Consider the following 71,818-nt stretch of genomic DNA (forward strand, 5'->3'; position numbering starts at 1 on the left):
ATCCGACCTACACAAAAGGCAGGGAGTGGCTGTTTTCTATAATGTGCAAAATCAGGTTACATGGCATACATGTAAAATGAAACCTGCCTACTCATGATGGAATTGCAGTCTCAATTCAGCTGCATCATTTTCCATTGCTGCTGTATGAAGAATAGCATTTGAAACCTGACATCAGCCCTTTTAGTCATACAGGGCTTCCCCAGATAGATGACTAAACAAACAGGTAAGAGGTTTAATGAGTACTTTGAAGGCTACCCTTGTATAGAAAAGAGCCCTGTGCATATATATCTGGGCTGTGGCCAGAAGTTTAAGTGATTCTTAAAAGGCTAGTTGTTAATAACCTAAAACTTCTCACACAGGGTCTTCCTCTCAAGTGAAAAACCCAGAGGGATTTATAAATTAAATATTTTTTAAAAGGTTGGAAACTGTGGAATTGGCATTCCCTGAGATGTGCTGACAAACAGCAGGGGAGGTCAGTGTCATTAGCCAGACAGACTGGCTGCACGCACTGCTTTCACCATCCTGACCAGTGGACAACTGGGAGGCTTCCCTAAGGCATTAGCTTACAGAGACACCAGCAGATGCAATGAACAGAAGAAGAACAAAGCCAGAACTTGGGATCATTTTGACTAAAATTTACCTGCACAATGTATGTTCAGACATGAAGAGACACCAAACCTCTCCCGAGCCCTGTGTCCGTGTGTCCCTAACACAGAGCAGACACAACTTTGTCAATGTTTGAGCCACAGCCAACAGCCTGCAAAAGCCCACCACAAGGAACAGCAAGCCTGCCTGGAAGCTTTTCCCAGGATAAAACTGAGTCTCCTCCGTTTTGATTTCCTACTTTTTCTCAATGCTTTTGGGGTTGTGCACACTGATATTTTCCAGTTGTGTGTGAAACTGGACATGAATGCAAGGTCTCTTCCACAGAAGCAGGAAAACACGGACTGCTCACAACACTCATGACCAAATTTGCAGACTCATTCCTTTCCCAAAGCATCTAAAATACTGGGTTGCTAATTCCAATCTACCCAGCAAATCCTCCATCCAGGATTTCCTGGAAATTACCAAGCTATTTAGGATACCCAACAACCTTCTTTTCTGGGAGGTTCAAAAGCTAGGAAAAATAAATATGTCAGAAGGGGATTTTACAGGGGTAATCAAGGTACCAGGAAACATGAGCCAAAAATGGAGGCTGTACCCACTATCCTCTAATATTTTCTATTTCCTATTATCAAAAGATCAAGTTCTTAAGCCTGCTGAACTCCAATGGCTAGGAAAACCTGAGCTCAAACAGAAGCTGCTAATGAGAGGCATTTCCTAAAGCTGCTTTAGCAGGTGTTTCCTGCTGAAATGGGGAGGATCACGAATGGAAATCTCATTTGGGAAGTTTCTAACCCCGGGGATAATATTCAGTGGTGCTGCCACTCTCACTGCCATCTGCACTAGAAAGTGGTTCAGACTGAACTAGATAGCACTTGATCCCACTGAGTGAGCCCAATTGTTTGCATTCTTGCACAAATGTGTGAATGGCAGCCTTCCGGCGAAGCAAATGCTGGGTCTGCTCCCTTCAAAGGCTTTGCCAGTGATCCTTGCCCTGCTGGCTTCATCCTTAATTGGCCTACACGGTGGGGAGCAATTAAAAATAAATGGTAGCTTGCTGTGCTGCTGTAAGGGGAAGTTTTGAGACTCCAGGCATGAGCGCAGCTACCTTAGTTCATGGCGTATGCCATGCACAGGGAATGGCACGAGGGAAAGGGGAGAGACCTAGCTCTTCTGGGTGTGTGCCAGTGGAAAAAAAAAAATCACACTGAAGTCTGCAATAAGTCAGCATTAGCCTTACAATTAAAGTTTTGATTGTCTGGGTCAGGACCACGCTTTCCCTGCTGTTTCTGTGGAGTGGGAATGGCATTTCCTATTATGCCAGTAGTCCAGAAATGGGATTTTTCATACCATCTTCACAAGACAGTATTCTTCCCTTTGAGGGGAGAGAGCAGAATAGCTCTTATCTGCTTTGAAAAAATGAGGTTTCTTCAAATGAAACATCCAATACCAGAAGCTGTAAACCTAGTCTTTAATGAAAGACAACTAATCTCAAAGAAAAGCAGTGTCCCATAACTGTCATCAGCCTCTCTGAAACTTTAATCATAGCAGAGGAATTCTGAACTGGCAATTAGCTTGCCATAATCATCTGTATTAAACAATGAAGTTTCTCAGATAATTTCCTACTACTTGTTAATGAATGCCTGCTATAAGGATGAACTGAAGATCATGATCATTTATGGAATGAAAACTTGAATTAAAAATACAGACTTTTGCTATACAGCAACCCATATTTCCATAACATTCAGAAATGGATTAAAGCACAAAAAAAGGAGGAGCTGTGAGTCACTTGATTTTCCTCTATTACCTGAAGATATTTGACACTGAAGGTGGTCAGCTTCACCCAGGAACTGGAACTAACCAGGGAACTCATGTCAGCAACAGCCACTCTATAAACATGACATGTATGCCATTTCATGATGACAGGGTTGCACATCATTTTTTGTGTCTTGCTGCTTTATACAAAGCATCTCAGTGCTTCCTATATCAGAAACGTGTGGTACTTTCAGGGATGTCTTTTCATTTCATGGTGGAATAAAAAGGGATGAAGTCCGCACTAGGAAAATCTTCAGGACATCTTTTTCTCTTATCCCTCTTTGTTGATACTAAATTGAGGCTAACAAAAGGCTTTACTCAGCTGATATCCTGAACAATCTGTGATGCAGTTTTTAAGAGCTTAGAATCCCTGTAAAAAGCTACCATTCTTTTCAAGCAGATTCCGTGAGCATGGAATAGAACTAGTGTAGGACACACACTTCTTGTTGCACTCACTTTTATGCCCAGTGTTTAGAAAGAAAATCTAGACATACTTCTAAAAATCATTTCTTCCATTGCTAACATGTCTCCAACACAGATACCGGATTGGGACAGAAAGGTTTATTGGTTATGGCGGGAAGGGCTGGGAATAGATGATATTTAAGGCCCATTCCAACACCTTAAATTCTATGATTCTATGTTCCAGTCCAGTTTGACCTCTGTGATTATAGAGAACTCCCTTCTCCCAGGAAGTGACCTACAAGAAGCAGTACAGACACATTTTTTTGCAGTAGATTTCATCTTCAGGGGGAAATAGGTTATATAAATTGGATCTTTGCATAGAAATATCTTGTGCTGCAGTGTAGCAAACCATCTGAATTGCACTGACAACATACGATTTACTCAACTGCTGAACTAGGGCACTTATATGCAAGCCTATACATATGGTACATTGTTTGTAGGCACCCTCAAAATTCACCTTCTCCAAACCTGCAAAATTTCAACAGCAGTAGGATGCTGTGGGGGCGGCAGAGACACTTTTCATTTTCTCTCCAAAGAGGGATAGAGAAGATAATGTAATTTTCAATTCTTCAACAAAGAAATGTCACTCATCCAAGGCACTTTCCTTTCAGTCCATTAATTTGTGATACAGTTTCTAAAAGAGAAAAAGTTTGAAATGATGCAAATCTCTCTAAATCAGTTCTGAGCACAGAAAAAGTGAGGGCCAGTTGCTTAGTGATAATCACAAAGGCAAGGAAGAAAATACTGCAAGCTCTGCTGTATCTGTGCAGTCAACATGATGAAAAGGCCATGGCCTTGCAAGGGGAACAACATTGACCTGCTTTGTTTTGTTGCTTATGAAGATTTCTTATGTGCTCATTCTACTTGATTACATTCAACATTAATAACCAGGTCTTTTGGCTCCGGGGTTAAAAAATTACTACCAAATAACACTAAGGGTTCTAATATATTGTTACTATGATCTTTATAATAAGGCCTTTAAAAATCAGGTGGTATTTCAAAGCACAGCATAATCCACAGCATTTTGCATAAACTTTTTTTCCTCCCACACACTTACAATACACCTTTTAAACACTACGAAACATGGTTAGATTTCACAGAATATTATAAGTTGGAAGGGACTTACAAGTATCATCGAGTCGAGGCACAAAAGATGTCAGTGACATGAAAGCTGACCTAAAAAGTTTGTCTGCTGAGACTGTTAGACAAATTCTGTGAGAAGAATTTAATATTAAAATGTTACTATTTCTAGGGCTGGTCCTATCAGCCATGAGGTCACTTCCCCATTGCATAGGAACCTTGGCCCCCTATTAGTTACTACATTGGTCACAGGCAACTGGTCATATTGCAGGAGGACATCAAAATAACTTCTGACTGTTGCCATTGTCTTCCTGTTCGAGAAATACAAGCCAGAGCTCAGTGAAAACTCACATTTGTTTGTGTTAATTTCTGAGTACAGTGCTTGTATGAGATTTTTATAAAACAAGTATGAAAATTGCAGTTTTGCTTACTTCACTGCTAAGTGCTTTTCACATCTACAAATCACTCCAAAATGGCAGAGCATGAAGTGAGCTAAAGATTTTTTTTTCCTTTCTTTACCAAAAGGCTTTATAATTCTTTAATCAAGAATGAAATAGGAGCACTGCCCTGGCCCATCTAAGAGAACTAACAAAATGACAGTGCACATCCTTTCTAGCCCCAGAAGTACGCTGTATATTTACACAAATTATTCAGACCTTGAGGGAATACAGTACGAAGCCCATAGTGCAAATGAACTAAAAGATGAACACAAACACCACAATGGGAAATTCAGATTGTGCAGCATCTATGCACATGTGTAAACAGGCCACTTCCACATTGCATGACGGCAATTTCCAGTGTCCGCAGGATCCCCTTCCCTCAATAAATGTTGCATCTCAAGTTGCATCTCACGGAGTGCTGGAGAAGGGCTGGTACTGTCAGGAAGAAGGAGCTGTCAGTCCTGGACACATCCCTCGCTCATGGCCACCAGCGCAGCACCATCTGCTGGGAACACATGCACTTTGGACAAATCTTTCCAGCACCAGTGTTTGTCACCACCTGTCCTCCTAAACACACGACACCCTGAAAATTTCCAGCCCTCTGCTTTTATGCCCTTTTTTCCAGCAAAGATGACACCACAAACTAATCAGACTGCTAATTGTGCAATTGGCAGCTCAGAGGACTTGGCAAAAAGCACAACACAGCACACAGAAAGTTTGCATTTTAAGGTCCTATTCAAGAAGTCATTTCAACACAGTGGTCTCTCATGTCCACAGGTTAACTTTACAGGCAGACATTTTCAAGAGATCGGTACAGGTCAACAGTGCTAAAATGAAGCCAGGAACCTGTGGCAGGGCCCCTTGGACTGAGCAGTATTTTTGGGTGTTCGACCCTTCCAAGGAGACTAGTTTCAGGCATCCAAAAGTAAGACAAGAAAGACAAGGGTTAATTCAGCAGAAGGTGCTGCTAGGTGAGAGATCTAAGCTAGTGAGAATAGCACTAGCTGTGTAATTGTGTCAGTGTTAAATCTGTGGAAGAATTAGTCACATTTCTGAAGTCAAAACTAAACTTCATTATAAAGTAGCACATCAACATCTTTATTAGCTGTGAAAAACACCATGCGCCCTCCCCACATAAGCAACAAGAGCTAGCTGGAAAATTTTGGCAGGCTTTTTTTTTTTTTTAATTTTTCTCTCAGAATTTTTTTCTGCTCAGGAAAACATCCATTGGAAGGAGCTGAACCCTTGGTGGAAATCAGAAAGATTCTACCCTGAAAAAGTACTCCAGGACACAATTTCTGCAGCCTCAGAAGGGCTGGTTAGGCATATGGGCAACACACTGAGACAACTATACTGCTGCTGCTGCAGGAAATACCTCAATTTGTCCTTCCTCTGGGATCTTCTCACCCCATTCCATTATGTGACACAAGCAGGACAGAAAGACATTACTGAAAAATGTCCAAACTCGTTTTTTACAGAAATAAATACTCTATTCAGTGAAGGTTTCATGTTTTTTGGGGTGAGGCATTTTTGGCAAAACCTGAATTCTTGGATCTCCTTCAAAAGGAAAACAAAATCTTTGAAAACTAAGGATCTCTTAGTATGATGTATCTTAGAGTGAATGGAACTACATTCTATTATCTTAAGGTATAAACTTTACATTGACTAAAAGATACAGCAAAAACACCCAGAAATTTCGATGGAGTAGTAGGCATTATTTGGTATCAGCTAGCTAGTTATACGTGCTGTAAAGTGATTCAAGATGACAAAATATATCACAGTTAGAGACCAGATGCTCTTAGGAGAGCCAATTGGAGAGCCAATTAATCTAGTTTCTTAAAGAAACTCTTCCACTCCCATTGTACAGACAAGTCTGCTTGTGTGTTCAGACTTTCAGCAAGAACTAACTTTCTATTCCCTAAGAATATCATCATAGATTAACAATAAAGAAAGGGCCATCCATTACATTTTTCAGATAAATGCTTCCTGTTTATCAATGTATCAAAGTATTACTAGATTTTCATCACTATGTGGCTACAGTTTTGCAAATTCACTACACTGACGTGTCATTTGTTCCATGATGGAATTTGCAAGCAAAGCTGCCATTCATTCCTGAAAAATCCAATCTACTACCCACAACCTATATTTCTCCTAAAACATTTTATGATTCTGGAAAAACAATTCCTATCATGAGAATTTCATAAAATAGCAAGGAAAACTGAGCATATAAATCTGTATAAATACCCAGCTGTAACAACCTCTGGCATTTTAATTCAACATAGTCTAGTTTCCTTCTCATAAAAATTGTTTATTTCACAAAAGGTACATTTTAACACAGGGATTACTATTATTGGAATATTCTGAATGACAGTCCTGATTAATTTTTTTTTCTGACTACTTTTAGCAACAAAAATGAACAGGAGGGAAGGTCACTGAGACCAGCAGTGTTCCTGAATCCAGCTGGAGACTGCTAGCAGCAGCTATTTACAGTTTGAATAGACAAATCCACAAGCCCCAAATATTTTTCAAGCGCTAAATCAATTGGTCAATATTTAAAGGCCACGTAGGATAAAATTCTTTGTTCAGTTGCCCCTGCAAATGTTACTGCTGTTATCTCGTGTGTACAGGGCACAGTGGCAACTTCCAGGCTCCATCAGCTGGTGTCTCACTCTGGGGACCAAAGACACCGAAAATAATGGTCCCTGACCCAAAACCCTGCCATTTAAACGGTGAGTCTTCCTGAAAGGATGATATGAGAGATTATCTGGGAGGAGATAATAAAAATGTTTAGGTAGTGCGTCCTAGTGAATACTATTGCAGGGTATATAATTCCTTTTCAGAACAGTATCTCTCAATCTCCGTTCGACTAATGAGGCGTGCTGGTTTAGTTTGTTTTTTACAGCAAAAATAGGCTATATACTATAGCCTTTTTATAGGTTATGTACTAATTCATATTATATAGCTTGAAGCCTTCATGCATGGTGGAGTAGCAAGCAGAAGGAACAGAAATGGCAGTCTCCTCACAGAGCATGCCAGGATTTCTCTTTCCACAGTCTCCTGCTTCTCCTATTTCTTTTCCTTCTCCCAAAATGCAGAGGCTTGTACATGTGTGATGTCTGGCTGTGCTGGCAGAGAACAAACTCCAACTCGTGGGGCCAGCACATGCTGGTCAGGGAGGTTTGTTGTCACCCTGAAAGAGAACAACAGATACAAAATCCAAGGCGAGGGTTCCAGCATACTGGTTCTGGCAAGGAGGCATTTGTTGCTCTCATTCACATTGGGGTATGCCCTTAGCATCCACTCACGCGTAAAAGACATAGGTGTCAGGGAAATGGTTGTCTGGCCATTGATTTCCAACAGCTTTCAAGCCATCTTTCAATCCTTACATTACCCATTCAAAACAATGGGTTGGGTAAAACATCACCTAAGGCTTCAAAGCCATAGGCCAGCACTCTGCAGAAGTGAGAGCAGAGCTTCCTAGCAAGCCCCCAACCCAGTACTGGAGGGCTGTGCCTGCCAGAACCAGGTGCCAGAGTGTCCTGCATAATTTTTATATTTTAGCAACACTTGTTCTGGTTTTTGTCCTGCTAATAACATCCAGCTGAATCCAACCAAACTTGACAGTCTCTGCCTAGCATTTCCTGCTCAAGACTGCTGGGGCCAAAAAGGGTCTCACTGGGGTGCCAGGGTGTTTTACTAAGAGATCAGGCAGTGACTTGTACAGGACCATTTCATTGCTCGTTCTCTGCAGTTAAGCTAGACCAAGAAAACCCATTGCAGAGGTCTATGCAACTCCATGTGTAGCCTCCCAGCAGTGCGATACATCCAGTGCACTAACAAATTCCAAAGTGAATGTAAGGACTCAGTGCAGCCTCTGAACTGCTCACAGCAACCTCCCTCCCATCCCACTCCACACAAAATATTTATTTGGGGAAAGAGGAGGATGAGGGTATCGGAAAACAGATCTCTGAAAAAGCAACATCAAAATTAAATGCTGCACATAGTTCCTGACTTTTTTAATGAATCAGCAATGTGTTTATTTATCTTTCCGTTTTAACAGATACAGCCAATAGAGTAAGGGAACATATTTTATTCACAGAAGCCTGTAACTACACCAAAGGAAAGATGTTAGTTAAGAATATCCAAACAGATTCCTGATTAGAAATAATTATTTGTCTTTGGTTATAACTTTTAATTTCCTAAGTAGCCCGGAACAAAAAGCTAACAGCCCTCAGGAAGACCACAATGCAGATTTATGTGGCAAACATAAATGTGTAAATGTTATGGGACAGTGGAGAAAAGACAAGGCACCAACTGTATCCTGCGGCACAGAAAGAGGTTTCAGTTCAGCATGTGCCTAGCCCCAATCACCTTGAAACCCTGAAGGCATCATTCTTAGCCCACATAAGGCAACTGACTGATTTCACTTGTCTCTTTTCAGACTGTTGAGCATACAAAATGAATACAAATTATTATCTGTCTGTTTTCAAGGTTCAAAACAGATTACGAAACTCAAACACAAGCTGCAAAGATAAATAACTATTTGCATATATACAAGATCAATTTATATACTTTTAATGTAAATAAATACATTGTCTACATTTATTTATAATTTCTCTACACAGCACAAAGTATATATATAAATGATTTTTCTGTAAATTCACATGGACCAAGGAAGAGGCTCATTAATTGGAACACTCCTGAAAAATCATTCAGATGCACCATGTAAGGAAACATATTATTCCACATAGGGATTAATACTGCTTTACAGCTACTAGCTTGTGTACCCCAAATTTTGGAAGCCCTCAGGAACATTTAGGCACTTCCAGTCATAAAGCTCTGTCAGCAAGTGTAAGCTGTCTCCCCTCCAGCAGGTCTTCTAAGCAAGATGTGCCCTGATACCCAGTCCTGCCTGGAACTCTGTTCAAGATCTTATAATCAGAAGCTCTGTCAGCAGTAGGAAAAGACCAGATACCTGACATCTCTCTTTTCCGTGGATTCTCTCATGTTTAATAAAGGGTGAACCTTTCTTTCCATGGATGATTTCCCATCTATATGGATGTCCATCTTCATAAAATATGCAGGAACTTAGCAGCTCCGTGGTCTCTGTCCCACCACAGTCAAATTTAGACAAATTGCCCAATGCTTACTCAGAGGCCAAGAAGGAATGACTAACACAAATGGCACACAAAAAGTGAATGCAGCACAACCACTGCAGCCAAAAAGGAAACAGACTGCCTTGCGGTTCTGACCTGTCTGTGAAACAGTGACAACAATATTGCTATTAACTGAGAATTATCACTTATTGTCAGCCTCATTATAGGTAAGTATTTGAAAAGAGACTTTCCTGAGCTGCAAGGAGTGTACTTCTTCATAGATATTGTAACATCAGAGAAGACCTGCTCTTTATTTCTGTACCCTGTGCTGTGTGAAGACGTAACCTCACTTCTCACTTGATTATCACAACATGATTAATGCAAAGCACGCCAGTTCTCATGTTGAGCAACATGCCAAATAAGAAGTGGAAGTACAGTTTCAATTATCATCATGAATAAAAGAACTATCCATGTACAGTCTCTGCTCAGATAGTGTTCATGTTTTCATGCCTTCGCCATGTCACCTCATCTTCTTGAGACAGCTCATTCAGTTGTTGTCAGCTGACTGACCCAGGGATCAGGAATATAACTACTCACTTTAGAATTCTACCAATGTAATAGTAATAGTAATATTATGCAAAAAACCTACAGTAGAATCATGACTCATAATGAGGTTTCAGAGTTGTTGTGTTACATTATTAAAGGATGTTTTCCCTCTTTGGTGTTAAAGGAATTGTTCTCGAAAGTGACAAGGCTGAAGGGCAGTCCAGCAAGTAATTCCTCCCTTAACAATGAAACATTTAATTTCTTCATTAATTACATATTTGTCTACACCAACAGGTAGCAAGACATTCTGCATTCTGATCAGCTCTCCGCAGTCACAGAGTTGTTGTTTGTGGGAAAATTACTCCAGAAATAAGACTTTCCATAATTACTTACATGCTCAGTCTGACCCTCCAAATGACAGCCAAGCCAAAGAGTGGACACTCTTGCAGTTAACACAGAATGGAACTCAGGGCGTCACAAACACATCAACAATCCTCGTGCTGATTAGAAAAGTATTTATCTAGGTGAAGAGATGAAAAAAGAATTATCTGTCCCCAAATGCTGGCTAAGCAGCAGGACATATAGACAGGGAGTATTTAGATTTTAAATGAACCTGTCTTCTCATACACAGAATGCAAATAGCTAAGATACCACTTGGAGGTTATGACCTAAACAATCAGCCCATCAAAGTATGAAGATATACAGGTGATGTCAATATTAACCAAATAATGTATGCTGAATGCAACTCCCTGCTAAATGGGTGCCTTGCTTTGACTGAGCATCAATGAATTTCACCTCCAACCCTCACTAAAGCACCTACTATCTGCCTGGTTTATCTGACAATAATATTCTGCTGTTTTCAAATAGCATAACTAATTACAAATGAAAAACTAAGAAGATGAAAGTAAGTAAATCTCTGCTCACCTCTTTCCTTCACAGCAAGTTGTTGCACACTGAACCAATAATGTCAGCTTTCATGCAACTCTTCCCATAGATTATCCTGGGTATGCTGATGGGAAAATGTTCAGTGGTAAAGACAGTAAACATTTTAAAAGGGTTGTGTGCTGCTTTGGTTAGGGAAGCTTTATAGTCAGTGCATTGTGCAATACAGCCAGCATGGCTGAAACAATTACGTTTCATCAATATAAAAGGTACTTTCATAAAGAGTAACACGGTCTCAAAAAAAATAGGTAAGCTGCAGATATTTCCTGGAGATCTGCAGCTCTAAAAAACATAAAGTAAATTTAAATACACTCCTCAGGTTCAAAACTACATATAAAAACTATACAACATATTAGGGGATGTGATCTGATGCTTATGGATGAATCATTCAAGGAAGAAAAGACACAGCAAGTTATTCTGAGGCTCCACACTTGTCAGCCACCCTGACACTATTAAGCAGACAGAGATAGAAGGCCTTAATGGATGACCATAGCACAAGAAATTGAACCTAGGAGCCAGTCACTGTTCAATGTCCAACAGCAAGATTAATTAGGACTTAGATTTGGGTTCCAGTTTGCGATTGATCACTGTCACCGTTCAAAGTTCAGGCTCTCTTTACTTTTCCTAGGAGCACTGCTGAAGATGATCCCCCACTGTTTCTTCAGTCAGTCTGAATCACGGAAAAGTTTCCTATTACTGTGTTTAGTCTTCACCACTCCTTTTTTTTAAGAGTGATTTTCTGAAGCAATTCACCTTTTTTTTTTTGTTCTATTTTCTAGCACTGTTTTCAGTTATTATCTACTGGTTTATTACATTCTATCTACACCTTACTGCACCCTACCGTTACTAACTCTATGCCTTTTCTAGCTCTGATTAACTCAACTTTCAGTTCCTTTTTCCCTTTCTTTTTTAACTTTCTGATCTAGAAACCACACTTCATAATCTTTTTTGGCAGGAGGATGGAGGTGTCATGTACTTGGTGGTGCGCAGATGCTTTCCTCCTAAGCCCCACATCTTTTTCATCCAGCCACCAAAAGAAGTTGATTCTAAAGGCAGATTTAGTGGTAGGTACATGGTTATGTATTATCTAGTTAAAGAAACATGTTTTATTTAGAGAATGTTAAAATAAATTCAGACTGAAAACACAGTCCTCTATTTGACTAGTTAATCCTCTTCTGCACCTCTCTCTCGCATTTGTATTTTTTGAATATCTAATTCCATTTAGCTAGTTAGTTTATTTCTTAAACTTCTAGCAGTGGAAGTTTTAAAAAGAGCCATGAATGAAAAGGAATAAAACAGAATACAAACCTCACACAGCAGCTGCCTTGTGGAACCTTAAAACCGATTAGTGCCATTTTCTGTAAGGTTCAGATCAGATGTGATTATCTGGAAAGTCAGTGTTCCAGAATAAATGTCAAGCAGCATGATTACCAAAAAAAAAGGCAAGTGGTATAGATGACTTTCAAGCCTTGCAAAGCTCAGTGTGAGAGGTCCTTATCCCTCCTTATGACTATCCTTTGACAGAAACCGAAGGAGCACAAAAATTGCCAGTGGAAATTGATTCCATACAATCAATAATTTTGATTTTCATGCTGCCACAATTCAGTAGTAAATTAGGAATCAGAGGATCTATCAAGAAATGCCAGATGGTTCATTACAAAATACAGCAGCTGTCCTTTTTCCTCCACTGACTCATTTTAAACTGGTGGAAAATGAAGTTACTTTAATCTCCCCTGTACAGCTCTATAATAAAAACAGACACCAAAACAAAGGTTGAGATATCCAGCTAGTCACTGGATTCAGGTGAATCCGTTCTACCATCATGATGCAATGCAGTGCAATCACTCAGCCGTTTCACAAAACAACTCACGTATTTCCACCGTGATATCTCTGCTCTCAGCACCGTACTGGCCCTTGTCCAGCAGAGCTCATGGTGTCAGGGCAGACAAGCAGACAGCTGTCAGGATAAACCGGATCAACATCTATACAGGTGAGCTATGGAGGACATGAATCAAACACGGGCGTTGTACCTCAAGCCCAACATGGGTAGTTTGCATGATTCTCATTAGATGCCACGTCAAAGGTGGCCCCTCCCTTAAGTCCTGGGAGTGAAAAACCAAGGCAGTTTTAGAAGGATGTACGTGAATGGCTTGAGAAAAACAAAAACAAAAACAAAACACTTCTTACTTTAACAGATTAGCAATACACCTACTTCCAAAACACCCCTGTATTTGAACAGAAAGCAGGGGATAAAGAAGTTACTTAACAATCATATCAATGTTTACTATCTTTGGATTCTACCTTTGCGAACCCAATAGCTCAGAACTATTAATAAATAAATCCTTGGGGTTAATAAAGGATAGGTTCTTAGATACACTGGACTAAAACTCTTTCCTTTTTCAATTTAGTTGTATTACTTAAGGGCTTAATTGTATGTGTTTTAAGAATGTAACAGCTGAAGAGTATTCTTCAGAGCTCAGTCTCAGTTATAACAGCACAGCCAAACTCTTTTCACTAAGGTTTAGCTAGAGATAACAAATCTATCCCTCAGCCAAGCATGAAGATGCAAGCAGTATAAAAAGAAGTGGTCCGGGGGGACATTTTTCACAATGCCTCACAAAGAAAGCCCAGTTCATTTTCAAGTTAATTCTTTCCAGTTCCCTAGCTAAAAAAGACAACTTAATTCCTGTCGCTAGGTGAGTATATCAGCAAAGTTTAAAATGCAGCCCAACAAAAAAAAAATTATATTATTTGCTCACCTATGTAGCTGGATTATATGTTTATAAATTTCAATCTTCTGAAAACTTTTGGAAGATGAGTCAAATGTATCATGGTTAGACCTGCAGCCACAATTTCTCCACACTAGCAATGTAAATTATATTGGTTCGGGAGTTAAGTGCACACGTTCCTCTGAGAAAAACATAAATAATAACTTTATGAACTTTATAAAAATGTAGTCACACAAGTTCCTTTTTCGTGTTTGGAAATTGCCAGGCACCTCTGAGTGTACTGGTTATTCTGGACAAAAAATGGTTTTAGGCACCAGAATCCCCTTTTTACTTTCAGACACTCGGTATCTCATCTTTCTGTTACTGTCTTTAAGTGTCTATGATGAACAAGAAATCAGTGAAACTAAGCAACAGATCAACAAAAGTGGAATCAGTTCTAAAATTTAGATATGGCATTTAGATATTGACATACAGGACTACAAAACTCAAAAGAGAGCTTTTTTCTTTATTTCTAAACAATATATAATTTAAAAATAAAGTTTAAACATTTCCTTGTAGCATTATTAATTCAAATGTTGTTGGAATGTGAAAATAACTCATTTTTCCTCCTTAAGCTGTTTGTTTCTTAACGTTATTTCCACTTTAATAACCTACAGTTTTAATAAACACTTGAGACAGAATTTCTTTAAATGTCTACATATTAAAAATCTCTCTTCTTTCAAGTATTTTTAAAAGATGGTTAAATTGATCCACTTTGCAAGACAATGTTTATACTACCTCTTTTTAGCCGTATTGTAAACTGAATGCAATCTGTTCTTTAACATAATCCACAGCTGCTTCAAAGTGTCCTTTCTGAAGCTCTAGCCCTTTCTCAAAGGATTTTAATGAAGAATGTCTTTAATTAGTATTCAAGTACATTTTTATTCATTTTATAAAAACCTGGTTTGAGTAGAGTTCTCATCATTGTAAATAACTGAATAAATATTAAACTCTTAAAAATTATACTGGAGAGCAGTAAGATAATTTATACGCCATTCTTCCAGATTTCCTTTACTACTGCTTTTCAGCATATCTTTTTCTTCCTCATCTCGCTATAAAGCTTGAAAGACTCTGTTGTGCACTGGAGAAGACTAATGGTTAAATTTTGTCAAAGCTGAATGTTATATGTAACACTGGCTTCACAGAACACTGACAATCATAAATGCTGTTAACTCCCTTTTATTGGGTCCTTTCTGTCCCAGGACCAGAAGCACAATACAGAGCCAGTGGAGAAACAGTCTAAGAAATCTGTATTTTCTCCTTTGATTAGCTTTAGTTAACCACTCACTGACTTATTTGTTGTACTTAAGCATGTACATGCAGCCTAAGAAGATGGTAAGCAAACAAAAGTTAAGTTTTCCAGCCTGCCTGTTCTTTCTTCATCTGTGAAGAACTTTTACCAAAAATCTGGTGTTCTCTGTCTTTATTTGGACTGAGATGTATTATCTCTACCTCTAGATGGAGAAACAGAGGTAAAGTTACATGGGCTGAAATCACATAGTCAGCCAATGCCAATTAGTAAAATATGCCTTTTCAACTACTGTTTTACATTAAGTTTAATAACTTCTGATTTTCATAGCACTTGCCACTTAGATTGAGTCTTTGTGCAACATTGGTTTTGTAAGCTAACTTCTATATGTTCACGTTATCACACAGTGGATGGTCCTGAAGTTTTAGTGGTCTCCACCTGCATTGAAACTATCACCCTACTCAAAGCCCAAACACCAACTTTTATTGTTTTCTGAATATATAATCTATTTGAGTGATGTCTTCTGTAGCACTAGCCCTGAGAATCTGTGATATTTGTAATACAAAGTTGATGTCCTCAGTATAACAGACACAAGGAGCTCCTGAAGCAGATCCAGCAGAGGGCTATCAAGATGATTAAGGAGCATCTGTCTTAGGGAAAAGACTGGAGGAGGTGCGCCTCTCCAGCCTTTGGAAAGGGCACTTCATCAATGTTTGTAACTATCTAAAGGGATGCCAAGAAGATGGAGCCAAGCTCTTCTTACTGCTGCCAAGCAATAGGACAAGAAAGCAACTGGGAGAAACTGATGCACAGAAGTTCCACCTGAATATGAAGAAGAATGTCTTTACTGTGCGGGTGCACTGAAAGAGACTGCCCAGAGAGCAATCCCACTGGAGATGTTCAGGAACACAATGCTGCTTGTGAGCAGGCAGGTTGCACCAGATGACCCAGCGTGGTCCCTTCCAACCTGACCCATTGTGTGATTCCATCGTGCACGAGGGAGGTAATGCTGCTTCACTGAGGTGGACGGAACACCTGAAGGAACGGGCGAGCCTGGGTATTTTCCTGCGCGACTTTCAACTCGGGGCGCGCCGGGCGTTTGGTCGCACGGTCTGGCAGTTCCACACAGAACCTCGTTGCCCGGGGCGCCCCATGACCCGCGGCTGCGGCCGGGCCCGGCAGCTTCGCACGGGGGTTTCGGGCAACATGGGAGCAGCACCGCGGCCGTGCACACAAACCAAACCACCACCGCCCGGCCCGGCGCTGCAGACACCAAGGCACCGCGGTGCGCAGCAGCCACGCTTGCCGCGCCCTTGCTGAGCCCCGCCCCGTCGGTGGGGTTTAGGCTTGTGGCCGGCACCGCTGACTCGGCGGGAGGTTGAGCGTGGTGGGGTAGGGGGCTCTGTCGGGTTCTGGACGGCTCGGCGCCTCGCCCCGGTACCTCGCCCTCACGCCGCTGCCGCCATTACCCGCCGTGGCGGCAGCTCGGGCCTGCGGGCGGGTGGGCAGGCGGCGCTTGGAGGAGGCGTCGAGGAACGGATCGGTGGAGGAGCGTAGAGTGTGAGGGGGTGTCGCGGGTGGCTGCGGTCAGCGGCCGCCTTGAGGCTGGGGAAGCACGCAGCTTCTTCCTCAACAGCCCTGCTCTGTGAGGGGTTGTTGCGGGCTGGGGGGACGGGAGGGCTGTCGGGAGGGGCTCGCCTGTTGCCGTGGGCTTTTCCCGAACGGCCTAGGTTTGCTGTCAGCTAGGGGCCCCCCCTCCGGGTGACCCGAGAGGCCTGAGAGGGTTTGTGCCCCCCTCGGGGTTGGGCCTGTGCCCGCCGCGGGTGCCGGTCTTTCACTGGGGTGCACCGGGGAGCGGGTTTTGTGCGTTGTGCTGCTGCTCTGCGCCCCGACATGCCGCGGTTGAGGTCGGGGAAAATGGTATCAGCCAGCGCGGTGAGGCCGGAGGGCGCCGGCCCCGGCTCCCTGGGTGGAGGGTGTGAGCCAGGGAGAAAGCAGGTAGTGAAGGTGAATCCTCGCCTGGCGGGGAAGAGAAAAGCAGAGCAGCCCTTACCTACCTGCGTGCAACCCGCCAGGCTCGCCAGCGCTTCTTTGGGGCGGTTTGCTCTTCTTGAGCCCGTGCAGGAGGAGCAAGGTGAGAACAGCCAGGAATTCCCAGGTAGAAAGAACAAGGGGATACAGCACAGGAGGGCTGCCAGGAGCAGTAATGGTGTGGCTCCGCCAGTTTCAGACGCCACTGAGTGTGAAGATCGGCAGGCAGCAGGTACGGGTGCAGCAGTAGGCTGTGAAGAGACTGTAAGGAGTGGGACAGGGCAACGTCAACAACTAATTTTCTCAGGAACTACTTTGCAGAATAAGTTCTCAGCAGGGATTGAGAGGAAGGAACATTGCTCAGACCACCTGGACCTCTCAGTTTTCCAAGAGGATTCAAGGAGCTCAGAAAAAGACGGCAACTACTGCTGTATGGAAATAAAATTACAAATTCCATCCTCGGAGGAGGAAATTGAGAGGTCAGAGAGACATGGCATTTGCTGTCTTCCAGAACCAGGAGGGCTGCAACCCGGAGAGGTCACGTGGAGTACTGAAATGAAATGCACTGACTCAGTAATGATGCAGAATATGCAAATCCCAGATATTGGGGAGAATTTGGGGGGTCAGGAAGCCATGACTGAAACAGAACGTCAGGAAGAGACTGATATACCAGAGAAGTTGAATGAGTGTCCTTTAGTTGGATCAAGACAGCAAGGGACACAGGAGAAAGGAAAGAAATGCTTGAACAAGAAATGTGGGATATCATTGATGAAACCAAAACTATGCGGTTCCAGAAAGAAAGGTAGTTCTGCCTTGCTAGAACTGCATGCACAGTGTCCTGAGTCCAGGAAAGGAGCTGTGAATATGAGGAAAAGGGATAGAAGTGCACTGGTACAGAGTGTAGATGGACAAGAACAACCACCAACCAGAGGAAAGACATACAAGCATTGCATGAAAGAAGAGTGGCAGAGCTCAGTCCCCCAGAAAGCACCAGACAGCTCGGGGGAAAATGGTAAGCACTAGGAGAACCCCATTGTGGAAGTACAGGTGCACCATTTGGGCTCCCAGGGCAAGGGACCAGTGTTGCAGTTACGACCCCTTTAAAAACTGGCTGCTAACTTAGCTCAAGAAGTGAGGGGTAAGAGCTAGGGTGTGCTTCACAGCACTGTGAATAGAAGGCTTGGAAGAAAACAGATTTTTAGAAAGAGGAAAGGCTTTTCTTGAAGGAGAAGCAGCCTTTAACACAAAGAAGAGGAGACCAGTTAGCTTTTGAGGGGTATATTAGGAGGGAGGAAAGGGTAGGGAGAGGGAAGAAGTAAAGGCAGCAACAGGCACTGGGTAAGAAGTACTGGAATTTGCTTCTCTCAAAAGCATACTGCCCATTTCTTCAGAGAAGGTCAGGCACAAGCAGGAAAGGAGGCAGTAGTTTCAGCAAAGCCAAAATAAGGGTCAATTCTTTGTTCATTTGTATATTGTCTGTTTATTTTTGAATATGTATCATGTTGTCTTGTTTCAGTGCCTGCTTTTACAGGATGCTGGGTTTTGTTTCCAAAGCTTTTTGCTTTTTAATTGCTATTACCTGAAATCCCAAAAGATGTAGAAACAGTGAATTTTCATCTTTTAAGTGACCGTTGTATCAAACTGGAAGAATTTTGAAGGGGGATTTTTAAAAATCTCTTTATTTTTTCACAATGATTGCCTAAAAGACATTCTTTTTATTTTCAGTGTGGGTACATTCAAATGACAGATATTTACTGTAAATTATTAATAAATGTTTTATTTAGAAACCATATTCTGAAAAACTTGGATCAAAATTGTATCTTTGAAACCTAAGATCTAAAAAACCCTACATCCTACTAGCATGTTCTTGAGTACATTCACTAGTCTAAATTTTCAGATGTAGTGTTTTTTACATAACCTGCATTTGCTTTTAAATAAAAGGTAGTAGTCTATAAAAATGCAAGTCCTGCAGTTTTGCTGGATCTTCTTGTTCAATCTAATGCATTTGGTTGGACTGTGTATCTGAAATATATTTTTCTGAATAAGCTGTCCTAGTACAGAGAATCTGCTGTGTAAACAAAAGATTTTAAGGCTGAGTATGTGAACAGCATCTACATTTTCTTGCCAGACTTGCTCTAATTCATTTCCACCTTTGTGGAATGTGTAACTTCCAATGTCCTTATGATGCCTTAAGGTTTTGTTAATCTTTGTATTTGTTTCTGAAGATAATACATTCTTTGTTACTCTAAGTCTGCTAATAGTGTTCATTTTAAAAAAAAAATGGTAAAACTTTACAGAAATATTTTAGCCTTATGCAGTGTCACGTTCTTCAGTAGCCTTGAATATTGGGGTTTGGGTTTTTTGTTGTTCTCTTCATAAAATATTGCAATACGGTAGTCTTTTAGTGTTTTCTTAAATGAGATTTCTGTGCTTTTTTTAATCAGGAAAGGAACAACTAAAAGCAATTGAGCAAGACTCCGGTACTTCACAGGCTGTGAAGAAGGTAAAGACAGAGCAAAACGGATCAGAAGACTCTAAGGAAAAGGAAGCTCACTGCTCTAAATGTCCTATGATTGTTGCTTTAGGTGAGACTCAAAGCAAGGGCTTTCTATGCCATGCTGTAACAAAAAAGTCTGGTGTGCAGTATAAAGAAAGGAAACCTAAGAAAAGAAAACCCAGAAATGGTGAAATCAAGGACTTGCAAGGTTTGACTGCAGCTGAAAAAGTGGTGAACACATCTGTACAATGTGATGCTGAACGTTGCAGAAATACCGTTAAACATTGTAGTGGCTCGCTCTGTGCAACAGAAAAGAATCCATCGGTGAGATTAGAGAACTGTAGTTACATCAATACATTAGTGAAGCTTTCAACTAGTGGAACTACCAGCAGTTATAAATTAAATGGATTCTTCCGTGTAGCCCATGGTACTGTAGAAGTGAGTGATACAACTTGCAGCAATAATAGAATGCCAGATGAGATATCACCCGTAAAAGATGGTTTATCGTCTAATAAAGAAAAAACTGAAAATGGAGAAGGCTGTCTTTCGTGCTGTCTGAATGAAAGCAGTAAGTGTTTAAGGGGAAAAAAGTGGAACATTGGTAGGAAGCCTAGGAAAAAGATGAAAATCACTGAGAAATCAGCACTGCAGAATACTTCCACAGACATGGCTAATGAATGCAGTGAGCGTGGGTTACAAGCAGAAGCAGCAGTTGCAATGTCGAGCTCCTTTGCAGCTTCAGGACTAAATCATACTCTGTCAGATTCATGTGATCATGGATTAAATTTTTATATGGGAAAAAGTACTCCTGAAGCACAAAATATATCAGCCTGGAGAACGAAGAGAACCAAATTACCTCCATTTGAAAATGGTTTTAAGAAGACATCCGAGCTCTCTGTAATAGCAAAAGGAGAAAATTCAAGCAGTGTGGCTCATCAGTCAGCTGCCTCAGGTACCCTGAGAGCTCTAGCTCAGGTCCGTGATACTTGTGATTGTCACAAAAGCAAGACAGGGGGAAAACTGAACAATGTTAAAAAGGAATTTCAGCAGTTTACCTGTCAAAGAGCAGTACCCATGACTGGTAAAAAAGTTTGGCCTGTTGAATCTTGTGCCAGGACTTCTGAATGGGTTTGTAAAAATCATGGGTCCATCTCAGGAGGAAAAAGACTTTTAGAAGCCGGCTTTGACTATTCCTCTGATAAAAGCAGTGTTAAAGCTGTAGGAGATAGTGCTGTGACTGGGAGTTTGAAACAACTGGATTTGCACATATCATCGGCAGACATTACAAAAGAATCTTCGCATAAAAGAATTGACCTAAATACTGAATGTCAGACTTCACTTGAAATGCCAGAATCCTCTTCTGTAGATATTTACAAGACTTTGAGAATGAGTAATGAAAATGGGGAGTCATCAGTTAATGCAGATAAAAGTGGTGTGGCTTTTAACCATGATGATATGCAAGAAGTTAAAGGAACCTTGAATTTTACAACCAAACAAAAAGATAAAAATGACAGAGATACAACAAATAGAAACTTGTCTGTGGCAGTCCAGAAGGGTACAAAAAACCGAAAAAATAAAAGTGAAGGAGATATAACAACTGAAAACCTGTCTGTGGCAGTCCAGAAAGGTACATCTACAAGTGACACAAACAGAATAAACTTCAGCTCTAATGTGTCAGTAGTGAACCAGATGTTTTCTGATTTAAAGCTAATTAAAGCAGTAAACCCTGGAAACCTGACAAAATTCAAAATTCCTTTATGCAGAAACAAACCTGAAGCCAGGAAATTGGAATCTGTCCACTCATTTGAAAGAAAAACCTGTAGTCCACTAGGGCTTGAAAACACTGGTGTTTCAAGAAGACAGAAGACAGGTGAAGAGACTGTCTTGGTAAATTCTGAGCAGCACCCTTTTCCTGTCACGAGTGATGCCGCATCTACAGCTTCCATAAAGAAGAAAGCATGTGAGATTGACAGTAAGGACTTTCAGCACGCTGGCTTTGAAAACCTCTCAAATGGGATGTCTGTCCTCCCCAGAAATTTTTCTACATATCCTCTTCTTGATGGACAACCAGAGTCATCTGTGCCTGATTTCTCTGGTTCTGAATGTGTGCTGAAACCTAGTTTTCCTGATCGTTCTTGGAATTCAGTTGACCACCTTGTTGGATTACAAATAAATGATGATAGCAAATCAAAAGGGAATCTTTCACAACACAAAAGTCAAAATTCACCAGATATTCTTGAAGCTTACAAGCAAGATATTCTTGTCATTGATGTGATTCAGGATGACCCTGATCTTTTTGGAACGAGTAATGAAGAGGAGGTAGCCCTTGCATGTGAAAAGTGTCCAGTGGAAGTGTCCTCTGCTAACCTCTGCATTACAGACACAAAGCAGGATATTAAGCCCGAGTCTCCCATTCCCTCAGAAAAGAGATACTCGCTTGAGAATAGTTCTGGGTATGCATATAATTGTTTTTATCTTACAATACTCTTAGGTACTTTTTTCTCATATCAGTATACTTTGGTTGGAGTGGTCAAGGTTCTTTAAAGAATAATTTCTGGGTTGATTCTAAGTGTCAAATTTGATTAAGCTATGGCAGTATTCTGAATGCAGATAAATTAATTTGTTCTTCATGAGAGCTTGGATAAACTGAATTGAAGGAAAACACGGTCCTAAAGGACTGGTTTAGACCAAGTGAATTGAAATCTGAAAGTATAAACAAAGATAATTGAAAGTAATATTCTTAATATGACCTGATTTGAGATAGCAGATTTTTTGGAGGTAGTTTTCTTATTTTTGAAGTGGTATAATAATTAGAAATGTTATTACTTTCTAGATAGCTTATTCTTTTGCTGGATCTGTAAGAGTAAATGGTTGTCTCTACAGTAGTATTCCATTCTGCCATTCTCCTTCCCTGTTTTGCTCCTATCCCCAGACATGTGAATAGTTCTCAAATGCGTAACTTGGCTGAAGTGTTACAGATGTTTATGATGCTGCACCTTCATTCAGCAAGTTCCTGCTGTAAATCATTAAGTGTTAATGTTTTTCTGGGTTTTGAGATGATAGTAAAAGTCACTGCAAGAGGAAGAGAAGTTTAAAGTAGAAACAAAATTTTGTAAATGAGGTACTATTTCTTCAAGGAGTAGATGAACTCATCAGCTGTCTAGTCTGTTTTCTCTCTAAGCTTTGAAATTCGTGTTCAGTGAAAGACTTTTAAACTGAATTTTTCATCTTACAAAGGAAAATGTAAAGTCTAGATAGAAAATAATACAAGATTTTCCTCTGAAGATTAGTTTTCTTATTGGGATGGGTGTTTTAATTTTCTTTGTGTGCTCCTTCTGGGTGGCTTTATGTTATCCATATTTTGTGTAATGTTTTAATTAATATTTTCAGTGTTGTGCCAACCACCTTATAACTGCATTCATTTATATGGTTTTCTTTACTCTTTGCTTTCCTTTCCCTTTCATTAGACCCATGTACAAAAGGGGAAAGGAATCTTCTTTATGGTGATGAACATGTGTTCATGGACACGAGAATATAAAACTTTCAGATGTTAAAAGAATAAAAATTCTGCCAAAACAAGCCTCTGGAGAACAGGGCAAGTCCGTAGTAGAAATGCCCAACTTCTTGAGATGCAGCTGGACTGTGTCTTAGTAAATTTATTAGAATGAGTATTCATTTTGGGTACAGTGTGTATGATATCTTTGTATACCAGAATTAGTATTTGCCGTATTTGTGCATTTTGCATTATTACCCAGGGTAATAATGGCTGTCCAGAGGTGGGTTCCAACTGACCAGACAGTTGTTGCACAGAATGGAAGACCATTTATACCTTTATACTGAGCCCTTTATACTCATGTATTGTTTATGGTAATAAGGTTTGCAGTTTATTGTTATGCAAATGGTCTTGAATATAAATTTATTTTGGTCTTGAATATAAAAATACGTCTCACTTTGCAGAAACTCATAAATTGGCTCATTATCACAGTATTTCCATAATTTGTGATAGAAAGTTTCCTAATTTTATTAATTAAATGAGATAATGAGCTTTTACTGAAAATTTGGGAATTTGAAATGTCTTGGTTTTACTTAACATGTTTAGGCATATACCTGTAGGGATGGACATAAGAAAACCAAAAGTTAAGAACAGTCTTACTTTGTATTTTATGTGCTTTATGTGTTGTATGTAAGGATTCTGTCCATAGCTTAAGCTATTACTGAGAACTTTAACGTAAGGAGTACATTAATTTTGTTTTTGTGCAAGATGGAAATCTTAAATACTCTTTTTTGTTCAAAACAGATGCATGCAAGAATCTGGAATGTCAAATGATACTGAAAATTCCTGTGATTTGGTGCTAAAAGGTGAGAGTCATTGGAAATTTCTTCATACATAATCAGAACATGAAAGTAACCACAAAGATGATCTGTGGCAAAACCTAGAGTTTCTGCTTCCTGCAAAAAAGAGGAACTTGTTAGTTCCTGTAATATCTTTTTATTGTAACAGCAGTTTGTTTCCTAATGGGTCTAAAATTGATGTCTTTTGAAATGGTACAAACCTGAGTAATACAGGGATCTACTGCTCTGTAGTACTTGTCTGTTGGTACTGTGGGGGTTTGGGGTTATTTGGTTGCTTGCTTGCTTGCTTTTGTTAGTGGTGTTTTTTTGACTTCTCTCTGATACTTTAGGCAAGGAATTCTGATCGTTGAGATCATAGTAATCATGCTAATTACTGTGATACTGCTTTGGAATCTGGCTCACATTTACAGTTGGCTGTTCTTGTGTTCGTCAGCACACAGAATTTTGTAATTCTTTTTTTTCCAGGTTGTCCTTTTCATCTTTTTGTGGATGCTATGCCCACTCCTCTGAGACACTGTTTTGTTTTTAAAGGATGCTTTTTTTTTAATAAGAGAAGGTTACTTCTGACTTAAAGTGTTTTTTTCATATTATTTAAAGCAAAACAGTCCAGCTAGGCAGCATATGAATGTGATTTGTTTTGTTTTCTACAGCTTACATACCAGACCTACTTTTCAGGTATATCTGATGTGGAAGTTTTTGTTAGACTGGAGGAACAAGATTTTGACTTTGAACAGAAGCACCTTATTGACATAGTAGAGAACACACAGAGTGCTGAGACTGGCTTTGAAGGTTCGCGGTGTTTCCCTTTCTGGGATCAGTTTGTCAGCTTGCTGTTAATCTGACATTCTGACATTATGTGTTGATTTCGCTGCAGGCTTGCAAGATGTTTGTGACAGTACCTCTTGTACTGGTTTCCCACATTAATGATTTATGATCATCTAGGAAGAGTGGTTTGGGCAGATGTAATCTCTTGGAGAGAAAGGAGGGACTAGTGACTATTTGAGGCAGAGAAGGTTTCAGGCTTCAGGGATTAGAAGGCAAAATAAAACGTAATGAGGTTTTAAGAGCTCAGATACTAAGAAACAGAAACAAATTCCCTGAGGATGGAGGAAGTTAGGCCTCTGGTGATATAAAGAACCAGAAGGGCCTGTGCCATGCATCTGCAATACTGAGGTGATTGAAATCAAACCTTATTGAGGTGATTGAAATCAAACCTTGGAGCAAGTCCTGTACTATTTAGTCACTTCTGCATTTTCTTTGTTGTTTTACTTCATGTTGTAGTGAAGTCTGAGGCTTAAAGTCTTTGGTTTTTCTTGTGCTGCTTAAAATAATGAAAAAGGCTTCAGTAAGGCCATCTTCCCAGATTTGAGAAACTTAGGATCACCTCACAGTCTTAGTGCACATGGTAACTTAATGTTTAATATATGACTTTCAAAAAAGACCTACACAGAACAAAAGAAAGTACCTGGTTTTGGTAATTACTGACTATTTATGCATTGTTTAAATTACTTTATTTAGTAATTAAAATGATTTATTGCTTTGTAAATAAAATTAATTATTGTTTTGGTGTCGTGTCTTAGTGAGGTCATGGCTGTTTTCCTCAGTGGCATCACTGTCTAAGCAGGGAAAAAAATACTACTATTAAAGTATTCTGGATGACATCAATCCTCTTTTTAAGTGGAAATCTTACGTACATTGTCTTTTGCCAGATGTGTCTTGTACTGGTGATCATACTGAGATCAGTTACTATAAGACAGGTGCCTTTCCAGTATTAATCTGATTCTTTCTTCCTGCATCTGGGCAACGCAGTGCAGTCGAACTTTAATTCACATGAATTTCTTTGTTATGCAGAACTTTTCTGTTGTACATCAACAGCTGCTTCAGGAGGTTGCAGTCAGGTGTTTTATTAATTTCCTGTGGCATCTGCAAAAGGTGGTGAAATTTCCTGACACTGAATTCTTACTGAGTTTACTGTATTACAGGAATTTGGAGTTTCTCAGAGCATCGTGTCATTACAATTAACTTATACCCTTTTCTAGCAAAGGCCAAGTCTTTTTGCGTAGCAAATTACCACACGTATCTTTGGCTGGGTCTTAATAAAAAAGCTTAACTGAATTTATTTCTAAAACACTGAATTCAATATCCTATAAATAAACCTGTTGTACTGTTCTGCAGGGACCATTACAGTACATACAGCGTGGATAGAATTTTAATTGCAGATTCAGCTTAATATTTATTTGAAATGGTTCCTGCCCTAAAAGTGAAGTATTTTTCCTTATAAATTTCACACTTAGGAAGTCCTAGGAGTTCTTAAATGTCATTAATATTAAGACTTTATAATATTTAGCATGGGAAACACATAAAGCAATGTGTTTATACATTTTCAGCTGAAGATATTAAAACCCACAACTCCTCCAGGGGAAGCAGTCCTTTGGGAGATGTTACTGAGGACTTTCTTAAAAATGGGCAACCAAGTGAACTGGATGAACTTTTGAAGAGTTTTGATGTGAATGAAAAGGTACTGAGAAATAATGCTTTCTATCTTTAAATATCTTAAGAAATTACAGTCCACACAATTGGATAATTTCAATTACTAATGCTGTTTTATCAACAAAATTTTTTAATTTCTTGTAATAAAAAGAATATTAGCATTTCATAGATTTCTGTGCAATTGGCAATGTAATTTTCGCTTAACTTGATTTTTGTTGTTGTTGTTACTAATAATTCATCTTCACATTTGAAATGAAACAGGATACTATTGTATCAGTTTTTAATCCTGTACCACCAATGGTATGAAAATTACTGTTCCAGTGAACACCTGAGTACTACTGTGCATGTGACATTTTTACATTACGTACCTAGTTTTAAAAGCTGCTGTTAAATGCTTCTCCCCACACAATCTCTGAAGGATGGCCTAGTGCTGGAAAGCTGGGGAGCTGTGTAGCCGTCATGATTCCAAGGAGGATCCTTCTGTGCCTCATTACAGTGGGCAGAAGGGCTATTACATTAACATACTGACTTCCTGGCAGTTCAGAGGGAATGTTAAGCCATTTTCATGCTCACTGACTTTATCTGACCTTTCTAGTCTCTCTACCCTCCCCCTTCTAAATAATAAGTCTAGGTCTTTTAATACTTGCTGAAATTTTATAGTGTTTACTTCTTTAATAAGGGATTGGAATTTACATCTCTCTGCTGCTCAGACATAGCTGCTGATGGCATTTACTGTTTTCCACTGCTTCAAGAGCAGGATAATGGTTTTAACTGGGTAAATTAATCTTAAAATTCACATGGTTAAAAATTGATAAGTAATTAAGAAGTTAATCAAACAGCAGAGAATCGGTCTCCTTTTCAAAATCATTATTTAGAAGAATAGACACATTTGCTTCAGCAAATGGAATTTGGGCTGCTAACATCTGATTCACAAAGTTAACAGTGCCACTTTGTTCCCTGACCTCTTAGAGAAAATAAAAGGATCTGTCAAATAGTACAGTTTGCTGAAGGTGTAGTACTTGTTGCAATATTGCCAGGTCAGTCCCAGCTGGGCTGCTTCATAGTGTTGTCTTTATAAAACCAGTGTCCTGCTGTTTACCTTTCTGTGCTGTTACGGACACAATCATTATGTGCAAATAATCTCAGCCAAACCTCTGACTTAACCAAACTTAAGCCCCAGAATACGTGCTAAGCCCTAAACCTGTTCTGCATGTGGACAGAAAACTATCTGTGCTGACTTGGGCAGGGAATGCAATGGCAGAACTCTTGTTGCAAGTGCTCTACTGTTTGGAGTGATTTTTGTATTTTGCTTTTTTGATGGCTTTTGCAGTTGATAATCCTGTGAGAAGGACAAAAACTAACCATGGAGAAAGTACTATAAACATTTGGGGAACTGCTAAAATGAAGTTTGGAAATCTGATGAGAGCGCATCTATCTCCAGTTCTTTGGCTGTCATAAATTTGCGATAGAATGGGAAGTTCCAGTTACTTCCATGAATAATGAACAAAACAAAGCCAGGATTCCACGACTTTGTTTTGTATTAGTCCTTTCAGATTCTTACTCCCAAATATATTTGGTGCTATTTTCTCCGTATCATTGGGGAATTTTTAACTGTACAACGTGGTACACAGCTGAGCAAAAGCCTTAAATTCCTCCCTGGTGCAGCTTTAAATTTCATCAAACTTGATGGAATGTCTTTTGTGGGTTTCTACACATCTGTCAGGGACAGTTAAAATTAGGCAGTAGGCCTAAAAATTTCTGGGATTATCAATGGGAGCAGAGAAGTCAAGATGGTCACATCACTTTTTTTCCCAATTAACGATCACTGTTGTAAAGATCAAGAGCATAATGGCAATATGTACCTTTTAAAATGTGTTGTAAGAGTAACCCTGCAATCCAGATTACAGTTTCTACAGTCAAGGCTATATTATCACACCTTTCAAGCACCACTAACAGTTTCAAGTGTGTGGAGTAAAGCATAACAGGCTTAGTAGTGCTTGGTTGTACCTGAAAATAACTTTTAGATGTCTTCACAGTTCAAGTTTGCAGATGGAGTGCCTGATGTTAAACAAGAAAAAAAGAGTGAAGCTGAAAAAAGGTATATATAATGTGTCCTTCATGTAACCTGTGTGTTCCCCAGTTACTGTACAAACAAAACATGATGTTTTTACCAAAACACCATCAGTGTTTAATTCAATTTTTCTACTGCAAAAGTTAATCCTGTCCTGACCAGAACCAGGACACCGTAATTTTCGAGAAACCTTAGTAATAATGGAGAAACCTTTGGTGACATAGAAGAGTACTGGTTTTTTTCCGACACCAGTCACAATCTGTGAGAGGTGAGAGGTGTACCAGAAGTCTGGTAATGGAGAATACGGTGTATTTTCATTAATCCACTAGAAAGCTCCAAACTCCTCCTCCTTGTAAAACACTGTTGAAATTTACTTTCTTTATGTTATAGAATAAGTAGATTATGCTGATTAAAATATGTTTGGGCAAGTGATTCTGCATTACTTCACTACTTTAGTTGAAGTGCAGCACTCTGTGTGGTTAAAGAAGAGACCTTCATTTGGAGTCAAACTGTTTTCTCTAGTTTTACCCAAAAATGTTACCACTGCAATGTTTCATGTAGAAGAAAACGGAGTTGCTGTTCTTATTTAGCAAACTCCACTCCTAGTGATGCTGTTACTTAAAAAAATAAATTGACTGCAGAGCTATATAGTTTACAGTCCCTGGCAAAATTGTGTGTCGTTTCATATTTAGATTAAAAAGAGATCTGAGATTGTTATTCTGAAGGTAAGTTACTATGAAAATCCTGTTATCAGATCAGAGGCTGGCATCACAAGGAAGTATGAAAAAAATTTTACATAGTAACTTGAAATTTCTGAGTAACTAAATCTGCAGATTTTTTTCCCCTCTGGAAACCAACCCAATGCATTTAAAAATAAAGATGGATCTTGAAGAATTTGGATTTATTAGATAGAATTTCTTCTTCTCTGCCACAGCATTTTCATTTCAAACTGTATTGAGAACAACCTGCACTTTAGGAACAGTTTGAATTATCCTGGCTGTGAGAAGTATGAAATAGCTAGAATGTGCCCCTCATAGGGGACAGCAATGCTGCTGCTGTCTCCAGAGGGCAAGCAGGTTGAAGTGTCCTTTGTAGTGGACCAGGATTCTTAATTGAAAGGGGGAGGGGAGGAAGATCTCATGAAAGGGGATGATTGTTTTTCCCGTGGCTTTGTTTCCAAAGAAGAAAGAGAATACCAAGTATTTGGCTAACAATATTTTTAGGTTATTTTTGAAAACATCACATTTAGTAGTTTAATTATCTCGAATGAACATATTTGGGATAGTTAAAGAACAGTCCTGAAGTGGAGTTCACTTTGAAATCACCTAAATCTTCTGCCCATTAGAATCAGGTTTTAGAAAAGGAAACAGTTGGCTCTTCAAATGTAATTTGAAAAGCTTTGTGGTTTACTACTTTGGCAGATATTACATAAGAGACTGGTAAAGGAGGTGCTTCTTCAGAGATGACAGAAATCATCTCAGTCTTCCTGTCAGCTTAGTGGGAAAAAGCCCCAAAACTCAAAAGTGGTTCACAGGTGCCTTTTCTACTTATTTATTGAATTTCATGTGGTTATGCTTTAGGACAGAACAATCTGAGCTAAGATGATAATCAAATTGGACCAGGCAATGTGAGTAATGAAAGTCAAGTTGCTGGGACTGCTAGCTGTTTAAATTTACAGCAAGTTTTGAAGTGTATTGTAAATTGTGAAAGAAATTCTCATGTTTTATACACTTAATCCCTCTTTTTAGGCATACAGTATATGAGAGAACACCTGTTTACTTAGTTAAAGAATTTTTAAATTTTTTTTTAATACTCAACAGTGACTGTAAATACAAAGATCTTGTGAACTGTGAATTGCTATCAGGATCACCACTGAATGACCCGAAAGTAAATATCTTCAGTGAAGCTACGGCGATGAAATCCTGGACAAATGGTATTGTATGCTGTATTGGTGAACCCTCCAGAATTTATTTTTTTCATGAGCTTTATTTACCTATAAAATCTTACAGATAGTCTTCATTTCCTGAAGGCGTTGGCTGAAATTTTAGTTTGCATATATAAAAGCAAAACTGCAAGCTCTCATATGATAGGTTAGTGAGGGGTTTTGGTTTGGTTTTCTAGCAGAATTCTATTTGGTAGGGTCAAATAGCAGTCATTCTATCTTGCCATTCATGGTTCTCAGACACTTTAATGGTGCAGCAGTGTCTGCATTCCTGGTAGTTTGACACATTATGTTTGAGCCATGTCATCAGCAAGTAACTTGTTTTTCTCTGTTTGTGGTCAGAGAACATGACTGCAGATCTTCTTGGTTGGTTGTTGTTAACATAACTTGCTAAAGTGATTTACCCGCTTTGCTGAAGGTCAGAACTTTGTTGTTTATGCCAATTCAAATGTTTGTGAGGCATTTGCTAGGCTGGATCAAGGAAATTATGTAGATTTACTAAAGAGCACTTCAGTGCATTTCACACCTGGGACAGATACCTCTTCAGTGTGTCTGCCGCCAGGGAAATCATAATGTAATGGAACTGTAGTCACTGCACATAACAAATCTGACATTTAGCCTTACATAAATGCATGGTTTATTTGGCATACAAGGTAGAGAAAACCAGGAATTGATTACTTATGGATAGGTACTGTATTCTGTTTCTTTGCAACAGCTGCTTTGGGAATTCATGTTTTTAGAATTTAGATTAATACATGTATTTATAAACATGGATTTCCTGAATTAAGATCAGTGACAGAGATTCTTGCTTAGTTTCAAATTCTGCTGCAAGTCTGAGCTTGTAGAATGATTTTATCATCATGTCCTTTAACAATATTTTCAGGAAGTGCAAGAAACAGATACTGTAAAAAGCAACTGTGAAATACTTCTTCAGACTCAGTTGTTTGAAACTGCTCATGTCTTTGGTCTTAAAAATGCATACATCTTCTGAAGAGTTCTTCTAAATCTTCTTTCTTAAAATCATTCAAAACAGTTGCCAAAGCAAGAGTTTCTGTGCTAGGACAAGGCAAAACAGCCGTTTATTCCCAGAACTGTGCCGGCAGGATTGACTGTATCACTTTAGTACCTGCTTCCCTACAAGTTTGACCTACAGTCAGCAGGGAGAGTACAGACTCTAGAAAGGACCTGGTCAGAAACTCTTTGCTTTGAGGATGGCAAGAATCTGTAGGAAAGACTTCTGAGATCAAGTTCCAAGTGTGTTTTTCTGCAGTTAGCGGTTGGCTGTTTTCTCAGTCTGTCTTGTCACTAAATGTATCCAAACCTGAATTTCTGAAATTGCCCACCATCACTGCATAAAGTTTTGCAACTGTGATAGTGTGTAACATTAAATATTTAATTGTTCTACCTCGGGTTTCTCCTTCGTATCCTGGGATAGCCCTCTCTGTTTAGAAAGACGTGCAGAATGAGAACCATGTACCTAGTACAAGTCTCTTGTAGAACCTTCATTGTTTCATACTCTTTAATAACTATAGTTTGTCAGAAAGAGCTAAGCACCCTGCCTTTTGAACACCCAGTCCTTTGGAGGGGCCAGATGGGAACCCTAGAAAGCAAAGCTTTCAGAAGCTCTTATTTCTCTTTAGATATGGAGTTGAAAATTTTAACTTTTATCTTCCATTAACATTATTCATTTTTCAAAGAAAGAAATCTGTTATTCAGTAATAATTAAAGTTATAAAACGAAGTTTCATGGTGAAGAAACCAGTAATTTACATTGGGCCTCAGCTTGCTACTGCACTGCTTAAGACATAAGAATATGAAAGGTTTTCTTTCAGTTCTGAAAAAAACAGTTTAAATTATGGCTAGTGATGTTGGAACACAAAGATTACTGATAAAGTGGGTGAGTTATTTTTCCTTTTGAAATTTAAACCTCTGGATATTTTTATTTCGTTTCTTATCTCTGTGAGTTAGACACTGGGAGCCTTGGATAAAGTAGTGAAGTTTTTAAATTAAATGTGCTTACTCTTGAAGTTTGTGTAAAGTCTCACTTTTAGGATAATTAAGAAAACTGTAACTTAAATTACTGGCTTTAGCCTGTATTAATCAAATTTCCATTAATCATTGCTATGACTTGAAGGAACTATAAATATAAAGGAAAATACGATAAATTGGAGTGGGTTTGGTATGATTAATTTTTATTGTGTGATCCATTTATTGCCCTCATCCTAATTCTTAGGTTACAAACCTTCAGAAAAAAGTCCTTTACAACCGTTGAAGAATTATGGAGGTTTTGAGCCATGGAGGATGGAGAAAAACGCACCTGTGAGTTATTAAATCTTTGATTTCTGATCCTTTGGTACTAAATTTCTTAGGGATATTCAGACAGTTCTCCATATATCGAGTCAGAAATTATGAATCCATGTCAGTTTATGTTTCTACGCCTTTAAAGATACTGTCACTGAGTAAATACAGTTTCTGAGAACAAAATCAGTGATGATGGGACAGCTGTTCCCTTTCTTGATTTTTGCTTTCAACTTAAGCAAGATTTAAAAATGCTTATTGCTTTTATCATTTTTTGTAGAACTGAAAAGCAGGCAAGGTTTCGCATGTTTAAGGCAGCCTGCTTTATCCATCATGCTGGGCACTGAAAAAGGGTAAAGGACACTGATGCCCCAGAATTCTCAGACCGCTACTCAGTACCATGCAGTAGCTTGTCACCTTTCTCTTTCTTCCTCCCCTCTGCTAATTGTCCGTCTCATTTATCAGTTCTTGCATTCTCCTTGTCTGTGTTCTTCAAGCAGGCTTTTATTGTCTTAGGCACTAAACAACATGACAAGACATTGATCTTTGTCCCCTTTGAAATGCTGTAAGGACAATACAGAGGATTGTTTCAGAGGTTTAATTATAGATATCCCATATTTTTTGCTTCTCTTTATGATTTGTAGTTATTTTGAAATTCTGAAAAAAAAGAACATGTTTGCTTTCAAAAAGTACTACTTATTTGGTCTATTCAGCTTGTTGCAATTTTATTTTATTTCAGGCTTCTCATTCAGTCCAGCAGATCCTCGATGCACTTGACTTACCCCGTAAATACTGCAGATACTATTTCATGACTTCACGTGGGTGTACAAAAGCAAGATGTCGGTTCTGTCATGTTCCTGAACAAGGGGATGAAAAGGTAACAAGATTTATTGAAGTTAGGAACAGGTTGTAAGTGTGAACACTTTAAATGCAAAAGATCCTCTCCTTTGTTTATTTATGTATGGAAAGGAAGTAAACTTCAGAGATCGATGGAGGAAAGAAATATCCAGAAAATCTTTCTCTCAAGGTCTCTTAAGTTGTTTTTTTATAGCATGGTACAATTTTGAACTAGCAGACTTTCTAGGAGAACAGGCATCAGCAAAAGAGCAAGGATTAGGCTGTGCAAATATAGAGTAGCAGAATGCATAGATTCTGAGACAGTTCTATCCTGAGCATCAGAGACTTTCAGCAAACCTTTGCAGAGACTTTGTATGTATTGTTAAAGTCAAAAGCCATCTATGGTATATAACTTCCTGCATGTTTTGTGCAGTATGGGCATGTTTGTTTAAACATGCTGTAATCTCCTTAAATGGAGCGGCAATTCGCATAATAATTGCAAGCAAAAATAGTTTTCCAGTGACGGGCAAAGTAGATGTGTTTTCAAATCTTTTAACAGAGATATTGTGAGTCTGTAATACTTCCAAGAACGGTGCAAGACAAGCCAATTGTGCAGTCATGTAATAAGATTTTGGAATTGGCTGTCTGAAACCAAGAATCAGGTGTTTTTGTAAGTCACTTGGAAGCAAACAAAAATGTCAAAACAAATAAACAAAGAAAAATGCCTTAACTTGTCCTCATCAGATCATACAAGTTATATTTCTTATCTACCATCTTCTTGGTATGAGTGCAGTTTTATCATTAGTGTCAGTATGACATTTCAGAATCAAAATGTAAAAATAATTTGTAGTGAACCTGTTAGACATAATTTCTAAAAACAAGAAACATCTAAAGAATCTTATCCATCTTCTGTGTCAGAATTTTTAAAATACATCAATGTAATTCAGTTTTATTTTTCTTGCTGTTTTCTGTATTCCTTTCTATGTCTGGAAAAAAGCTGCTTTATTTTTTTGCTAGTGCTTTGTAAACCCTTTGAAAATTTACATTACATCTTAAAAATAGTAAGATAATTTGAGATTAGCTTTGTATGGGACTGCTTCCCTTTTCCTCAATTGTGAAGTATCTTCGGCAGGCTGTAGTAAATATTAGTAATTTTCAGCTAGTTTATATGAATTATTGTGGTCTGTAATGCTTCATTATATACTGGCACCTTAAAGAATTATTTGCCTGAAACTATTAAAAATTTGATTTTACTGGTGGTGCAGCAGTCCAGGACACTTTTACCGTTCTGCCCACCAAACCTAGCCAAGCTTTACTGGTGGTCTGAAAGTGTACTTTGAGGTTTGTTTGTTTGCATATTTATTTATATTTATAGACCTATCCATTTCAAAACGATAATAGGCCAAGCACCTCATGGTGGCACCAAAGTACATCAATGGAAAACAGGTAAAGAAATAACAAAGTCATCAAGTCATATATGAGGGAAATACATCTCTCCAGGAGCTGCTATGCAGACTGGTAGTCCACTTGCTTATTGCTTTGTTTCCAGTGATGGTTGCTACCAGAATTTTAAATACCTTTCTCCATAATGGATATTCTTTCCTTTTCATTACGTAAATGATTGATGCTTTAAGGCATAACTTCCTAGTATTTAACACTTTGCGATTGATCACACAACACAGCAGTGATTTAATTTATAAAAACATCATATGTTTTGAAAATCAGCATATCTTTTGCTCAGCAAGTTGTACAAGTTACTATTTTTGGTTTGGGGTTTTTTTTTTAAGATGCCTTTAATTTCAAACAGTGAATTCTGTTTTGTACTAGGCAAAGTAAACAAAACTGTTAAAACTGTGTTTTAAATACTCCCTGAAGTATTTAAAGGGAGGGCACATCTTAACAATATGTATCAGTGTCTGATGGAGAGAGGGTAAAGAAGATGAAGCTGGTCTCTTCTCAGTGGTGCACAGTGAAAGGGCAAGAGCCAGTGCGCATAATACAGTAAATTGTTTTGCTCAAATGGCACTTCAGAGTGTAGCACAGATAATAACTGCACAGTTAAATAAGTGGTTTAAAAACATGTCTTTATGCAAGCTGTATTTCTCTGATTTTATTTTAGCTTTGTGCACCTTACTCATTTATTTTGACTTGTACCCACTAAAGAAATGATTACTTTTTGTGGCTTCAGACTTTCTTTTTCTTTGATCGTATGAACCTCTAACTGAAAGCAAACTGAATATAAAATAGCAAGATTTCTGTCTTCATTAGTGTTGTCTTACAGCTCCGGGGCCTTGAGTATATCCTTCTGTCGTGGTGGGGGTTTGGTTTTGTTTTTCTAATCTGGATTCCTAACGAAATTAGACTTTACGCTGTCCTTCTGTTACTGTCTCTAGCAGCCTTTAAATGACTTTTGAACTTGTTGGTCAGTCTCAGCTACATTTGATAGGGAGTGTGCATCTAAGATTACACAGGGTTCATACACAGAATTGCCTGTAAAAGGATCGTGGGTTTGGTCTCACTGAGCAAAAGGCTGCAGTATGAGGTTTTCTCCCTTATTAAACGTCAGAGCATATACTGGCTGGAAGATGCTGAAGGATTTCGTAATTTCCTGTGCTTTACAGCTGGTTTCATGTTTAAGATACACAGTCCTTTATTATGGTTTTTATTAAATTGTCGTGTTGAACAAGTCATGGAATCAACTGATAGATGATAGAAGAATGCAGTTTATACTACCTTTTGAAAATAGGAATCATCTCTTTTGTGTACCTTCATTCAAAATCTATTACAGTTAACTCAAAATTTAAAGATTCTCAAATTTTTACATGGTCTTTTAAAATTGAAACAGCTAAATCAACTGAAGCCTTCTAGAAGCTGTAAAGGAGTAACACATTTAGTTTCTTTTACTAATGTAATGTAAAATGTCCCATGATTAAATACTACTACAAGTGGGTTTTCCAGGCAATTTCACTAATACTTGGAACAGTAAGAGCTCCAGATGCAATCTTGGCTTTTTTTGGGAGTCAGTCCAAGGAAGAAGAAAAACAGATTCCAAAAGAAAGCAAACTAATTTCCATACTATAAGCATGTGTGAACGTTTATTTTGGAAATTTCCTCAACCACCTGGGATTATAGATTTGGATTAAATGAGTTAATCCATTGTCAAGTCACACTTCACATATATTAATGATCAAAAATTTGACATGATTTTTTGAAAGGTTTATCTTGGACTATAGTTCAGTAACATTATGGTACTGTTTCAAAGTAAAAATAATAAGATTGCTATTTAACATACTTAGACGTACAGTTTCTGTGTTCTTGGGCTTGATGATCTGAACAGGTTAATGGTTTTGAAAAAAGAAAGATGTCTTGGCCACAAGCCAGTATCTTCAGCTTTGATGATAATTCATTTCCTGTGTAACACACTCCATGAGCAGATCCTGTGTAATTTTTAAGTTGCATGTAAAAATAAACCTGACTCAATTTTCTAATAACGTGACTACTAATTTAGGGCATTCTCTGTCTCTTGATTTTTCATTATTTCACAAAATAGTATTAAATATGACCTATTTACATTGTTGTGCAGAAAGACTAATGTTCCAGAAGTGACAAAGGATATCTGAAAGGGTGGGTGGGGTTTTTCCCTAACTTGGAATTCTAAGATTTAAATACAGTAGTGTTTTTTTCTTCATCTGCAGAGATAGAGCAAAATGTGTAAGTATCACAAAGCTGACAGATTAGGATGTTAAGAATGTTCCAATACCAAATAACTCACGTGTACTTTTTTTTTTTTAATTAAGTGGATGTGGGGTGAAATGGTTCATTAGATGAAGTTAGTGAATTTGTTGTTCTACATCCTTAAAAGTGATTGTTTGTGATATATGATTATCAGTGTAATCATCATATCTGGATGAATTTTTGACTTCTTAGTTGGTATGTTCCATGTAATTTTTCTTATCACTTTACCTTTTTTACTATTTGTTTACAGTCTGCCACATTAATACTAATCTTGAAGTAACTGCATTTTCACTGGATAGGTCGTTTCATAATCAAAGTCGTGTTTGTGGGTAGTTCTTTTGTTTGGCATAAACTGAGGTAACATTTCACTATAGTTTTTTTTGCTTGTTTGTTTTTTTTGTGTTCCTAGATTTGCATGGCAATTCTTAGGACATACGTTAATATCAATGAACCAGGCCTCCTAAAACGTGCAGGTAGGGTAGAGTAAGTAGCTGTTGATGTATCTTTGATACTTAGCTTATTTAAAGCAAATAAAATAGGTTGTCGAGAGAGAAATGGTTACCACTTCAACAGTGAATAAGAAGTTTCTATTTCAAATGATTATGTTCAATCCCTGCATTTTCATGTTTAAATTTCCCGGTGAGGCTAGGAATTTAAATATACAGTTATCTCAGGAGGTTGTTAGAAACTCACTTCCACAGAAAACGAACTTAGCCTGACTGTAACTAGATTTGAGAGTAGAAATGCATAACTGGGGCAGGAGGGAGGTTTAACAGAACCCAGATTTTGTTAAGGTGCTTTTGAAGACCCCAGCCAAACATCACAAACCCAAAAACTTTAGAATGAAGCTCTTGAAATGAAGTGTTGCTACTGCACCCAAACAGCTTTAGTTTAGTCCTTACACGTTACCATATATGCAAGCAGTTATGATTAACCCATTTTAAGGACTGCAGTTGATGCAGATCCATCAGAGGTTTTGAGGCTTTGTTTTGGTTTGGAATTTGTTCACTCCAGACAGTGAATCCTTTTCTACCTGTTTTGAGCAGGTTTGAGAGTTTTTGAGAGCTTCTCAAGAGTGTAGCAGAATGTGAACAGAGGACTCAGCAGCACCCTGTGCTGTATTGTTCCCACATTAAAATATTGGGTGTTTTAATGTGGGTAACACTATACCAGCCAAACGTGTCTATCAAGCAAAGCTAGCTGTGCAACAGATTGTAAAACCATCCACCATAACACTGCACTTCACTTTCTAGAGCTTCATGTCTGGAAAGGCCTGACTGCCTTTGACGCACATACTAAATCTGACCTGGCTTTGTGCATTTTTCTTGTGCTGCACCAAATCAGCTAAGCTTTCTTGAAATCTACAGGGCTTACAGTGATCAATCAGTTCAATGATATGAGGTATTTCAGAATAGTCAGTCTGGGTTTAGTCAAGTTAACACTGTATTCAAACTGGATCCTTTCACACATTTTTCTCCATATCCTTGTCCCATAATATCTTGGATAATTAAGGGGTGTTACACTGTATTTAAAATGTAAGGAAATAACTTACTTAAATAGTTAACATCAGTTACCCCAAAGTGAAATTAATTTAATTGCTTTTTCAGTTCAAATATTTGTGCGGTATTACAGAGAAGTTTTTCCTGGTGTGGATTTTGCTTCTCAAGTGTTGAATGATCTTCTTGTTTCTCTGCTCAAGAACTGTTTGTTGCAGGAAGTATTTTGGATATTGAATGTAACAGTAGAAATCAAGACACTGGTAGGTGTTTTTGGAATATTTTTAAATCTTTGTTCCATAATTTCTCCAAACTCCAAGTTTGAGTATTATGCCAGTTGTATTAATAAGTTTGGTTTTACTCTGGTACTCAAATCTTGGGTGAGAGGAGCAGTTCAAAAGTTCCCATTATAAAATCTCTAAGCTTTGTTACTGACCAGCAAAACTGATGGTGCTTTTTTCTTTTTTTTTTTCTAAATTAGCCAGCTAAAGAGGTTCTTCTGAAAGTTTTTGAGCAAGTGGCTTCTTTGAATTTAACAGATGCTGTGCCTACATTAATCCGTACCTTTTGTAAGGTATGAGTTTGTACTACTGCTGCTTGTTGGAATTTCTGAAATACTTTCCCTGTTTTAAAACTCAAATATATTACTTTAAAAAAAAAGTACTGAAATAGTATTAGAACTGTTATTGTGAGTAGCTGAATTTGTTGTACTAGTTTTCATTTAATCCATTCTTTTTTGACTAAGATTCACTGTGACGTGTTTTTCCCCATGTTGTTTGCCACTGACATCTGAAAATGCATAAAATGATAACAAGTTTTTTGTATGCTTACTTTTCATACTCTTTTTGATATTACAGCTTATTGATGCTGGTATGTTCCTTGAGTTAGACCATTTTGACTATATTATTAAGTTACTTCACCAATTGCAAGTTTCCAGTTGGGAAATAAGTGTTGTTTTGAACATAAAATCCAGGTATGTCTTTAAGGAACTGATTTTCTCATTATCTCTGTCTAGTTCCTTCTTCAGATTCTATTTTTATAAATCTATGTAAAGTCTTTAAAAAATGTCTTGAATTAAAATCCTGTCGTATCATGCCTAATTGTATTTAAAGTGGTGTCAATCTACTATGCTTCAAAGATCGAGGATTGTTAAGTCAAAACTTAGATTCTGACCTCATTTATTAGTTTTTTCCTATCAGCCATCATTGTACAATCTGATCCCTGCTGTGCTGCAGGTTTATATAACTAGTCAAATTTGAAACGTCGTGGCTTAATATATATCATTTATGCCCATGTAAGCAAACAGAACTTCTGCAAAAAAATAACCCTTCTAGACAATACGAGGATTAGTTACAATCTGAAGTAGTTTCTAGTTTCCTTATGGTGTGACTAGATAAACACTTGTGCCAACACTGCTAGGGAGGAGGATCATATTTAAGCACTGCTGGATTATGCTGGGCAAAATGTCAAATCTGTTCCAAAGCTGTTGATACCTCCCCATCGCTTGAACAAGATTGTGATCTTTTTTCTTTTTTGTATCATCTGCATCATACACACACACACGCAAGTTGAGAAACTAAATTTGTGATTCAGAAACATACCTTTGATTCTTAGAGGAAACCAAGTACGCAGCATCTACTATCTGAAAACAAGCCACCAGTGTTCCACCTGAAAGAACTGTAGAAATTATTTGCTGCTTTTGCATACTTTTCCCATAGAGTACTTTCAACCACGGATCTCTGCGTTTTACCACAAATGCTGGAGATCACTTTAATCACTTTTTGTATCGGGAATATGATCCACAAAGTAATGACTTCTTCCAGGTTGCCTCAGTATGTATGTGAGTTCAGCTGAAGGTGAGAAATGATCTGTGTCTATGAAGCCTGAGCACCTGTGCTGCTTCAGTTACATGTGTTAGCACCTTCCTGTGTAGGTTATGCATCTCTGTGTGGTAGCATCACACTGAGTAGGTGTAGGCGTTGTTTCAGTGGTGGCATCAGAATAAAGTGTTGTGCTCCTAGGTATTTGAAGGTGACTTGCACTTGTATGTATTTCTGACATAAAATGACAATACAGTTCTGTGTTTACTTACTGGATTTGCAAGTCTTATGTGTACCTTTTCGGTTACATTTCAACTGAGACAAGGGAGTATATTCTGTGAAACTAGCTCTGCTCAATTATTTGTTTAATACTTTTACTGACTTCCCTTGGCAAGACTGTGAGTGTTTTCAGGGTGCAGTTTGCGTGATGTGAAGTAAACAGAATCAAAAATCAGATCAGTTTATTGTTCATATATCATCTTTTGTTGTTTACCTTCTACTAGTGCATAGTTTAGTTCAATAGGGTGTGTTAAAATTAAGTATTAATTTTTTTTTCATATGAAAGATTTAAGGAAAGACACAATTTTGAAAAGAACTGGCTTTTTGATTTCAACTTGGCAGCGGATGAAATTCAGGTACAGTATGTGCATTCTTCAAACCTTTTGGAATACTTAAACTATGCCTTCTTTTAAGTGTATGAGAAATAACAATTTCTACACCTTTCTAAATTAGTGGGCTTTATTATTGAGTATATTGAACTTGTGATCAAATGCTTTTATGCAAAGCCATGATGGGAGGGCTTAACATGCAAGGGAAAACTGACTTTTCTGTGATGTTAATGTTTTAATTCACATAGTTGTAGTTTCTATCTTGGGTTTGCATCTAATTCAAAGATTTTATAACTTTAAGCAATTATTTCCTGTGCCTTACATTTGTTGTGCTTGTAGTTGGTAGTGGTACATCATTCCTCACAAAAAATTTGTTTATATTGTTTAGCAGATACAATTCACATCTAGTATAAAAACACACAATTGTAAAAGGCTGCAATTGACAACACTAAGCAGGAATTTTAAATAATAAGAAAATAATATAAACATTCTTTAGTTGGACACTTGTGTGTTTCATATTCAAGGTCAGATTACTTATTATTATGCTCAGTTATAGTTTACATATTATCACACATAATGCTCGGATCCAGACACTGAAATATGAGGAGGGAAGAACCTTCTTTTACTCCTGTAACACCAAAGTTACTAAGTGATCTGGCAAGCAAACAGCTAACTCATATAGAAAATAACCATAAATCTGGTATGCATCATGTCAAAAAAAAAAAGGATATTAAATACTGGATGAGTGCTAGTTCTTAAATAGGATGCATAAATTATGAACTTCCCCAGTTGGGGTCATGACATGAAAAAAGAAATTATATTTCTTGAGGGACAGAAGTAATTAGCAGTCCATGCAAGTTAGGCAACATGTAGCTGTGCCATATAAACATGAAGGTTTGGGCAGTAGCATTTCACCTCTGTCTTTTTTTCTGCTTTAAGTCTATCCCAGGTGTATGTCTCAAATTTCAATATATTTTCTCTTTGGTGTTCTGGAAGCAGGTTTGCTTATCTTTATCCCTTGCCCTCTTCACAGCATTGCATGGAAAAAAGGGATTGGAGCAAGCTGGGAACTTTGTATCTTAATGCAAGAACTGGATGTGAATGTTTTGAGGATTTTCAGAAATTATTTTTATCAATTGCTGAAATACTAACCAAAGATTCTGAGTCAGGCAGACCAGAAGTTCCTTTCTGTGATTTTGCTGATGCAGGTAAAATTAAGATACAAGAAATGGTTTTTGTTCATCCTTATTCTTTGTAGAGTTTTAAAAGAGATAAAAAATTGTTTTGTATAGTTTTATGATTATTAGTTAATTTTATGTTACAATGTTCAGAATTTCTTGAGTTGCAAATGCAATCAGCTGTAATGTTCAATAGAAACCATTTTCTACTAGAACTAAAATCCATAGTGCTTACACCTAAAGTCCAAAGAAAATTCTGAAGGAGGAACACTTGAGCTTTGTGGAATCAAGAAGAGAACTCAGAATTTGTAGTCTTTTAGTAAGAATGGCCTATACTCAGGACAAAGGCAAATGTATTAAAGTATTGTCGTGAATAAACTTTAGAGTTGTGTGTATATATATATATATATATAGTCGTGTATTTTAAAACACATGGAAAAGGTTACATCATATACATAATTTATACCTTCTTTTTTCCTTGGTAATTTGGATTTTTAGAATTATTCTCTAAAGAACCAAGAGCTTCTCCAAGTGCTGGGTCTGCAAAACACCTTCTAATTGCTCCTTTCCTCCCTGTGCCCCTTCATTTGCATATCTGTATCATTCTTCCTGATAAGCTCACAAATTACAGAGGCTCAGTGAAGTGTCACTGGGATATTTAAGCATTTTATAAGGGATGACCCAGATATTTTTCATCCTGTATTAACTACTAAAACATGATGAATACTTATTTCAGATATGTGACATGACCTTTCTGACCACAGGCTTTTATACTACTAAACAGCTATCACATCTTCCAGTTGTGACACAGAGAGAATATTCTGGCAGAGCTTGGAACTTAGTCTGCCTTCCCTAGAGCAGTGGTCTCAAAACTGACAGGCATCTCTGTCAGTAAAAGATTTTGAACACTCACCCCCAATTTTTTAATTTATAAATTATATACATGTACTACTGTGCTGGTATATTAAATGCGTTAGAAAGCATACACAAAAATAGAAATTGCAAATACAAGATAAATATTAAATAAACACTACATTTTAAAATATTTGTTTTTATTTTCTAATGGTACAAAAAATATTCCCACAGCTGAATGAGTTCAGACCAGAGAGGTTGTACAATATGTTTGGAAAAACTTGTAAATTACTCAGTTCTACAATTACCAAAATTTCTTCATGTTGGCAGAAAATGTAAAGCCTCCTTTACAAATAATAATGTTGCTAAATTATGCCATTATATGTCCAAGCATTTTATAGATTACTTAAACTACTATGAAATACTGTCTGAATAAACTATAGTTACTTACCCTACTTCCAGTGTTAAGAAGTTACTGCTTTTAATGGCAAGTATTTCAGAACACAGATTTGATATTTTCACAATGACTGTGTTTTTCAAGTGTTTAATTACTTTTAAACTGCATATACATGTAAAATAAAAAAAAATATTCTTTTTGGTTTTTTTCCAGTAATGAAAAATTCACAACCTAATGAAGCAGACAGACTTTTCATTGGGAGGACTGGAATAAGTGTAATGTATTCTTATCACAAAGCACTGCAGTGGACAAAGGTATACTTGGACTATAGGAACCTGACTTGAAGAAAAAAAGTAGTAATTTCATTTCTAGATGTTAAACTGTGTTTCTCTAGTTGAATGACTCCACCTGCCTCCTCACCATCTTGGTACTTATTAATTATCCAGCTGGATCAAAGCGTTTCACTGTGCCTTTCTGAGCAGTGAGCTTCTGTGGAGCCCATCATAACTTTGTCTTGCAACTTAGGAATTTGATTGTTCAGGTTCAGCTTGTGATTTTTTCTGAGCTGAGGTTGAATCTGAATTAGGAGAGCAGTCTTCCTGATGTTCTAGGGTGAGGTGCTGTTGGGATTGTTTCCCAGAAATGTCTGTTTCTTCTGTCTGGCAATAATGCTGCATTTTGAGACCTCTCAACTCAGGTGATACTTAGAGAAGTTTTGGCAGTTTCCTGCACTGGTGCTTCTGCATCTGACCTCAGATAGAATCGATAAGGCCAGAAAGACAGAAAAGCAGCATAGCAAGGCTGCTGCTGCTCTTGTTGAACTGCTTGTTCCTCAGAATGCCACTGGAAGTGCTTTTCTTTGGTAGAATCTAAGTTTCTGAGTTCTGCAAATCTTGCAAAACTTGGACATCACAAAGAAATACCCTTTACAATGCTTTCTTTGCTATCAGATATTATAAAGGGCCAGGGCTAAGAGACCAGGCTTTTAACTGGCTGTTTTACACTCCTTAGGCCTCATACAGTTATTGGTCATAATTTCACTGTAGCAAGATCTGCTTCAATGTTAAATTCATCTTTTTCTTCCTGGAAGGAAGCAGTGTATACCAGACTGCATCTCTTATACAATGTAACATGACAAGTGACAGCATAAGAAATATTATAAACGACCAGTGATTTTGGAATGTATTTTGTTCGGTGATCAAATTCTGAACTTGGGCCTGATCCTTTCAGCTAATAATTATGCTGTACTAATTATTATTATGTACTGGGATGTTCCTCATCCCATACAAGATGATTTCTAGCATGAATTATTATGAACAAAAGGAAATGCTCTCGTTGTCTTCCTCCTTTTGTCTCTTGAAGTTTTGTTTGGTTTTTTTTTGTGAATTACCATCAAGGAACCCATTTTGGTTCCTTGGAATTAAATGGTCTTTTGTGTTATTGGTCAAGCCAAGTCACAGGAGATATTTGATAGAGGTGCTTAGTCTAAAAGCAGTACACCTGTTCTGATGAATCATTAATTTTGCAGCTTCAGCTTGTTGAGTTGAGTTTAGCAGGTCCCTGTCAAGCTACAGCAGTGTGCTGTACTTGGTACTGTTTAAGAGCAAGGGGAAGGAGAGAGGGTCTTTGCATTAGCACTTACGTAATACTGCACTAGAACTTTTTTAGGTATTTTTGTTCTACAAAACTTAGCAGTTAGAACAGTTAAGGTAGTCCTAACCATGGAAGAGATGATCTAAGATTTTTGGCATTGAGGAGTGATAGTACTCACATACCCATTGAAGAGTTCAGCTGGGCTTGAGTTCTGGCTATCTTCTTCAGTATAGAGTGTTTGTGTGCCTTCATACATTTTAGCTGTTTTCCAGATCCTTCTTAAGGGTGATCCTGATATGTGGATTGCATAACCCCTAATATTCCAAGGAGATTCATCTTCATGTCCTAATTTCAGAGGTGCAAGTTGTCAAAAGCATATGTAGTGTTTTTCTCGTACAGCATGAGTTACCAAAAGTAGATGCTTCTTTCAATACTATAATTTTTTTTCATGTCTAGAGCAAAAGATCATTATTTCTTTGAGAATATTGTGTTAGGTATCAAACCCACTTTTCAGCAGGCTGCTGACCAAAATCCTCAAATAGCCTTGTAGACAACCTGTGCTGACCATATGGGAATGTGAATGAGGCTCTGCTCTGAATGATTTTTATCAGAACTGGCAGGTCCCAAATTGATCTCTGCTTCAGGGATCTGTCATTTCTACCTCTCTCCAACCAGTTTCACTCCATTATAGATATATCAGAAAAATCTCTAATCCTGTGGTTAGGGGCTAGTATCTACTTGATACTGTGCCTTTTGTCCAAAACATGGTCTAGAAATTAAAATAGTGATGGATTTGCTCTTCTTGCTCTGCCTACATTAATTTTGGTTTTAGGGCATGCCCTATGCCATTTTATGAATATGCTGGACTGCCTGAAACTCTAGATATGCTTTTCAGATCACTTTTCTTTTGTGAACATCAAACCCCTTTTTTAATTGTGTAGCTTTTATGATTGATGGCTCTCTGGGGGAAATATGTATGCTCCTTGGTCCTGAAGAGAATATTCTTTGTAGGAGGTAAGGAAATTTCACAAAACAGATGTACTTTGAAAAAAACATGCAGATTTGAAACATGAATATGTCTTCCATGGAGGTAGCTCTTCAAGCAACACTAGACTGCTTTCTGGATATGTACTTGTAGAGAATCCTGTAATATTAATGTTCCTTTGGCAGTTTTTTAACCCACTTCTTATTTCATCTATTTCCTGTCTTGCAGGACTTTACTATCGTTTAGTGTTTTCCAGCCTTTTAATATTTCAGAGAATTGGTCAGAGGTTCTAGTCGAATTAAGGATCTCATTCCATAACTGGATTTTGAGTGCCCTTCCTTTATAGATCATTTCTCTGCTTATAGCTGCATGCTTTCCATCTTCCTATAAAGAAGATTTCTCAGTGGCCCCTCCTTTTGCCAGAAGGGTGGAATAGATTTAGTTCCTCCTAAATTTTATATTTTGTCTCTGGTTTGCACTTGGATTTTCAAGTTTCTATTTTGCTTTCATCTTAGTCTTTCTGCTATGTAAGTTTCCCCTTCAGCTGCATACATCTACAGTTGAATGGGTTCTTCACACTTTAAATTCTAACTACAGTGATACTTTTTAGTGTTTTTTATGAGTTATGCTGAAATAAACAATTGCAGATACCTGTAGAGCTTCAAAAGTCTCCAGTTTTGAGCACGTACCAGTCCACAGTATGTATGTACATATGCATAAAGCATTTTCAAATCATGAGCTTGTTAATAAGTGAGTTTCATTTTCTGTCAGCTTCTCTGTTGTCCTGCACTTCCCTTTCCCTCTGCCTCCATGACCCTTACTCTGCCACCACAATGCATGCTAACACAAAAACACAATATTTAATGAACTGCTTCCTCGTTGATGAACCCATTAAACAAGAGCTGAAACACGTCTAGTTTGGAGCTTGGTCCACGTTACTTGACAAGCAAGGTGCAGCCAGACAGGACAAGTACTGAATTCTGCCTGGCCTTGCCTTGCTGGCAACATTGTTTTGGTATTCCACCTTGACTTCATCATCATCTATTTTAGATTGGTCAGATCTTAATTATCTTTGAGACTGCTACCTTTCTTCCAGTTTTGTCTGAAAAGGACAACCAAAAAGTTAAGATGAAGCTTCTGTAGGAAACTAGTCTGAATATCAGCCTGGAATCTTGGCAGTCAACTAAGTTGCTGGTTGTTACACTGTTGGCCAGATAGGCCCAACTTTTTCCAGTTTATTGTCCTGCTGCATACAACTATCAGTGTTTGCTTTGGCTTATGCTGGAGTACCGATTTCAGTTTAACAATTACAGCTCTACTGCAAAAAGAAAACTCTCTGTATGATCTTTTTAGAATTTTGCAGTGTGTGTAGTGCTGAATGGAATCAAAAGTAAAAAAATTAACTAAGCAAGTACGAATTAATTACAAAGTATATTAAAAATACTGTATAGGGACATTATATAATAGAAATAATATTATGGGGAATAGTGTGCTGGGAACTCTTCAACGAGGGGTTGGTTGAGGTTTTTTGCCTGCATAATAAAAAAAACCCCCTTCTTTAGATGTTTTGCTAGACTTCCCCCCGACTCAGTTTGGATAACTGAACTGATACCTATAAATCTATACTGCTAAATTAAATCTGCTGTATTGTGTGTAAATACACTCCTGGTTCACTGATGACACCACTGCTTTCTCTGACCTTCCCCCTTTCCCTTCTCCCTCTTACACTAGGGAAGGAAGGTTTTGGATAAACTGCATGAGCTACAGATACATTTTACACTTTTGAAAGGGCTTATAGGTGCAGGGAGGTCAGCATCAAGATGTCAGATTGTTAATAAAGCTGCAGAAATCTTTCTTAATTGTGGAAGTTTGGATGGAGCAACAAGGGTACTGAGAGGTAAGCTTTTGACTTAAATTTGAACTGTTCCCTTCTATGACAAATTTCGGATAAAAGATACAAGCTGGTCTGTGTTACTAAATAAAGTTAATAATTCTGGGACAACAAAAGCAAATGTGATCCGCCTTACTGGTTAGTAGTATTCTTGATATGTATAAGAAATAATATAATACATAATATTTTTCAGAGAAGTTTTCACAGTAGTCTGGTATCAACACCATTCTACTCAAAAGTCTGCTCTAATGAGGGCGGAGTGCAGCTTGGAAAATGACCCTGCCCCACGGAGACTTCTTTGAGCCAGGGGACATTCAGTGTCAAAAAATTTCAGGCTTGGGTCAATGCAGTGTTTCTTTATGCCTGTCAGTATCCCCATTTAATATAATTGCTTTAGAATAGCACCATATTTCTGCAGTTAAATGGCATATTGTTTTGGGCTTTTTGGAATTCTGATCTGCTGAAAGGAGAAGCAACTCAGAAATATAAAGAATAGAACGTGTTCTATAAATAATAGGATCTGAAATTTGCTACTCAGTTTTAAAGATGTACATAGATATTTACATATTTATATATGCCACTGACAGTCCATTTTACTTCTGTGATATTTAACAATATTTTACAATATAAAGGTTCAGAGAATCCATCAGAGGAGCATTTGTCATAAGGAATGAATTATTAATAACTAGAAGTGCTTTTTCTGTGTGCAGATCTGAAATTTGTGTAATGCTGCAGTTTACAGTACATTCTTAATGGCCAAAAATCTCAGCACCCAGCAGTCTCAGTTCATAGAAATAACACTGCACTGTTGTTTGCCACAGAGTCAGAGTGGACCACAAATGCACCGTTGTGGCCTTGTGATAAAATGGACATCGTCAATCGACACAATCTGTTACATACCCTAGTGCACAAATTCTTGAGTAAGAGTTTGTACAGGCAGGCATTTGAAGTTCTGCGGAACTTCCCAGGTTTGCAAAAACATTCTGGTAAGTAAAGAAAAAGGTACTATGTTAAGACTTAAAAATGTAACAGGTGCTTCTGTGCTGTTCTTTCTCTGTTTTCCAGCTAAAATTTGTTGAAGAAGTAAGATGGTTTTAGACAAGCCTCGTTTTTTTTCCAGAGTGTTGTGTCAGTTTAAATTCGTATTGTACTCTGCAGCTCTTGCCATGCACGCACACTCTCACAAATACACACAGTGTCTGTACACCTGTCCTTTTTTTCCAATTGACTCAATTACACAGGGCAACAGGAAAGACACATTAAATTTTTAAGGATCATACAGAGTCTATACAATGACATCTAATAGGGATATAATTGGCATGATTAATTTTATCTTAATTTCAAATTAATGCCTTAGTAAATTTTTTCTATAACTGAGCCAGCTAACCTAGACATCTTTTACATACCGTGCTAAGAGCTAAGTACTCTTTTGGACTCAGTTTATCTGGCAAATTTTGGACATGTACTTCAAAATGAGATGTGTAGTTACTTAAACTCCACTGAGGAAACCTCAGCTGATTCCTCTGTGTAGGTCTCAGTCTATTGCCAGTATGTGCTTTTAGGAATGTTAGGAGAGGTTGGTTGGAAGACCATCTACTTAGAGAATGCTGAAAGGATCTAGTTCTTTGAGGCATGAGGTGGATACAAGGCTGCTCAGTCCTGCCAGGAAAGGGACAGTTCAGAGTAGAAGCAGAACTAGAAGCACTTAGGTGATTTTTATTGGTAGAAATTTTAAGCCTGAGAGATCAGGTGAAAATTGTATTTATAGGCTTGAGCAAGTGAATGAATTCTTACCTGATCCAATTGGTCTTGACACCAAATTATGACTTGGACCTCAACACTTCTATTTCACAATGTGAATGAACTAGTGTATGAAAAGACTTCCGATGAATAAAGCATTCATGTTATCCCAACCTTGTTCCATTTTGCTGATAGAAGCAAGACTCCTCATTTAGATACTCATTGGGAAGTGATTCTTCAATTAGATTTGCATTTGACTTTAGTAGTTAATATTCTTCATTTCATTTCAGATACTGTAGATGTTTCTCAGTACAGCTGCCTTTTTAACAAGCTGATAAATGCCTGTTTTGAGAACAAGAGCCTTGGGGTGTCATCTTCTGCAGTAGACTTCATGCTTTCAAAAAAAATTGCTATTGATTTTATTTTACTTAGAAGATTAATCACAGCTTTGGGAAGGAGTTCCTTGTGGTCAAAAGCTAGGACATATTACAAAAGTAAGTGGCTTCTTAAACAATGTTGTCCCCTTACAGTCTTTGTATAACATGCTCATAACATCTCAGTATGTTGGGGAGAAACAGGTAAGAAGAAAACCAGTACTTTCTGTGTCACTACCAGGAATTTATTTGCAACCAGAATATTTATTAGGAAAGAGCTGAAAGAAAGAATCATCGCATACTACCTGGCACGAAATAAATGTAATTCTGATAAAATTAATTTTTTATATTCAGTTTCAGATTTTCAGATATGCAAACCCTTGAAGTGATTGAAAATTGCATCATCTTCACTTTTTCTCCTAGGCAAATTATACTTCCTTACACATCTGTTTAGAGCTGTGGTGCTAAAATTATTAATATGTAAGATTTGAGAAGTCTGGCTAAGAAAGTTATCCTAACTATAAGAAAATTCCTTTCAACTAAAAGCTAGTAGTCAGTAATTGTTTTCAACTCCCCATTTCTGAGCTAAGATAATACTGTGTATGTGCCACTCTGCTGGGGTCCACCAAGAGTTGTCTCTCCACATTGTGCATTATTTACTGTTTGATTCTGTCTTAGAATTGTGGTGGTTAGCAGTCTACTTTGAGTCCATCCCTCTTGTTCTTTTTTAACGTTGAAATTATGTGTTTTCCTCATCTCTTTTTTTCCCCTAAAATGCTGTGTATATATAGGTTGGATTGCTAGGATCACTTGACAGAAGTTAGAGGAACAAAGCAGGAGATGCTGTTCAGATGTTCTCTCACTTTGATCATGATTAACAGAGCTGTCTGACCTGCCCTAAGTTGTACTTGTGGTATTACACACTTTGTATCTCCAGAATTCTATCAGAGCTTTTTAGTCACAGCTGATAATACTCATAGAAAAAAATAAGATTTTACAACAGTGAATATTATGTGTGAATATTGTTTGCTAAGTTCTCAAATCAGGCCACTTCATCAGTGAAATAGTAAAATCTGTTAAGGGTTTGGGTTTTTTCCACATTTAGTCCTACACAGAAGATAATGGATCTATGCTCAGTACTGGTGGTCCTAATTCCTCATGTTTCTGCATTTATTCTCAGATGCTTTATCATTGGGTTGCTACCCACAGCTGCAGGGAAATTCATGCCACAAACTTTTGAAGATTCCATCTTACCTGTCTGAAGTTGAGATGCTGTTGGCCATTGAAATATTTCTTGTTTCAAATGCCAGTTATATTCAAAGTCCAATGACTACTAGTCAGACTCTTCAAATAATACTGAAAAGGTTTGTTGTCATATATGTACTATTTTGATTGTTCATGTGATGAGGTAGTTAGCCAGAGATCCTATTTTCCACTGTCTGGGAAAGAGGGTGCTTGCTTTTAAACTTGCTTTTAATCTTTGTTTCTGAACTGGCTTTTTTTAATCATTATTATTTCTACACATGTGTAGCAGAAAAGTAGTTGTTCCAGAGTGATATTGGCTTGTGTTTCCCAGCTGAATGTGTCTACTGCACTAAGAATGTACTGTATTTTCAAAAATGGGATGACTTGATACCTTGCTATATAGGTTGTTGTGTTGTGGTTAAGCACTGGAGTAGAAGGGCACAGTCAAAATGTTAATTCTTTCAAAAAACAACTCTTAACATTTCTTGGCTATTTTTTGGAAAGTCCATGAAGCCATTTTATTTAATTTTCTTTATGAGGGATAGCTCAATATTAAATTTATTAGTGTTTTCTTTTTCCCCTTTCTGTGAGTCTTAATACCTACAGATTAAAAATGTGCTTTGTGGCTTTTTTCCTTTTGTCTGTAAACCACCAACGTTGTCACTAGGTTATACCTGTAGTTTTGCTTTTCAAGACTCGCTTTTCTCTGAGATTGACTGGCTCAGCATCAAAATGTGAAACTGCATAGAAAAGCTACATTTGTTAAGAACTATGACTACATGCATCTCCAAAACTTTAGTACTTTAGCTTCCTTCCTCTCTGTCCCCCCAAGGAATATAGCTCTTAATTTTGTTCCTTTGATAAATGAGTTTTTTACCTCTGTTTTCATATGTACGCTGTTGTACCTCTGCTTGTTTTCTTAAAGAGTAAGTTCTGCTCTTGTAAAAAATATAGGCATGTCACATAGGCAGAGCCTTGTTCCAAAAGCTATTACATGCCAAAAATCATTAAACCTTTTGGATTCAAGCATATATGTGAATTCTTGCTATGTCCAGTTCATTAAATGGTTTGCATTCCTTTACTGAATTTTCCAGCCCAGAGACAAACATTTTTTCATGAAATGTGAATATTGCAGAGCTACTTTGCACTGATATTAAAGCCTATTACATTTCATTGCTGTAAAATATGTTAAAAATACGCTTTTTCTAACTTTTTAATTCTTCAGAATAATAATCTAAAATCTGTCTAGAAATTAACGTAATGTATTATCAGTGAAGTGAATACATGGATTTATTTTAATATTTCTGTAATCTTGCTGCCAGTACTGAGTGTCAGGCAAGCAACACAAGGTATGGTACCTAATTTAGTGTTTGTGAAAATTCTCTTACAGGTGTGAAGATCAGACAGTTCAGAATAACAGTGCCTATCAAGTGGCAGTGGAGAGACTGATTCTAGCAGCTCGTTTATCTGATCCAAAGCTTTTTCTTAAGCATTTGACAATGAATGTTAATATGGAAGAAGTTTACAGCCTGGAGCTTTCATCTGCTCTAAAATGGCTTCAGGAGAATATGAAATGGGCTGAGGAGGTCTGGCTCAGTAGTCATTAAATAGTTAAGACTTTTGGGTTTTAATGGTTTAAGAAATGATTCTTTAACACAGAGTAATAAAGGCAGTTTCCACTGTATTCAGACTGTGCCTTATAGATTAACAGCAATGTTTCAAACTCAAGTTGTGTGTTTAAATGCTTATATTGATGATAATGTGGATAGTAGCACAAAAAGAGTAATTTTTTTCCCTGGGTATGTAAATGTCACACTGACTTACATAGATGTTCTGTAATGGCATCATTAGATATTGAGGAAGCTGCAGCCTCAGAATCTACATTCTCCTTTTTTACAGAGAATCTAGTACTAACTTGTTTCTTCCAGCAGGTGATAGTGTAAGTGTAGTATGAGTATAGATAAGTGCACTGATCGAGTGTATCTGCTGTTCTTGAGTGATGTATTTTTCACATTGCTTCACAGTCTGTAGAAGTAATACATGTTTTCTTTTGTCTTCTTCACAGTAACTTGTGAGAATGTTGACCCATCTGTGTGCACCTTAGATGTTAATTTCCTTACTCCAAGAGCCCAGTAAAAAGCACTGAGACTAAAATAACTTCAAAATCACTTGAGATATGCCTGACTTAGTATACCTTTCTTCACAGACACGTGTTGCTCACAGATAAAGAGTTAGTTGTATGTTGATAATAGCTTGTGTGTAGCTTCACATTTGTATATATGGGTACTTCCACTGAAAACTTACTTTCTCCCTTGGTTATGCTGTTAGAGGGAGGTGGGTTCGCCCATTTTTTAGTTTCTGCCAACTGCACGATGAGATGGAGGCTTCTAGCAACCTTGTGCCACCATTCTTGGTTCTTAGGGATTTCTTCTTTTTCCTACCTGCAAATTCTGAATCAGTTTTGGAGCATGAATTGCTCAAGTCACACTTCATCTGCTGATCTGCAGCCTGAGTAAGAAGAGACACACATTTCATATCAGAAAAACTCTTGTGACAAATCAGTGGGACCTCTGTCAAAGCTGATAGTTGCCTGAGCTCCCCACTTTGTGTAGTGTTAGTACTAGCCTTCACAAACATGCCAGTAGTACAGCTCTTTTGGTCCTGCTCTCCATCCCTTTCAGAGCTTTTTGTTCTGAATAGTTATGCTCTTTTGGGTATAGAAATTCACGTGTTTTTAAGGCTGTTCTATCATAAGGAAGATCAAGATGGTGGCATAAGACCTCAGTGTTGGAAAAATCTTTCCCACCTTTGGGGCAGCATAAGTCTCTTCCCAATTCCAGGAGCTTTATTGCAGGTGTCCTTTGTGCCTCTGAATTATGAAAGCCACCATGATCTTAGTACTGGATAGTTGTGGAGGGTTTTGAAAGAGCGTCGGTGGTTCTCTTTGGGGGAGGTTGCCACTAATCTTAAGGTTCGTGCCGTTAATCTGATGTCATGAATCTGATCATCAGTTCTTAGATTCCTCACCTTCTTCAGGGCCAGGTTCTGACCTGCTCATCTAGTCTGTCTGGCAGTTGCTACTGGAAGAGAGAGGATTGAATGCAACGACAGCCAAGATAACTACTTTCCTCCTGTACAGAAAAATTGCAAAGATAGAGGCTCTTGTGTTTTCATTCTTCTGTGAGGATCTCATCTGCCTTTCCTCTAAGAAATGGTGGATTCAGTAATAATAATCAGATGGCATTTTTTTCAAAGCCCCTTACCTCAAAATTTCTTGAAGTACATTTGGCACTAGTTCAAACAAACGGGGGGTTCCTCCCCTTGGTGTTCACCGAGATGGCTCTGCCATTTGTAAGAGCATCCACCTGGTTAAATCTGATCGCAGGTGCTTCCCAGGAGCTGAAAGACTGGGTAAGAAGTGATCAGGCCACTCCAGCATTAGTGACAAGAGCAATTTTGGAAGGTTTCAATGAACTAAAACTGGTAGTGAGAAACTAAGTAATTTTTGCTAATTACTTTTTGTAAGATCCTTTGTAGCTTAATTTCCCTTGGAATCAGAGGCTATCTGACCCTCAGTTAAATCCCACATTTCTGTAAGTGGTACCAGATGTGGCTAATACTGTGTTTGAGAAATGCAGAAGGACAAAATTCTCTTTGTAATCTGTATGGCTTCAAATCTTGGGATGTTCTAGAGACAGCAGAATTTTTTCCACTATAAAGCAACCTTGAATTTTCACTTAGATCATCCCCAGGGAAAAAAAATCCCAAACACATGAGAAATATAGATATGTGACAAATATATATACATGACAAATCAGTAGGCAATTAAAAAAACTTTGCTGTTAAGTCCTGTATTTCACATTTTTGTACTGTCTGGGTCTACATAAAATACAATACAATTCTGGTCATTTTGATGTGTATCAAAAGGCCAGAAAGGTTTTTTGAGTAACATTCTTGGTATTTTGGTAACAGAAATTCCATGTGCCAAACAAGACAAAACTCCAGTGTGGAATGGAAACAAGCCTGGAAAGATGGAAAAATGTTCTGAAGAGTATAAAGTTAAGTAAAATAGAGACAATGCAGTTTTGCAGAGCCAGCCACTCAATATATTGACAATATCCATATTTTTGCTTTTTCCCAGCTGTAAGTTAAGCTGAAAGAACATCTGTGTTTGACATTAAGCAACTAATTTGATTAAACTTTTCATACAGGAAATAAAATGTTGTGTACCTTTTTGCAGAGAGAGACAGAAAAATGTGCAAATAAAAACTTTCCTATGCTGTGCTTAGTAGCTTGGTGTAGACAACTCTGTGCTGCTTAGGAATGTTGTTAGATGCATGAGAAATTCCCTCTGTGAAAATCTTTTCTCAGTTTTCACTGATTACACGGTATACTCTTGGAAAGATTACTTTTGTTAGGTATGGACAGTTTCTTGTAACTAAAACAGAATAATGGGGTTTGAAAGACCACAGTTTTATTTCAAAGCATTGGTAGTTTTGAGAGTTTCTGAACCCACATGGGGGATAGAGGTGAAAAGCTGGAAATAGAAGCTTGATACTGTGTTTTATAAAGAGCAATTGCGGGGGGTCCCTTTGGAGAAGTTGTTAAGATGTTAATAAATGGTTTTTTATTCTTTATATAAAATATTCAAGATACCTGAGAGTCTGTATTGTCATTAAATTATTTAATTCTATTCAGATCCCTGTAATTAACATTCTTAGGTATGCGGGAGGATAGGGAAACAACAAAGTAGATGTGGACAGTTTAATATCTTGTAGCTACTACAGTAATCTGGAGTATGATACACTGCATGAGGAGGTTCAGAAAGTGTGAAATCAACCAGACTATTCAGTTTATAACCACGCCAGAGCACATAGTGTAGCAAATGCTCATGAATAAATTGGGCTGAAACTCCCAGCTGTGGAGATGGCCAGCTTCCAGTTTTAACTGTAGACTTGAGGCTACAGCCAGGGCTGTAGGCTGTGCTCAGTTTACTGAAGAATTAAAGTGAATGTTAGAGTTTCACTTGAGGAAAAGTAATAAAATATCCCCGGTATAGTAATAGATAATTACTAAAATCTTAATGCCATACTCCTCAGCTCTAGTAAAATACGACCACATTAAAAGCAATGACTGCTTCACATCTGTTGTCTTTTCACATTCTCCAGATGCATCTTTCATCATTGTGGGTTTAAGTTTTTTGGGAATTTTTTTTGCAAATCCCAGGTCTACATTTTTCAGTCTTAACTCTTTCTGCAGAACTTTTTCTAAAATTGCTAGAATGATGAGCAGTATCAAAAATTAATGCTGACATGATTGGTCTGAGTTCTGTACCATTGCCTGTGATGGGACTGTTTCTCCAAGAAACTGATGCTACTTTTTGACCTTCTGCAGATCCAGGACCAAAACAGAAACAAAGGAGCGAAGAGAAAACAGCTCCATTGCCATTTGTAGCAACTTAGAATTAAGCAACAAGAATGCTTAAAATTCTCCTCTGTTAGGGGACAAGCGGTCAAAATACAAACTTTTTCAGGCAGTAATTTTATCTGGTATAAAACTTTCAGTTTGGAAATCTGTGCTGCTCTTGCTGAACCAGTGGGATGTGTCCTGGGTACAGGTAGGGAATAACACAATCAGGTAGAGCCACAGCACTCCTCCCATCAGCCTAGTAAGTGCTGAGACTTAACTAAAAAGCAGGAATTAATTCCTGTGCTGGGGCAGGGGAAGAGGCCTCTCTTTGGGAATACGTACCCTAGGCACTGGAGTTGGTAGCTGGCAGGGCCCACTTGCTGATGCCCTCTCCCAATCTATTTTATTCCTCAGCAAATTAAAAGAAATCCCAGGTGAAATGAACAGCACACTTTTCTGTTGAGTCAATTAAATGTATTTTTTCCTCTACATAATTATGCAACCAATTTGCTTACATAACTGATTGGCTTCTGTTGGGAAGCAAAAAACATGCTGCATATTATGGAAATGAAGAAAATCCCCGAAGGGCTGTGAGAGTGTTAACTTGATTAAAAGCTTCACTGAACTACAGTTAGTTCCTAAACCTTGTCAGTCCTCCTTTTAACCTTTTCTGCCTAGAAATGCAATAGATTGCATGCAAATAACTCCAGTCCCTAGCAGTTAATATCCCTTTGTTTTCAAACTCTGTCAGCAACAGGCATTTTTGCTCTGAGGTTCCATGTCCCTGTATCAGCTGCACTTCGACAGCAACTATCTTAGAAGAAAAATAGATGTGTACATCGAGCATTACTAACATAAACATATAGACTTAAGCTGTGCCAGCGGAGGTTTAGGTCAGACATTAGGAAGAATTTCTTAACAGAAGGGGTGATTAGATATTGGGATGGGCTGCCCAGGGGAGGTGGTGGAGTCACCGTCCCTGGAGGTGTTCAGGGAAAGACTGGATGTGGCACTTCATGCCACATGGTAGGTCATAGGCTGGACTCGATGATCTCAGAGGTCTTTTACAACCTGATCCTGTGTAACTGCAGGAAAACCGCTGTTGCGATCCCATCGGGATTGCAGAGCTCACGGCTGGTTCTTCGCCCCCTTGGTGTTCTGTTTCTGCAGAACAAAGGCAACGCGAGGCGTGCGCGGGCATTTGGAGAAACCGCTCCCATCCCCTCTGCAGAACGGCAGACATTTCTTGTGCCGAGGGTTTCCCCTTCCATGTCCCTGACGAACTGCTGCGGGCACAGCCTCTCCGGCGCGGGGCGGCCCCCGCTGCCATGGGAACGGGCCGCTTCCCCCGGCGCGCCCGAGGGGCGGGGCCTGCGGGTGCGCTTGCGCGAGCGGGGCTCGGCAGGGGAGCGCTGACCGCCCCCGGGCGGCACCGCCCCCTGCCGATGGCCACGCCCATCGTTCGGTGGTCACGCCCACCACTCGGCCCCGCCCCCGGCGGGAATTCCCGGTCCCGCCCCCTGCGGGGCCGTCGGCGGGGGCCATGGGGCCGAGCCCCGGTGGGCGCCGTCCGGCCGCGACGGTAAGCGGAACCGGGCCGGCGGTCTCGCCGCGCCTCTCCTCGAGGGGAGGTCAGGGGAGGAGGGGATCGGGGAAAGCAGCGCGACCTCACCGCCCTCCTGCTCGGGGGGCCCTCTCGGACAGCGGCGGCCGGAGGACGGTGCGAGGCCGAGCCCGGGCGGTGGGGGGGTGGCAGGGGTGTATGCTTTGAAACCGGGCCGGGCTCCGTGGCCCTGTCCCCGCCGGCGGGGCGGGGGGCTCGGGCCGGGGCCGGAGCGTGCCCGTGCGCCGGCACGCGCGGGCCGTACGTGCGTCTGGGCACGCGCGGGCCCGGCCGGCGGCACCGGCGGTCGGATCGGGCCGGGTCGGCGCCGCTCGGGTCCGTCCGGCGCGCTCGGCGCCGCTCGGGGCGGGCTCGGCTTGGCCGCACTCGGCTCGGCTCGGCTCGTCTGTCCCCGGCTCGAGCTCGCTTTGGCCGGACTCGTTTTGGTTCGGCTCTGCCCGTTCGGGTTCGGATCGGGATCGGTGGCCCCTTATCCCGCGCCTTGTTGTTGAAGGGTGCGAAAGGCCCACGAGTCGGGGACTGTCGGTTCTGCCGTTTTCTGGGAGCGCCTTTTCTCTAGTAAATCTTAAGGTGAATTCTACCAGGGCTCTGTTTTCAGCAGTTAAAACTGTCCCTGTGGTCAGGCCACTGTTTCCTCTCAAGCAGCGAGCGAGTCAGGTTGGCCCGAGCTTATTTTCTGAGCCGCTGTCATCTTGTTTACTTTCAGTCGTTTTCCTCGGTGCCGCCTCGGGTATATAGGTGAGCACCCGAAATAGACACCCTGGGCCCGAGGGGAGATAGCAGCGATGAGCAACGCCTTGTTGCCAAAGGGTTTTGCGAAGTGACTGCAACATAATTAATATTTTGTTCTATGTTAGGAATTGTCAGTGGCTTTGAGGGGGGTGCAGGCGAAACTTGGTCAAGACCAGGAGATTTTGGTTTTTAACTAAGCAGTGTACCAATTTCTAAGTGGTTAATAGAGCATTTGAAGCAAGAAACAATGATGCTTTTGTCTGGTTACATAAAGCGTCACCGCGGATTAAGTGAGATTGTTGGGGTTTTTTCCATCCTCTGCCCAAATGCCTGAAGCAAAAATTACAGAGAGAGAAGACTTTTATTACCAGAGAGCTTGTTAATGTATTTAACTTAGTGTATGATTAGGACTGTTGTTACGGACACTAAAAATGACATTATTACTGACATTATTAGCTGAAAATCAGAAGACAAAAATTATTGAGTATTCTGGGGTTATTTTAGCCCACCATATTTTTTTCTCTCACTATCTGTTTCTAGTAAAACAACCTCTTGGTTAAGTATATTTTTTATTAGTAAGTTGTAAAACTTCAAGTGTTTTGCAAGGAAGTCATTGGAACTGTCACGCTGTATTGGAACACGGATGGTGTTTCTCTGATAACTGCTCATCTCAGCTTTAAAACATCATACTTAGCAGGCATGTTGTTTTGAAAAGTGCACAGAGAAGTATTTTTTTTTTAAAGAGTGTGTGAAAACATAGAAGAAAACATTGCCAATAGAGAGCTTCCCTCATAATCTCTAATGATTAGGTGCATGTTTGCCCTCTGACATGCCCGGTGTTTTGTCAGTTGTTGGAAAACTCAGAGCTACAGTTGCATGGTGAAGAAGTTAGTGGTAAAAATTGCTAATTCATTTTTATGAATGCCAGCCAACGTTTGATAAAAGATTTCCAGGCACTGTTGTAAGACAATCACTTTCCCTTTGTTTTTATATTATGCTTCCAAAAAGTAGTTGGCATGTACATTTTAAAGTATTATCATTTGTTTGAGAGTTTCAAACTTAGTAAAAAATTACATGGAATTCTATGAGCTGGTGTGTGTTAGTGCTTAAGGAAAGCTTCTGGTTTTTTGTTTTTATTCAAAACAAACTTGAACATCAGGAAGAGCAGGACACATTGTCCACAGATAATTTTTAGGGTGTTTTTTTTTCCTAACTGGAATACCTTTAAATATTCATCCTCAAAGCAAAATACAGTAATAACTCTTAATGTTGGCAAGACTGAAAACATTCTTACACAAACCTTTAGATTTTATGTGTGGTTGTTCAGTTTTGTTTTACTGTTGTGACTTTGAAAGTTACCACTTTAGATTTAGAGAATGCACTGATAAGCAGCAGGGGAAAATAACCCTTTCCATTACTAAACAGGATTTTTTTTCCTTTTTTTTTAAGTGAGTTAGTGGATGGCTGAAATTTGGCTTGACTATTGAGTTGCTGAAATGTTTTGCTGCTTGAGAACCGTAAGAAGGTATGGCATGTTGCTGACTTAATTCATCTTTAGCATATGTATATGTGTGTATGTATGTTTTTGTATATGACTTGCATATATGTGAAACTGGTTTGGTATTTTTGTTTGGTGCTCATTTCTTCGATGTTCTCATCTTTACAGCTTGAAGCTTTCACCAGAGCATCCACAGTTGAAAATTCCCAAAAGCAATATGCCTGTCCTCCAGTGAGACCCTAAAAAGGCTCTCAACAAAACAAGGGGTTTAAAATAGCTTAATTATGAGAAGGGTTAGTCCAGATATGAATATGATGTCCAATATATTACTGCACTACTGAGTTATTAAAGCTCAGTGTTTCAAAATGTGTGAATATGTCTGTAACTATGAGCTTAATTTAGCCAAGGTTTTCAGTGCCAAAACTATAAACCAAAAAGTTAAGCTTCAGAGAGATGTGAAGAAAAAGAAAGCTGGAGGGAATTACTTAATCAATAAATTAAATCAGCCCTAGAGTGTGATTGCATAATGTGTTGTAGTAGAGATTGTGTTTCATGTCTTTCATGAAGTGGAGACGCTGTCCTCAAAGTGGTTTTGACCTTGCTTTTAATACAAAGCCTTTCTCTGCTCTTCAGATCTAAATGAACCTCTTGGAACAGTCCTTGTTCCTTGTGAGTGGAGCCGTAAACATCTTTCTTGCATTTTAGCTCTCTAAATCCATTTTAGTTCACTTATTTTGTCACTTCACTTGAAAGATGTCTCAGAGTTCTGTCTTTCACCTTCACTGAATGAATTCTTCCTTCTGTCACGCAGACTAATTTTGGCCTTTGAGCATTTCTCTTTTAAGCAAGTTCAAAATAGACTTCTGGCTGGAATCCTGAGCCTTCCTACTAGCATGACAGTGTTGTTTAGATACAAAACAAGGGAACTAAAGTTAGCCATGCTTGGCCATTTTTCTTTTAGAATAGCAGGTGGAACTTTATGATTAATAAACTTGGAAGTATGATTAATAGTTTCCATGTGTGTTCGAACTTTTTTCCTGAACTATGGGAAACAACATGCAGTGTAGCTTGACAGTGAATGTGGGAAATGGTGTATAAATAAGGTGAACAGTGAACTGAGCTCTTCTTCCTCCTGGCAAGGTCTAGGAGGATGTGAAATTTTTTGCATAGCTGTTACTCAAAACTGCTCTCAGATAGATAACTGATTAATTTACTATTTTTCCTTTGCTGGAAAGAATTTTTTTCCTTTTACTGTTCTGTGTCCATTTGCTAAAAAAAAAATCTGCTTTTTTTTTTTTTTTTTTGTCAGCAAGACAATTATTTTGGCCTTTTCACACCTAGGACATAGGACCAAGTGGACATGTACCCAGTGTGCTTTGCTTCCTTTCTTGCCAGGTCTACTAGAGATGTTTTTCCTGCATCACTGAGCACTGGTTATTTGGTCCAGGATGTTGAACAAATAAATAACTGTGAAACAGTCCTGCTAACTTTTATTAATAAAGTTAGTAGTTTTATGTGAATTGAAAGCACCTTTGTGACTAGTCTGCCATGTATTTAGGGTTTGCAGTTTGAATAATACTGTGAGGAGTGAAACAACATTCTAATGCTTAACAGAGCAGAGTCCCTGCCCTTCTGAGTTGCAAACTAAAGTAAACATTAATCACAGAAAATGGCCTGTTCTTTGTGTTAGCTTGTGAAATCAGCTGAAGGAGAAACGTATTATTGAATATTTACCAATTCACACTTTCTTGTTGCTTTTATATATACTGTCTCTTGGTAATCACTTTGCTAAACCTGAATATCACCTTTGAGCTGTGGCAGGAAATTTTGTTAGTCTTTAATGTAGAACTTGGTTTTCTTTCCATTTCAGTCCTATGTTACACAAGTGTGCTCGTTATAGAACTGTTGTTTAATTTCTGCATAATTGCAGGTATTGAATAATTTGTGCTTTCTGAGCTTCGTAGAACTTCTTCAGCTCAATTTTTCCTTCTAATCTTAGGTGAAGGAATCTTTGTTTCCTACCATTGAAACTTCTTTAGTCCTTGATTCTTCTAATTCAGTGAAGATTGAAGGGAGAATAAGTATTGTCTTTTTATTTGATGTTTTCTACAAAAGGGTGTTTAAGAAAGTAGGTGGGAGTTTTTTGTTGTTTTTGTTTTTGTTTTTTGTAATGGACACAAATATGGGAAACCCAGAAACTAATGTAGAACTTTTTTTGACTGAATTGTGATGATTATTCCTGGGTAAAATCTAATATTCTTTTGGCACTGCTTGAAAAATACTAGGTTTGGCTTTTAACGTGGAGGTTTGAAAATATATAAGGTCTAGCTTTTAAGAGCGGTATCAGCAATACCTACAAAAAATACCACTAAAACCAGTATTTGCAATTTGTGCTTCTTGACTGGGGAATTTTTCTCTGAGAAAGAAGAAGGAGAAGTTACTGTACTTATTTACATGTCTTTAATCAGCCATTAGCATCCACCATCTCTAGAACCTGTTGGATTGGGTCTGTCGAAATACAGCTTTGTGAATCCTAAGGGGGAAAATCCAGAACTCAGACTTCTGATATCAATTTAAATTATACTTGCAGTTGTGAACATTTACTCAATTCTGTCACATTCTAATGTAGTTTGTTTTGTCACTTGATTGGTTACATCTTACGTAAATATTTTATTACTTTATTAGGTTATGTCTGGACAAGATATTGCTACAGTGTGTTCTTCAGGCAAGAACTTTGTCAGGAGCTGATGCCATCAATGCTCTCAGACCTTTCTATTTTGCTGTACATCCAGATTTCTTTGGCCAGCATCCCAAAGAGAGGGTAAAAATCTTTTAGTATGCTTTCTTTGTAAATATTTCATATATCAAGGATGGAAATTTTCTAGTTTTCCTGCTCTCAGAGAGACAAACTTGGTGTTAGAATTTAATATGGTTGTTACCACGGAACAAAAAGATGCACTTCCTTTATTTTTAGCAAGGATAGGGCCCTTAAACATCCTAAATACTATTTATTACTCATATTTTCTAATTGTTCTAAATAAAATACTGAATTCTACTATTTTATAATACGTACTACTTTATTACTTTGAAATGCTGTGCATTATATTTGAATCGGTGGATTTCTTTACACCTGAAAGCCTTAAATGTGGTTTGGGAATGTACAAGTATGTACATCATACAGATTTATTCATGCAAGAGAATTGGTAATGCTAAGAATATGAACTGTATAGCTACTTGCTAAGAGCAACTGGCATTTTGTGAAAACTAATTCTGACTGTAAGATTAAAAAGGTTTAAATGAAAAATTACGAAATTCATCATCTGTAATGTTTTTTTGTTTGTTTTTGTTTTTAAATAGGAAGTAAATGAAAACTCTCTGAAGAGGTTAAATGGCTACTTGGAGAACCTACAGAAACCAGGATTTCGTTACTTGAAGCCAACTCAGCTTACTTTTTATGTAAGAGAAACAGAACCAAACTCTTCTAATGTTCAAGAATCCTTCAGTGCTTCAGGTGCTTTTATATCGTGCAGAATGTATCTTCCTGTATTTAAATTCTTTCTGACCATTACTTAGCCTTGTGCAGTCATAAAGACTTCTCAACTGAACAAAATCCTGTCAAACCATGAAAATATGTATTAGGTCAGACAACTGGGACCATCCCAAGTAATTAAACATCTTAAGCTTTTAAAAGCATTGAAAGAATGAGACATTACAGAGTTGAGGTCAAGTTACAGTAGGAGCAAGTAAAAAACATAGGTAGATGTAAATGATAATTTTTCTGCTTTTAATACCATTGTCATGTTTAACTGGAACAACAGTTGGGTCCTTGTCCTCATTGCAATTAACACGTAGTACACAATATCAGGATACTTGTAGGATCAGAAGGAACTTATTCTGTAAAGAAAAGCTGTATAATATCTATAGCTTCAGTTTACCATGCTGTCTCTTACCTTTGAGACTACAAAAAATATTGCCAAATTTGGAATATTGTTTATGGTTAATTTTATTTGTCTCTGGTGTAGCAATATGCCTTACCTAACAGATGAGTTTTGCATTCTATATCCTGACAGTTAAAACACTCGAGCAAATTGTGAGGGACCCAAGTGCTACGTCCTAGAAAATAAAATCATACTGTTTTTCAAGAAAATAGTAGTTTTATGTTCAGTCTACTTAATGTAACATTTGAAGTGGAAGCTGTCTTTTGCTCTTGAGTCAAAAGCTTGCCTTTTAACAGGGCAGTTTGGCCCAGAGACATAGTTAAACTGCACATAAATTTTGCAGTGAGTACTGAAATAACAGTATCATAACAGTTTCCAACTATCTGTGCCTTGTTTGGTTTCTCGTGTAAGAGGAGAGAAATGTGAATGCATTTTAAATAATTTTAATTAAATAATACTTGTATTTTGCAGGGTTTCGAGCAGTCAGTTTTACGTTACGTACTAGGGATCTCCTGAGCACAGTATTAGATATTCTCAACTCCTGCAGTTTATCTACAGAGCATATTCAAAACTTGAATGTGCATTCTCAGCCACACAAGAAAGCAAAAAGCACAGTGAACAGACCTATCAAATGGGATAAGACTTATTATTCGTTTACTGGATTCAAGGATCCTGAGGAGGAACTAGAACAAGCCCAGAGAATGGAAACAACTTTAATGTATGTAATGCTTTCATTGAATGAAAATTTTGTAACCTAAATTTGTCTTATTCTAATGCCAAGTTCTTAAAAGACAAGCAATAAGCATTATGAACAATAAAAAACTTTATTGTCCAACATGTAATTTTGTCATGCTTTTTATAATTAAAGAGAGTTCTAGTGAGCTCCTGGGATAACTGTAATGCCAGCTAAGCTGAGGCATTCTTCTGTCTTTGCCCAGCAGTCATGTTTGGTCAATCCAGTTTTTGTTCATTTAGTTTTTCAGATTTGTGGAATACTGGTGGCAGTTCAGAAGGAGACAGAAGGTCCACTTGCTCCAAATAGCTTTTTACCTCTTACAGTACTTCTAACTGTGGCTCCTAACTTGATTGTTACTCTTTCATTATCATGTTCTGGTGGGGGTGGGAGATAATACATGAAAACCAAGGTTAAAAGGTTTTAATTTGCCAGATATCTTGGTGTTGTGGTCCTCATTTGTTGTTCAGCATGCCAGCCTTAATATTTAAATTGATGCAGTTATAAATACTGAACTAGCATTAAATGTAGCATGTTGTGTGTTAGAAGTTGGTGCTGATTTTGGGACACATACACATTTTGTGGCCTTGAAAAACTTTTTGGAACTTTGTGCCATTTGAAATGAATGAAGGACTGTGTTGGAAGGATCTTCAGAGCAAAGCATACCCCTCGTCCTGCATACCACCTCACAAATAAAGCTGCTGTAACATGTGCAATTGTAAAACACTTAACTGAGATTTAACATACTAGGGAATATTTTTCCTTAGTTTTACACATATACAGGAAATGCCATGAACAGTTACATATTAACAGTCTCCTTTTAATTAATACCTATCCGTTTGGCATTGGTCCTCTCTTTTGACTTGAGTTTGAATTTTTTTGCTTAGAATACAGTATGAGAATGGAAGTATTTGTAAAAAAAAGAGTATGAAAATAAGTTTATGCTATGAACAAAGGCTAAATCTCTTAAAGAGTAACCCTATAAGTAGAATTGTTTATTGATTGAAATTTTAGATGTACTCAGTGAGTCCTGTTTGTCTGGTTGTAATTATTGGCAAAAAAAACTATAAAACTTTGACCTGTTTAATCTATGTCCATGTCAGCTCTGTAAAAGTTACCTAACCTAACCCTCTAGTACCACCTCTTGTGTTTGATAGTCTGCTGTGATCACTTTGGTTGGGTTTTTCGTTGGGCTTTGTTGTGACTTTTTTTTTAAGGGCAGATTCATGGAAGCTTCTTTCATTAAAGCACAAAGTTCTGAAGCTGCCCCCTGAAGTCACACTGATCTGCTGCTCTACCCCTCTCATACCTTAAAGTCTTAGAGTTCACACTGTCAGTGTCTTTTGGTTCAGTTTGATTCCCTAGTCCCCTTCAAAGACATTAAGTGCCAGGTTTTCCTTTGTAGATATCTTCAGGTGCAGCATTCAACAATTTCAGTTTCTATCCTCTATTTAAAAAAAAAATCCCTTTACCTTTAATTTGAAATAAAACCTTTTTACGTTAGCAGTTAAAATTCAGTTACCTGTACTGTTTGAATGAAAGGTAATACAGCAGCATGCTTCTACTGTTGAGCTTTTTTTCCTCCTCTTTCAGATCCTGGCTGGATGATAATGGAGCAAGTGCAGTAAAAAAGCTGAAAAAGAGTTTACCGCTTAGGAAAGAACTAGAACGTTTAAAATTTGAACTTTGTCATGAACTCCAGCTCTCAGATATCAGGTAATAAATTAGATCAGTTGGACTTGGATTAAGACAATCAAAGCAAGGAAGTGTTACCTAATTCTACGCCATGAGGTTTAAAGACTTGTTGCAGCAAAAAAGCTATATTTCGTAGATGAAAAAGTGTTATTGCATTGAATATTTTTGTTGAAGAATTCTTTTGGGACAAAAGTTACAATCTGCTCCAAGAGATCTCGTATTTGTAAGTAAAATTGTAGACTCCAGCTGAGGCAAACACATAAATAGAAATAGAATCTGTCCATATGTGTTAGTTTGGGTGGTGTTTTGCTGGTTAAAATTGCTTTTCCTGAATTCAAGTTAATATCTACAAAGATCACTAGTCTGGCAGTGAAATGCAACTTTGCACTTTGTACGTATTGTGTGAATGATTAATAAAAATGTTCTTTCTAGTGCTTTGTTTCCCACCCTCCAGAGTAGGAGGAGATTTGTTTCTTTGGAGGGCTGAGTACAGCTGAAGATTTTGATTCTTCAGAATATTTTCCAGAAAATAATTTGCAATCCCTTTCTAAATTTTGTGCCTTTGACTGAGGATATTCTGAAGTGAGATATTGAGGGTGGGAAAGTGGCAGTGAAGGTGTTCACCAATGGAAAAACTAACTTTGGGGGATTATTTCAAGGGCTAGTCTGTTAAGTTCTGTTTTTAAAACAAGGAAAATAGAGAGTTGGAGGCTCTGAAACCATGCTTTTGTCCTTTCACCCTGTAGAAGGTCCTGGCTTCCTTTAAGCTGAAGCCAGTTTTTTTGAACACAATTTCTAATCCTCTGCAACTGTGCTGTGGTGAGGGTTTTTAAGATTCTGAAACAGTCTTCAGTATTAAACTCGTGCGTTTGATTTTATTCATTGCTTATATCTAATTTTCTTATAGTTTATGCTTTTAAAATTCACTAAAACTATTGTGTTCCATGCAGAGTTATTAACCTTCCGTGAGTTATATTGTTATAATTCAGAAAAGAATGTGCGTGTTGGAAATCTGACAAACCAGTATCTTAATAGGAAACTATTACTTGTGATCCTGCAACCTAATGCCAGTGTTCACAGAGGTCTGAGAAATAACTGGGTCATTGGCTTTACTGCGTGTATAAGTTTAGGACAGCTGAAGAGATGCCACCTTTTTACATTCCTATCTGGTGCTACTGAAAGCAAAGTGATATTGCTAGGTAATAGTTAAGTAGTTATTTGAATTACTTGGATTAGATTAAATTGCCTCACAAGTGCTGTGGCGTAGTGCCATTTCCTGCATCCCGAAGAGTGAGGTTTTGCCAGTTAAGTTTCCCCAAATGAGATAATGTGGGTTGACCCCAGCCAGCAGTTAAGTCCCCACACAGCCACTTGATACACGCTGAGCGCGAGGGGAGAAAGAGAAAGGGAAGAGCAAAACCAACAAAATTTGTGGATTAGAGTAGAAGTTTTAATAGTGAAGCAAAGCTGTGAGTTCATGCAAAGCAAAAGGAGGAATTAATTAATTGTTCCCCTGTGGGAGGCAGGTGTTTAACCCATTATGGAAGGCAGGGCCTCAGTATGTGTAATGCTTGCTTGGGAAGACAAACACCATAATCAAGAGGATCCCCCCTTCCTTCTCTGTTCCCAATGCATTTATTGCTGAACACAACATACAGTCTGGAATAACCCTTTGGTTAGTTGGAGTCACCTGTCATGATTTTGTCCCCTCTCAGCATCTTGCCCACCCCAACCTGCTTGCTGATGCTTGGGGGGCAGAGTTGGAAGAAAAAGTGAAGACCTGGACAGTGAGCCAGCACTTCACAAAATATTGGTGTGTTCTGATCACTAATAAAAAATACAAAAGATGGGTGCTGTGAAGAAAATGAACTCAATTCCAGACAGACCCAGTACAACAAAGGAATAGTAATTTCCTACTTTGAGACAGTTTTATATCAGCTCTATAAAAGGGTGTATTTTTTCAATACACCAGGACAACTTCACAATTTAAAATTTTTTTGCAATGTAGTTAGAAATCTGATCTGTCTGTGATAGAAAAGATGTCAGAACCGCATATATTAAAGTCACCAAGGTAACACCTGGCTCCTGTATGGTTTAACAAAAATTACTCCACTGTAAAATATAAATAATACATAGCAACTTTCCACTGGAATCATAGTAATGTTTGGGGCTAGGAACTCAAAAAAAAAAACCCACCTTAGATACTGTATTTGCTCCTCTGGACAAACATTACACAGTGTGCAAACAAACCGCATGCTCCATGACTGAGCCAAATACTGAGTTGTCTGTCACTGTTTTCTTACTAACTTAAGTGATTTTTTTTTTTTAATGATATTGAGAATTAAATGCTTTCAATTATATTTTTATGTAGGTGGCAGAGAAGCTGGGGTATTGCTCACCGCTGTAGCCAACTACACAGTCTAGCTCGGTTAGTCCAACAGCGACCTGAAGTATTAAAGAATGTTAAAGGTATTTCTGTTGCTTGTTTCATATATCCTAATGTAGAATTCATTTAGAGATGAGCATGGGTCTTCTGTGACAACAGAGCTCCAGTTCTTTTCATAAATGCCTTTCGTAACTGCAAAAACAAACTTGCCAGGCTTACTGAAAAGCTGGTGAGAACTTTTAAGCTACTGGGTTTTTTTTTAATGTGGCCTTGCCTTATAGTATATTCACTACACTCAGCTTATAGTTTAACAAATGCAAACAGAGTGAGTTGAAGGCACCAGACTTAATATTAACAATGAAGGTAAAAAATCTAGTCTGAACCTCTGAAAAGGTGGAGACTGTTACCCATGGTAGATCCAAAACAAAAATGTGAGGAGCTCTGTAAGTCATTATAAGGAGGTCTTATAAGAATACCTTTAAAATTGTATGTTTTCTCTTCTTGCCTGTGTTCCATAAAATAACTATATTAAAGTCTGTATTTTCTCAAGAAAAACTAAAATATTCTGTAAACCTGACCTGCCATTCCTCTCATACAGCTGTTTGACGTGTGGCAGTAGCTCTTTTCCTCTAATTGTAATTCCACATTTTATGCCTGTCTGCAGATAGTCAGTTTTAAGATGCTTTCATTTGAGGGTTCACCTAATCCTTTGTCAAAAGACAGCAGGTAGGACAATAAGTAGTAGTTTTAAATTGTATCAGGTTTCAAATTAGTTTCTTTTCCTAAGCATGCTAAGGATTTAAAGTGCTGGAGAAATCTGTCTTGTGAACCAGTTGTAGTCTCCATCTTTGAAGATCTTTAATAATACACTGGACAAATACCTGTCAGTAATTATAAAGGTACAGTTGATCTTGCCTTAGGGTACAAGAATGGACTTAGATGCCTTAAAGTCAGTGTTAGTCTTTCTTTGGGATTTTGGAAAACTGATTTCTGAGACCAAGAGTTTCCCTTTAAGCCTTGTCTTGTAGATTAATACATCACACTGAGGACTTTTGTGGAAGCTTATTTTGATAAATAGTTGCCTGTGCTCTTAACCCTAAAGAATTTTTGAGGATCTTTGTACTTCACTTAAAACACCATTCTCAGACTCAAAACTGATTTATCACCCTAAAAATACACACAGAATTATCCTTTTCTGTTGTCTCTATTTTTTCTTTAAAAGAAGAGTGAAAATCTAATGTGAAATGAAAATTCTTACGGCCTGCATGTTACAGAGAGTTCTGTGAAAGTAGTGTTGAATGGCTGTGCTAATAGTTCTTTGACCAACTTTTACCTTACTTATGTATACTTTAGGCATATAACGTTTCCTACTGTATATATTGTTTGTACAGATTCTTTGAATATGCTATCTACTGAGATTTTTTCTTTATTTAAAAAGTAGTCATAAGAAAAAAATCCACGTATCTAAAAAACTATCAAGTTCAAACCAGGAGAAGGCAAATGCTAAGTCAGGTTTGTATGAAGAAAATTTCTTAAACTAGACTTCTCAAGAATCTCTCTCAAACTTTGAGAATAACAAAGAATAACATCTACTCATGTGCATTTGTGCTGCAGAAATACATTGTGGGACTTATTGCAGTAATCCAAATTACTAAAGAGCTTTGTTCAATCTGTAGGGCACACGGTGGTATTTACAGACTGCTCGGGTATGAGTGCAGCAGGACACATAATGCTGGGGACCATGGATGTTCACCATCACTGGACCAAAGTAAGAGGATTTCAAAGTAAATGATAATGCCTTTTGTCATGACATCCTTTTTTACAAAAAAAATACTAATGGGTGCAGATAAATGATGAGTAATTTAAAGCAAACAGTTAACTGTTATGTTTAGCATCACTGCATTCTAAATTTAATCCTGTGTATGCTGTTACTTGGAGCCCCTGGTGGTCTAGTGGTAAAGGCGCCACTATCACCGTGGAGACCCGGGTTCGATTCCCGGTCAGGGCCACTCCCGGGCAGGTGGGGCTCGTTAGCTCTTAAAGGCAACCCACCTACGTCCTAAGGACCTCGCTGCCACCGTCCAAGCTCGCTTGGCCCCGGCAGATGAACCTTAGGATTAAAGGGTGGGCTCAGTTCCGCGCACACTGTGTCTCACCTAAAAAATCCAATGCGCAGGCTGGAAGGTGGAAAGACCTTCCCCGGATCTTCGCTAGCGAAGACTGGCCATTATTTATGCTGTTACTAACAGCAATCTTTGTCAGATCTTTACTTCTGCTTTCATTAGCAAGTCAGTACTACTCCTGATTAGATACAAAGAAAACTAATTTGTTATGCACCGTTCCAGTCTGTGCAGCAAGCACTGGCAGAAT

At 38.3% G+C, this 71,818-nt stretch overlaps 2 protein-coding genes across 5 annotated transcripts in view; both read left to right on the forward strand.

Annotated features, from left to right (window-relative positions):
- Positions 1–11,545: 11,545 nt before the first annotated feature.
- Positions 11,546–56,093, forward strand: TOPAZ1 (testis and ovary specific TOPAZ 1). Of its 2 annotated transcripts, none has more exons than XM_050324633.1 (20): positions 11,546–12,048; positions 19,477–21,982; positions 23,827–23,888; positions 26,270–26,400; positions 28,409–28,470; positions 30,264–30,376; positions 32,618–32,703; positions 33,422–33,559; positions 37,664–37,727; positions 38,862–39,013; positions 39,232–39,324; positions 39,608–39,723; positions 41,136–41,205; positions 42,212–42,386; positions 43,819–43,919; positions 47,915–48,080; positions 48,896–49,060; positions 50,105–50,308; positions 51,369–51,552; positions 52,824–56,093. In XM_050324633.1, exons 1-20 carry the CDS (start codon positions 11,955–11,957, stop codon positions 53,038–53,040), a joined length of 4,899 nt encoding a protein of 1,632 aa, XP_050180590.1. In that variant the 5' UTR covers positions 11,546–11,954; the 3' UTR covers positions 53,041–56,093. The 2 variants fall into 2 exon arrangements, with proteins under 2 accessions (XP_050180590.1, XP_050180675.1); XM_050324718.1 differs by lacking the exon at positions 11,546–12,048 and adding an exon at positions 16,895–18,044.
- A 2,229-nt stretch (positions 56,094–58,322) lies between these two features.
- The window catches only part of TCAIM (T cell activation inhibitor, mitochondrial), an 18,298-nt gene continuing 4,802 nt past the window's right edge, over positions 58,323–71,818 (forward strand). For 2 of the 3 annotated variants that reach the window (XM_050326640.1, XM_050326798.1), the window contains exons 1-8: positions 58,323–58,424; positions 60,648–60,723; positions 63,382–63,517; positions 64,054–64,207; positions 65,106–65,352; positions 66,961–67,083; positions 69,434–69,531; positions 71,125–71,216. In XM_050326640.1, the coding sequence (XP_050182597.1) occupies positions 60,695–60,723; positions 63,382–63,517; positions 64,054–64,207; positions 65,106–65,352; positions 66,961–67,083; positions 69,434–69,531; positions 71,125–71,216 (879 nt within the window). In that variant the 5' untranslated portion in view covers positions 58,323–58,424; positions 60,648–60,694. Of the gene's footprint in view, positions 58,425–58,543; positions 58,563–60,647; positions 60,724–63,381; positions 63,518–64,053; positions 64,208–65,105; positions 65,353–66,960; positions 67,084–69,433; positions 69,532–71,124; positions 71,217–71,818 lie in introns of those variants that run through there. The other variant, XM_050326713.1, reaches the window with a different exon arrangement.

The sequence above is a fragment of the Myiozetetes cayanensis genome, unplaced genomic scaffold (genome assembly GCF_022539395.1).
Source record: "Myiozetetes cayanensis isolate MyiCay16 unplaced genomic scaffold, myiCay2020 scf1, whole genome shotgun sequence".
In the NCBI taxonomy this organism is placed as follows: Eukaryota; Metazoa; Chordata; class Aves; order Passeriformes; family Tyrannidae; genus Myiozetetes; species Myiozetetes cayanensis.

Coding starts and splice junctions, on each gene's coding strand:
- TOPAZ1 (XM_050324718.1), top strand. CDS start 16,895: ATGCCGCGGTTGAGGTCGGGGAAAATGGTATCAGCCAGCGCGGTGAGG. Junction 41,206..42,211: donor TGGCAGCGGATGAAATTCAG/GTACAGTATGTG, acceptor CCCTCTTCACAG/CATTGCATGGAAAAAAGGGA. Junction 49,061..50,104: donor AGGTTTGCAAAAACATTCTG/GTAAGTAAAGAA, acceptor ATTTCATTTCAG/ATACTGTAGATGTTTCTCAG.